The following is a 64,832-nucleotide window of genomic DNA, read 5'->3' as shown; positions in this document are numbered from 1 at the left end:
TTACTGAGGGGGAATGGGGTTACTGCATGGTCACTGTACTATCATCACAGCCAGGTACTGAGGGGGAATGGGGTTACTGCACGGTCACTATACTATCATCACAGCCAGGTACTGAGGGGGAATGGGGTTACAGCACTATCATCACAGCCAGTTACTGAGGGGGAATGGGGTTACTGCACGGTCACTGTACTATCATCACAGCCAGGTACTGAGGGGGAATGGGGTTAATGCAAGGTCACTGTACTATCATCACAGCCAGTTACTGAGGGGGAATGGGGTTACTGCACGGTCACTGTACTATCATCACAGCCAGTTACTGAGGGGGAATGGGGTTACTGCAAGGTCACTGTACTATCATCACAGCCAGTTACTGAGGGGGAATGGGGTTACTGCATGGTCACTGTACTATCATCACAGCCAGTTACTGAGGGGGAATGGGGTTACTGCACGGTCACTGTACTATCATCACAGCCAGGTACTGAGGGGGAATGGGGTTACTGCACGGTCACTGTACTATCATCACAGCCAGTTACTGAGGGGGAATGGGGTTACTGCACGGTCACTGTACTATCATCACAGCCAGTTACTGAGGGGGAATGGGGTTACTGTACTATCATCACAGCCAGTTACTGAGGGGGAATGGGGTTACTGCACGGTCACTGTACTATCATCACAGCCAGTTACTGAGGGGGAATGGGGTTACTGCACTATCATCACAGCCAGTTACTAAGGGGGAATGGGGTTACTGCACGGTCACTGTACTATCATCACAGCCAGGTACTGAGGGGGAATGGGGTTACTGCACTATCATCACAGCCAGTTACTGAGGGGGAATGGGGTTACTGTACTATCATCACAGCCAGTTACTGAGGGGGAATGGGGTTACTACACGGTCACTGTACTATCATCACAGCCAGGTACTGAGGGGGAATGGGGTTACTGCACGGTCACTGTACTATCATCACAGCCAGGTACTGAGGGGGAATGGGGTTACTGCACGGTCACTGTACTATCATCACAGCCAGGTACTGAGGGGGAATGGGGTTACTGCACGGTCACTGTACTATCATCACAGCCAGGTACTGAGGGGGAATGGGGTTACTGCACGGTCACTGTACTATCATCACAGCCAGGTACTGAGGGGGAATGGGGTTACTGCACGGTCACTGTACTATCATCACAGCCAGGTACTGAGGGGGAATGGGGTTACTGCACGGTCACTGTACTATCATCACAGCCAGGTACTGAGGGGGAATGGGGTTACTGCACGGTCACTGTACTATCATCACAGCCAGTTACTGAGGGGGAATGGGGTTACTGCACGGTCACTGTACTATCATCACAGCCAGTTACTGAGGGGGAATGGGGTTACTGCACGGTCACTGTACTATCATCACAGCCAGTTACTGAGGGGGAATGGGGTTACTGCACGGTCACTGTACTATCATCACAGCCAGTTACTGAGGGGGAATGGGGTTACTGCACGGTCACTGTACTATCATCACAGCCAGTTACTGAGGGGGAATGGGGTTACTGCACGGTCACTGTACTATCATCACAGCCAGGTACTGAGGGGGAATGGGGTTACTGCACGGTCACTGTACTATCATCACAGCCAGGTACTGAGGGGGAATGGGGTTACTGCACGGTCACTGTACTATCATCACAGCCAGGTACTGAGGGGGAATGGGGTTACAGCACTATCATCACAGCCAGTTACTGAGGGGGAATGGGGTTACTGCACGGTCACTGTACTATCATCACAGCCAGGTACTGAGGGGGAATGGGGTTACTGTACTATCATCACAGCCAGTTACTGAGGGGGAATGGGGTTACTGCACTATCATCACAGCCAGTTACTGAGGGGGAATGGGGTTACTGCACGGTCACTGTACTATCATCACAGCCAGGTACTGAGGGGGAATGGGGTTACTGCACGGTCACTGTACTATCATCACAGCCAGGTACTGAGGGGGAATGGGGTTATTGCATGGTCACTGTACTATCATCACAGCCAGTTACTGAGGGGGAATGGGGTTACTGCATGGTCACTGTACTATCATCACAGCCAGGTACTGAGGGGGAATGGGGTTACTGCACGGTCACTATACTATCATCACAGCCAGGTACTGAGGGGGAATGGGGTTACAGCACTATCATCACAGCCAGTTACTGAGGGGGAATGGGGTTACTGCACGGTCACTGTACTATCATCACAGCCAGGTACTGAGGGGGAATGGGGTTACTGCACTATCATCACAGCCAGTTACTGAGGGGGAATGGGGTTACTGTACTATCATCACAGCCAGTTACTGAGGGGGAATGGGGTTACTACACGGTCACTGTACTATCATCACAGCCAGGTACTGAGGGGGAATGGGGTTACTGCACGGTCACTGTACTATCATCACAGCCAGGTACTGAGGGGGAATGGGGTTACTGCACTATCATCACAGCCAGTTACTGAGGGGGAATCGGGTTACTGCACGGTCACTGTACTATCATCACAGCCAGGTACTGAGGGGGAATGGGGTTACTGCACGGTCACTGTACTATCATCACAGCCAGTTACTGAGGGGGAATGGGGTTACTGCACGGTCACTGTACTATCATCACAGCCAGTTACTGAGGGGGAATGGGGTTACTGCACGGTCACTGTACTATCATCACAGCCAGGTACTGAGGGGGAATGGGGTTACTGCACGGTCACTGTACTATCATCACAGCCAGTTACTGAGGGGGAATGGGGTTACTGCACGGTCACTGTACTATCATCACAGCCAGGTACTGAGGGGGAATGGGGTTACTGCACGGTCACTGTACTATCATCACAGCCAGGTACTGAGGGGGAATGGGGTTACTGCACGGTCACTGTACTATCATCACAGCCAGTTACTGAGGGGGAATGGGGTTACTGCACGGTCACTGTACTATCATCACAGCCAGTTACTGAGGGGGAATGGGGATACTGCACGGTCACTGTACTATCATCACAGCCAGGTACTGAGGGGGAATGGGGTTACTGCACGGTCACTGTACTATCATCACAGCCAGTTACTGAGGGGGAATGGGGTTACTGCACGGTCACTGTACTATCATCACAGCTAGGTACTGAGGGGGAATGTGGTTACTGCACGGTCACTGTACTATCATCACAGCCAGTTACTGAGGGGGAATGGTGTTACTGCACGGTCACTGTACTATCATCTCAGCCAGTTACTGAGGGGGAATGGGGTTACTGCACGGTCACTGTACTATCATCACAGCCAGGTACTGAGGGGGAATGGGGTTACTGCAAGGTCACTGTACTATCATCACAGCCAGTTACTGAGGGGGAATGGGGATACTGCACGGTCACTGTACTATCATCACAGCCAGTTACTGAGGGGGAATGGGGTTACTGCACGGTCACTGTACTATCATCACAGCCAGTTACTGAGGGGGAATGGGGTTACTGCACGGTCACTGTACTATCATCACAGCCAGGTACTGAGGGGGAATGGGGTTACTGCACGGTCACTGTACTATCATCACAGCCAGGTACTGAGGGGGAATGGGGTTACTGCACGGTCACTGTACTATCATCACAGCCAGTTACTGAGGGGGAATGGGGTTACTGCAAGGTCACTGTACTATCATCACAGCCAGTTACTGAGGGGGAATGGGGTTACTGCACGGTCACTGTACTATCATCACAGCCAGTTACTGAGGGGGAATGGGGTTACTGCACGGTCACTGTACTATCATCACAGCCAGGTACTGAGGGGGAATGGGGTTACTGCATGGTCACTGTACTATCATCACAGCCAGGTACTGAGGGGGAATGGGGTTACTGCACGGTCACTGTACTATCATCACAGCCAGGTACTGAGGGGGAATGGGGTTACTGCACTATCACAGCCAGTTACTGAGGGGGAATGGGGTTACTGCACGGTCACTGTACTATCATCACAGCCAGTTACTGAGGGGGAATGGGGTTACTGCACGGTCACTGTACTATCATCACAGCCAGGTACTGAGGGGGAATGGGGTTACTGCATGGTCACTGTACTATCATCACAGCCAGTTACTGAGGGGGAATGGGGTTACTGCACGGTCACTGTACTATCATCACAGCCAGGTACTGAGGGGGAATGGGGTTACTGCACGGTCACTGTACTATCATCACAGCCAGGTACTGAGGGGGAATGGGGTTACTGCACTATCATCACAGCCAGTTACTGAGGGGGAATGGGGTTACTGTACTATCATCACAGCCAGTTACTGAGGGGGAATGGGGTTACTACATGGTCACTGTACTATCATCACAGCCAGGTACTGAGGGGGAATGGGGTTACTGCACGGTCACTGTACTATCATCACAGCCAGTTACTGAGGGGGAATGGGGTTACTGCACGGTCACTGTACTATCATCACAGCCAGTTACTGAGGGGGAATGGGGTTACTGCACGGTCACTGTACTATCATCACAGCCAGTTACTGAGGGGGAATGGGGTTACTGCACGGTCACTGTACTATCATCACAGCCAGTTACTGAGGGGGAATGGGGTTACTGCACGGTCACTGTACTATCATCACAGCCAGTTACTGAGGGGGAATGGGGATACTGCACGGTCACTGTACTATCATCACAGCCAGTTACTGAGGGGGAATAGGGTTACTGCACAGTCACTGTACTATCATCACAGCCAGGTACTGAGGGGGAATGGGGTTACTGCACGGTCACTGTACTTTCATCACAGCCAGGTACTGAGGGGGAATGGGGTTACTGCACGGTCACTGTACTTTCATCACAGCCAGTTACTGAGGGGGAATGGGGTTACTGCACGGTCACTGTACTATCATCACAGCCAGGCACTGAGGGGGAATGGGGTTACTGCACGGTCACTGTACTATCATCACAGCCAGGTACTGAGGGGGAATGGGGTTACTGCACGGTCACTGTACTATCATCACAGCCAGGTACTGAGGGGGAATGGGGTTACTGCACGGTCACTGTACTATCATCACAGCCAGGTACTGAGGGGGAATGGGGTTACTGCACGGTCACTGTACTATCATCACAGCCAGTTACTGAGGGGGAATGGGGTTACTGCACGGTCACTGTACTATCATCACAGCCAGTTACTGAGGGGGAATGGGGTTACTGCACGGTAACTGTACTATCATCACAGCCAGTTACTGAGGGGGAATGGGGTTACTGCACGGTCACTGTACTATCATCACAGCCAGTTACTGAGGGGGAATGGGGTTACTGCACGGTCACTGTACTTTCATCACAGCCAGTTACTGAGGGGGAATGGGGTTACTGCATGGTCACTGTACTATCATCACAGCCAGGTACTGAGGGGGAATGGGGTTACAGCACGGTCACTGTACTATCATCACAGCCAGGTACTGAGGGGGAATGGGGTTACTGCACTATCATCACAGCCAGTTACTGAGGGGGAATGGGGTTACTGCACGGTCACTGTACTATCATCACAGCCAGGTACTGAGGGGGAATGGGGTTACTGCACGGTCACTGTACTATCATCACAGCCAGGTACTGAGGGAGAATGGGGTTACTGCATGGTCACTGTACTATCATCACAGCCAGTTACTGAGGGGGAATGGGGTTACTGCATGGTCACTGTACTATCATCACAGCCAGGTACTGAGGGGGAATGGGGTTACTGCACGGTCACTATACTATCATCACAGCCAGGTACTGAGGGGGAATGGGGTTACAGCACTATCATCACAGCCAGTTACTGAGGGGGAATGGGGTTACTGCACGGTCACTGTACTATCATCACAGCCAGGTACTGAGGGGGAATGAGGTTACTGCACTATCATCACAGCCAGTTACTGAGGGGGAATGGGGTTACTGTACTATCATCACAGCCAGTTACTGAGGGGGAATGGGGTTACTACACGGTCACTGAACTATCATCACAGCCAGGTACTGAGGGGGAATGGGGTTACTGCACGGTCACTGTACTATCATCACAGCCAGGTACTGAGGGGGAATGGGGTTACTGCACTATCATAACAGCCAGTTACTGAGGGGGAATGGGGTAACTGCACGGTCACTGTACTATCATCACAGCCAGGTACTGAGGGGGAATGGGGTTACTGCACGGTCACTGTACTATCATCACAGCCAGTTACTGAGGGGGAATGGGGTTACTGCACAGTCACTGTACTATCATCTCAGCCAGTTACTGAGGGGGAATGGGGTTACTGCACGGTCACTGTACTATCATCACAGCCAGTTACTGAGGGGGAATGGGGTTACTGCAAGGTCACTGTACTATCATCACAGCCAGTTACTGAGGGGGAATGGGGATACTGCACGGTAACTGTACTATCATCACAGCCAGTTACTGAGGGGGAATGGGGTTACTGCACGGTCACTGTACTATCATCACAGCCAGTTACTGAGGGGGAATGGGGTTACTGCAAGGTCACTGTACTATCATCACAGCCAGTTACTGAGGGGGAATGGGGTTACTGCAAGGTCACTGTACTATCATCACAGCCAGGTACTGAGGGGGAATGGGGTTACTGCACGGTCACTGTACTATCATCACAGCCAGGTACTGAGGGGGAATGGGGTTACTGCACGGTCACTGTACTATCATCACAGCCAGGTACTGAGGGGGAATGGGGTTACTGCATGGTCACTGTACTATCATCACAGCCAGTTACTGAGGGGGAATGGGGTTACTGCATGGTCACTGTACTATCATCACAGCCAGGTACTGAGGGGGAATGGGGTTACTGCACGGTCACTGTACTATCATCACAGCCAGGTACTGAGGGGGAATGGGGTTACTGTACTATCATCATAGCCAGTTACTGAGGGGGAATGGGGTTACTACATGGCCACTGTACTATCATCACAGCCAGGTACTGAGGGGGAATGGGGTTACTGCACGGTCACTGTACTATCATCTCAGCCAGTTACTGAGGGGGAATGGGGTTACTGCACGGTCACTGTACTATCATCACAGCCAGTTACTGAGGGGGAATGGGGTTACTGCACGGTCACTGTACTATCATCACAGCCAGTTACTGAGGGGGAATTGGGTTACTGCACGGTCACTGTACTATCATCACAGCCAGTTACTGAGGGGGAATGGGGTTACTGCAAGGTCACTGTACTATCATCACAGCCAGTTACTGAGGGGGAATGGGGTTACTGCACGGTCACTGTACTATCATCACAGCCAGTTACTGAGGGGGAATGGGGATACTGCACGGTCACTGTACTATCATCACAGCCAGTTACTGAGAGGGAATGGGGTTACTGCACGGTCACTGTACTATCATCACAGCCAGTTACTGAGGGGGAATGGGGTTACTGCACGGTCACTGTACTATCATCACAGCCAGTTACTGAGGGGGAATGGGGTTACTGCACGGTCACTGTACTATCATCACAGCCAGGTACTGAGGGGGAATGGGGTTACTGCACGGTCACTGTACTATCATCACAGCCAGGTACTGAGGGGGAATGGGGTTACTGCACGGTCACTGTACTATCATCACAGCCAGTTACTGAGGGGGAATGGGGTTACTGCACGGTCACTGTACTATCATCACAGCCAGGTACTGAGGGGGAATGGGGTTACTGCACGGTCACTGTACTATCATCACAGCCAGTTACTGAGGGGGAATGGGGTTACTGCATGGTCACTGTACTATCATCACAGCCAGGTACTGAGGGGGAATGGGGTTACTGCACGGTCACTGTACTATCATCACAGCCAGGTACTGAGGGGAATGGGGTTACTGCACTATCATCACAGCCAGTTACTGAGGGGGAATGGGGTTACTGCACGGTCACTGTACTATCATCACAGCCAGGTACTGAGGGGGAATGGGGTTACTGCACGGTCACTGTACTATCATCACAGCCAGGTACTGAGGGGGAATGGGGTTACTGCATGGTCACTGTACTATCATCACAGCCAGTTACTGAGGGGGAATGGGGTTTCTGCACGGTCACTGTACTATCATCACAGCCAGGTACTGAGGGGGAATGGGGTTACTGCACGGTCACTGTACTATCATCACAGCCAGGTACTGAGGGGGAATGGGGTTACTGCACTATCATCACAGCCAGTTACTGAGGGGGAATGGGGTTACTGTACTATCATCACAGCCAGTTACTGAGGGGGAATGGGGTTACTACATGGTCACTGTACTATCATCACAGCCAGGTACTGAGGGGGAATGGGGTTACTGCACGGTCACTGTACTATCATCACAGCCAGGTACTGAGGGGGAATGGGGTTACTGCACGGTCGCTGTACTATCATCACAGCCAGTTACTGAGGGGGAATGGGGTTACTGCACGGTCGCTGTACTATCATCACAGCCAGTTACTGAGGGGGAATGGGGTTACTGCACGGTCACTGTACTATCATCACAGCCAGTTACTGAGGGGGAATGGGGTTACTGCACGGTCACTGTACTATCATCACAGCCAGTTACTGAGGGGGAATGGGGATACTGCACGGTCACTGTACTATCATCACAGCCAGTTACTGAGGGGGAATAGGGTTACTGCACGGTCACTGTACTATCATCACAGCCAGTTACTGAGGGGGAATGGGGTTACTGCACGGTCACTGTACTATCATCACAGCCAGGTACTGAGGGGGAATGGGGTTACTGCACGGTCACTGTACTTTCATCACAGCCAGTTACTGAGGGGGAATGGGGTTACTGCATGGTCACTGTACTATCATCACAGCCAGGTACTGAGGGGGAATGGGGTTACTGCACGGTCACTGTACTATCATCACAGCCAGGTACTGAGGGGGAATGGGGTTACTGCACTATCATCACAGCCAGTTACTGAGGGGGAATGGGGTTACTGCACGGTCACTGTACTATCATCACAGCCAGGTACTGAGGGGGAATGGGGTTACTGCATGGTCACTGTACTATCATCACAGCCAGTTACTGAGGGGGAATGGGGTTACTGCATGGTCACTGTACTATCATCACAGCCAGGTACTGAGGGGGAATGGGGTTACTGCACGGTCACTATACTATCATCACAGCCAGGTACTGAGGGGGAATGGGGTTACTGCACTATCATCACAGCCAGTTACTGAGGGGGAATGGGGTTACTGCACGGTCAAGGTACTATCATCACAGCCAGGTACTGAGGGGGAATGGGGTTACTGCACTATCATCACAGCCAGTTACTGAGGGGGAAAGGGGTTACTGTACTATCATCACAGCCAGTTACTGAGGGGGAATGGGGTTACTACATGGTCACTGTACTATCATCACAGCCAGGTACTGAGGGGGAATGGGGTTACTGCACGGTCACTGTACTATCATCACAGCCAGGTACTGAGGGGGAATGGGGTTACTGCACGGTCACTGTACTATCATCACAGCCAGGTACTGAGGGGGAATGGGGTTACTGCACGGTCACTGTACTATCATCACAGCCAGTTACTGAGGGGGAATGGGGTTACTGCACGGTCACTGTACTATCATCACAGCCAGTTACTGAGGGGGAATGGGGATACTGCACGGTCACTGTACTATCATCACAGCCAGTTACTGAGGGGGAATGGGGTTACTGCACGGTCACTGTACTATCATCACAGCCAGTTACTGAGGGGGAATGGGGTTACTGCACGGTCACTGTACTATCATCACAGCCAGGTACTGAGGGGGAATGGGGTTACTGCACGGTCACTGTACTATCATCACAGCCAGGTACTGAGGGGGAATGGGGTTACTGCACGGTCACTGTACTATCATCACAGCCAGTTACTGAGGGGGAATGGGGTTACTGCACGGTCACTGTACTATCATCACAGCCAGTTACTGAGGGGGAATGGGGTTACTGCACGGTCACTGTACTATCATCACAGCCAGGTACTGAGGGGGAATGGGGTTACTGCACGGTCACTGTACTATCATCACAGCTAGGTACTGAGGGGGAATGGTGTTACTGCATGGTCACTGTACTATCATCACAGCCAGTTACTGAGGGGGAATGGGGTTACTGCATGGTCACTGTACTATCATCACAGCCAGGTACTGAGGGGGAATGGGGTTACTGCACGGTCACTGTACTATCATCACAGCCAGGTACTGAGGGGGAATGGGGTTACTGCACTATCATCACAGCCAGTTACTGAGGGGGAATGGGGTTACTGTACTATCATCACAGCCAGTTACTGAGGGGGAATGGGGTTACTACATGGCCACTGTACTATCATCACAGCCAGGTACTGAGGGGGAATGGGGTTACTGCACGGTCACTGTACTATCATCACAGCCAGGTACTGAGGGGGAATGGGGTTACTGCACGGTCACTGTACTATCATCACAGCAAGGTACTGAGGGGGAATGGGGTTACTGCACGGTCACTGTACTATCATCACAGCCAGTTACTGAGGGGGAATGGGGTTACTGCACGGTCACTGTACTATCATCACAGCCAGGTACTGAGGGGGAATGGGGTTACTGCACTATCATCACAGCCAGTTACTGATAGGGAATGGGGTTACTGTACTATCATCACAGCAAGTTACTGAGGGGGAATGGGGTTACTACATGGTTACTGTACTATCATCACAGCCAGGTACTGAGGGGGAATGGGGTTACTGCACGGTCACTGTACTATCATCACAGCCAGGTACTGAGGGGGAATGGGGTTACTGCACGGTCACTGTACTATCATCACAGCCAGGTACTGAGGGGGAATGGGGTTACTGCACGGTCACTGTACTATCATCACAGCCAGGTACTGAGGGGGAATGGGGTTACTGCACGGTCACTGTACTATCATCACAGCCAGTTACTGAGGGGGAATGGGGTTACTGCACGGTCACTGTACTATCATCACAGCCAGTTACTGAGGGGGAATGGGGTTACTGCACGGTCACTGTACTATCATCACAGCCAGGTACTGAGGGGGAATGGGGTTACTGCACGGTCACTGTACTATCATCACAGCCAGGTACTGAGGGGGAATGGGGTTACTGCACGGTCACTGTACTATCATCACAGCCAGTTACTGAGGGGGAATGGGGTTACTGCACGGTCACTGTACTATCATCACAGCCAGTTACTGAGGGGGAATGGGGTTACTGCACGGTCACTGTACTATCATCACAGCCAGTTACTGAGGGGGAATGGGGTTACTGCACGGTCACTGTACTATCATCACAGCCAGTTACTGAGGGGGAATGGGGTTACTGCACGGTCACTGTACTATCATCACAGCCAGTTACTGAGGGGGAATGGGGTTACTGCACGGCCACTGTACTATCATCACAGCCAGTTACTGAGGGGGAATGGGGTTACTGCACGGTCACTGTACTATCATCACAGCCAGTTACTGAGGGGGAATGGGGTTACTGCACGGTCACTGTACTATCATCACAGCCAGGTACTGAGGGGGAATGGGGTTACTGCACGGTCACTGTACTATCATCACAGCCAGGTACTGAGGGGGAATGGGGTTACTGCACGGTCACTGTACTATCATCACAGCCAGTTACTGAGGGGGAATGGGGTTACTGCACGGTCACTGTACTATCATCACAGCCAGGTACTGAGGGGGAATGGGGTTACTGCACGGTCACTGTACTATCATCACAGCCAGGTACTGAGGGGGAATGGTGTTACTGCATGGTCACTGTACTATCATCACAGCCAGTTACTGAGGGGGAATGGGGTTACTGCATGGTCACTGTACTATCATCACAGCCAGGTACTGAGGGGGAATGGGGTTACTGCACTATCATCACAGCCAGTTACTGAGGGGGAATGGGGTTACTGCACGGTCACTGTACTATCATCACAGCCAGGTACTGAGGGGGAATGGGGTTACTGCACTATCATCACAGCCAGTTACTGAGGGGGAATGGGGTTACTGTACTATCATCACAGCAAGTTACTGAGGGGGAATGGGGTTACTACATGGTTACTGTACTATCATCACAGCCAGGTACTGAGGGGGAATGAGGTTACTGCACGGTCACTGTACTATCATCACAGCCAGGTACTGAGGGGGAATGGGGTTACTGCACGGTCACTGTACTATCATCACAGCCAGGTACTGAGGAGGAATGGGGTTACTGCACGGTCACTGTACTATCATCACAGCCAGGTACTGAGGGGGAATGGGGTTACTGCACGGTCACTGTACTATCATCACAGCCAGTTACTGAGGGGGAATGGGGTTACTGCACGGTCACTGTACTATCATCACAGCCAGTTACTGAGGGGGAATGGGGTTACTGCACGGTCACTGTACTATCATCACAGCCAGGTACTGAGGGGGAATGGGGTTACTGCACGGTCACTGTACTATCATCACAGCCAGGTACTGAGGGGGAATGGGGTTACTGCACGGTCACTGTACTATCATCACAGCCAGTTACTGAGGGGGAATGGGGTTACTGCACGGTCACTGTACTATCATCACAGCCAGTTACTGAGGGGGAATGGGGTTACTGCACGGTCACTGTACTATCATCACAGCCAGTTACTGAGGGGGAATGGGGTTACTGCACGGTCACTGTACTATCATCACAGCCAGTTACTGAGGGGGAATGGGGTTACTGCACGGTCACTGTACTATCATCACAGCCAGTTACTGAGGGGGAATGGGGTTACTGCACGGTCACTGTACTATCATCACAGCCAGGTACTGAGGGGGAATGGGGTTACTGCACGGTCACTGTACTATCATCACAGCCAGGTACTGAGGGGGAATGGGGTTACTGCACGGTCACTGTACTATCATCACAGCCAGTTACTGAGGGGGAATGGGGTTACTACATGGTCACTGTACTATCATCACAGCCAGGTACTGAGGGGGAATGGGGTTACTGCACGGTCACTGTACTATCATCACAGCCAGGTACTGAGGGGGAATGGGGTTACTGCACGGTCACTGTACTATCATCACAGCCAGTTACTGAGGGGGAATGGGGTTACTGCACGGTCACTGTACTATCATCACAGCCAGTTACTGAGGGGGAATGGGGTTACTGCACGGTCACTGTACTATCATCACAGCCAGTTACTGAGGGGGAATGGGGTTACTGCACGGTCACTGTACTATCATCACAGCCAGTTACTGAGGGGGAATGGGGTTACTGCATGGTCACTGTACTATCATCACAGCCACGTACTGAGGGGGAATGGGGTTACAGCACGGTCACTGTACTATCATCACAGCCAGGTACTGAGGGGGAATGGGGTTACTGCACTATCATCACAGCCAGTTACTGAGGGGGAATGGGGTTACTGCACGGTCACTGTACTATCATCACAGCCAGGTACTGAGGGGGAATGGGGTTACTGCACGGTCACTGTACTATCATCACAGCCAGGTACTGAGGGGGAATGGGGTTACTGCATGGTCACTGTACTATCATCACAGCCAGTTACTGAGGGGGAATGGGGTTACTGCATGGTCACTGTACTATCATCACAGCCAGGTACTGAGGGGGAATGGGGTTACTGCACGGTCACTATACTATCATCACAGCCAGGTACTGAGGGGGAATGGGGTTACTGCACGGTCACTGTACTATCATCACAGCCAGGTACTGAGGGGGAATGGGGTTACTGCACTATCATCACAGCCAGTTACTGAGGGGGAATGGGGTTACTGTACTATCATCACAGCCAGTTACTGAGGGGGAATGGGGTTACTACACGGTCACTGAACTATCATCACAGCCAGGTACTGAGGGGGAATGGGGTTACTGCACGGTCACTGTACTATCATCACAGCCAGGTACTGAGGGGGAATGGGGTTACTGCACTATCATAACAGCCAGTTACTGAGGGGGAATGGGGTAACTGCACGGTCACTGTACTATCATCACAGCCAGGTACTGAGGGGGAATGGGGTTACTGCACGGTCACTGTACTATCATCACAGCCAGTTACTGAGGGGGAATGGGGTTACTGCACGGTCACTGTACTATCATCTCAGCCAGTTACTGAGGGGGAATGGGGTTACTGCAAGGTCACTGTACTATCATCACAGCCAGTTACTGAGGGGGAATGGGGATACTGCACGGTAACTGTACTATCATCACAGCCAGTTACTGAGGGGGAATGGGGTTACTGCACGGTCACTGTACTATCATCACAGCCAGTTACTGAGGGGGAATGGGGTTACTGCATGGTCACTGTACTATCATCACAGCCAGTTACTGAGGGGGAATGGGGTTACTGCATGGTCACTGTACTATCATCACAGCCAGGTACTGAGGGGGAATGGGGTTACTGCACTATCATCACAGCCAGTTACTGAGGGGGAATGGGGTTACTGTACTATCATCATAGCCAGTTACTGAGGGGGAATGGGGTTACTACATGGCCACTGTACTATCATCACAGCCAGGTACTGAGGGGGAATGGGGTTACTGCACGGTCACTGTACTATCATCACAGCCAGGTACTGAGGGGGAATGGGGTTACTGCACGGTCACTGTACTATCATCACAGCAAGGTACTGAGGGGGAATGGGGTTACTGCACGGTCACTGTACTATCATCTCAGCCAGTTACTGAGGGGGAATGGGGTTACTGCACGGTCACTGTACTATCATCACAGCCAGTTACTGAGGGGGAATGGGGTTACTGCACGGTCACTGTACTATCATCACAGCCAGTTACTGAGGGGGAATGGGGTTACTGCACGGTCACTGTACTATCATCACAGCCAGTTACTGAGGGGGAATGGGGTTACTGCACGGTCACTGTACTATCATCACAGCCAGTTACTGAGGGGGAATGGGGTTACTGCAAGGTCACTGTACTATCATCACAGCCAGTTACTGAGGGGGAATGGGGTTACTGCACGGTCACTGTACTATCATCACAGCCAGTTACTGAGGGGGAATGGGGATACTGCACGGTCACTGTACTATCATCACAGCCAGGTACTGAGGGGGAATGTGGTTACTGCACGGTCACTGTACTATCATCACAGCCAGTTACTGAGGGGGAATGGGGTTACTGCACGGTCACTGTACTATCATCACAGCCAGTTACTGAGGGGGAATGGGGTTACTGCACGGTCACTGTACTATCATCACAGCCAGGTACTGAGGGGGAATGGGGTTACTGCACGGTCACTGTACTATCATCACAGCCAGGTACTGAGGGGGAATGGGGTTACTGCACGGTCACTGTACTATCATCACAGCCAGTTACTGAGGGGGAATGGGGTTACTGCACGGTCACTGTACTATCATCACAGCCAGGTACTGAGGGGGAATGGGGTTACTGCACGGTCACTGTACTATCATCACAGCCAGTTACTGAGGGGGAATGGGGTTACTGCATGGTCACTGTACTATCATCACAGCCAGGTACTGAGGGGGAATGGGGTTACTGCACGGTCACTGTACTATCATCACAGCCAGGTACTGAGGGGGAATGGGGTTACTGCATGGTCACTGTACTATCATCACAGCCAGTTACTGAGGGGGAATGGGGTTACTGCACGGTCACTGTACTATCATCACAGCCAGGTACTGAGGGGGAATGGGGTTACTGCACGGTCACTGTACTATCATCACAGCCAGGTACTGAGGGGGAATGGGGTTACTGCATGGTCACTGTACTATCATCACAGCCAGTTACTGAGGGGGAATGGGGTTACTGCACGGTCACTGTACTATCATCACAGCCAGGTACTGAGGGGGAATGGGGTTACTGCACGGTCACTGTACTATCATCACAGCCAGGTACTGAGGGGGAATGGGGTTACTGCACTATCATCACAGCCAGTTACTGAGGGGGAATGGGGTTACTGTACTATCATCACAGCCAGTTACTGAGGGGGAATGGGGTTACTACATGGTCACTGTACTATCATCACAGCCAGGTACTGAGGGGGAATGGGGTTACTGCACGGTCACTGTACTATCATCACAGCCAGGTACTGAGGGGGAATGGGGTTACTGCACGGTCGCTGTACTATCATCACAGCCAGTTACTGAGGGGGAATGGGGTTACTGCACGGTCGCTGTACTATCATCACAGCCAGTTACTGAGGGGGAATGGGGTTACTGCACGGTCACTGTACTATCATCACAGCCAGTTACTGAGGGGGAATGGGGTTACTGCACGGTCACTGTACTATCATCACAGCCAGTTACTGAGGGGGAATGGGGATACTGCACGGTCACTGTACTATCATCACAGCCAGTTACTGAGGGGGAATAGGGTTACTGCACGGTCACTGTACTATCATCACAGCCAGTTACTGAGGGGGAATGGGGTTACTGCACGGTCACTGTACTATCATCACAGCCAGTTACTGAGGGGGAATGGGGTTACTGCACGGTCACTGTACTTTCATCACAGCCAGTTACTGAGGGGGAATGGGGTTACTGCATGGTCACTGTACTATCATCACAGCCAGGTACTGAGGGGGAATGGGGTTACTGCACGGTCACTGTACTATCATCACAGCCAGTTACTGAGGGGGAATGGGGTTACTACATGGTCACTGTACTATCATCACAGCCAGGTACTGAGGGGGAATGGGGTTACTGCACGGTCACTGTACTATCATCACAGCCAGGTACTGAGGGGGAATGGGGTTACTGCACGGTCGCTGTACTATCATCACAGCCAGTTACTGAGGGGGAATGGGGTTACTGCACGGTCGCTGTACTATCATCACAGCCAGTTACTGAGGGGGAATGGGGTTACTGCACGGTCACTGTACTATCATCACAGCCAGTTACTGAGGGGGAATGGGGTTACTGCACGGTCACTGTACTATCATCACAGCCAGTTACTGAGGGGGAATGGGGATACTGCACGGTCACTGTACTATCATCACAGCCAGTTACTGAGGGGGAATAGGGTTACTGCACGGTCACTGTACTATCATCACAGCCAGTTACTGAGGGGGAATGGGGTTACTGCACGGTCACTGTACTATCATCACAGCCAGTTACTGAGGGGGAATGGGGTTACTGCACGGTCACTGTACTTTCATCACAGCCAGTTACTGAGGGGGAATGGGGTTACTGCATGGTCACTGTACTATCATCACAGCCAGGTACTGAGGGGGAATGGGGTTACTGCACGGTCACTGTACTATCATCACAGCCAGGTACTGAGGGGGAATGGGGTTACTGCACTATCATCACAGCCAGTTACTGAGGGGGAATGGGGTTACTGCACGGTCACTGTACTATCATCACAGCCAGGTACTGAGGGGGAATGGGGTTACTGCATGGTCACTGTACTATCATCACAGCCAGTTACTGAGGGGGAATGGGGTTACTGCATGGTCACTGTACTATCATCACAGCCAGGTACTGAGGGGGAATGGGGTTACTGCACGGTCACTATACTATCATCACAGCCAGGTACTGAGGGGGAATGGGGTTACTGCACTATCATCACAGCCAGTTACTGAGGGGGAATGGGGTTACTGCACGGTCAAGGTACTATCATCACAGCCAGGTACTGAGGGGGAATGGGGTTACTGCACTATCATCACAGCCAGTTACTGAGGGGGAAAGGGGTTACTGTACTATCATCACAGCCAGTTACTGAGGGGGAATGGGGTTACTACATGGTCACTGTACTATCATCACAGCCAGGTACTGAGGGGGAATGGGGTTACTGCACGGTCACTGTACTATCATCACAGCCAGGTACTGAGGGGGAATGGGGTTACTGCACGGTCACTGTACTATCATCACAGCCAGTTACTGAGGGGGAATGGGGTTACTGCACGGTCACTGTACTATCATCACAGCCAGTTACTGAGGGGGAATGGGGATACTGCACGGTCACTGTACTATCATCACAGCCAGTTACTGAGGGGGAATGGGGTTACTGCACGGTCACTGTACTATCATCACAGCCAGTTACTGAGGGGGAATGGGGTTACTGCCCGGTCACTGTACTATCATCACAGCCAGGTACTGAGGGGGAATGGGGTTACTGCACGGTCACTGTACTATCATCACAGCCAGGTACTGAGGGGGAATGGGGTTACTGCACGGTCACTGTACTATCATCACAGCCAGGTACTGAGGGGGAATGGGGTTACTGCACGGTCACTGTACTATCATCACAGCCAGTTACTGAGGGGGAATGGGGTTACTGCATGGTCACTGTACTATCATCACAGCCAGGTACTGAGGGGGAATGGGGTTACTGCACGGTCACTGTACTATCATCACAGCCAGTTACTGAGGGGGAATGGGGTTACTGCACTATCATCACAGCCAGTTACTGAGGGGGAATGGGGTTACTGTACTATCATCACAGCCAGTTACTGAGGGGGAATGGGGTTACTACATGGCCACTGTACTATCATCACAGCCAGGTACTGAGGGGGAATGGGGTTACTGCACGGTCACTGTACTATCATCACAGCCAGGTACTGAGGGGGAATGGGGTTACTGCACGGTCACTGTACTATCATCACAGCCAGTTACTGAGGGGGAATGGGGTTACTGCACGGTCACTGTACTATCATCACAGCCAGGTACTGAGGGGGAATGGGGTTACTGCACTATCATCACAGCCAGTTACTGAGGGGGAATGGGGTTACTGTACTATCATCACAGCAAGTTACTGAGGGGGAATGGGGTTACTACATGGTTACTGTACTATCATCACAGCCAGGTACTGAGGGGGAATGGGGTTACTGCACGGTCACTGTACTATCATCACAGCCAGGTACTGAGGGGGAATGGGGTTACTGCACGGTCACTGTACTATCATCACAGCCAGGTACTGAGGGGGAATGGGGTTACTGCACGGTCACTGTACTATCATCACAGCCAGGTACTGAGGGGGAATGGGGTTACTGCACGGTCACTGTACTATCATCACAGCCAGTTACTGAGGGGGAATGGGGTTACTGCACGGTCACTGTACTATCATCACAGCCAGTTACTGAGGGGGAATGGGGTTACTGCACGGTCACTGTACTATCATCACAGCCAGGTACTGAGGGGGAATGGGGTTACTGCACGGTCACTGTATTATCATCACAGCCAGGTACTGAGGGGGAATGGGGTTACTGCACGGTCACTGTACTATCATCACAGCCAGTTACTGAGGGGGAATGGGGTTACTGCACGGTCACTGTACTATCATCACAGCCAGGTACTGAGGGGGAATGGGGTTACAGCACTATCATCACAGCCAGTTACTGAGGGGGAATGGGGTTACTGCACGGTCACTGTACTATCATCACAGCCAGGTACTGAGGGGGAATGGGGTTACTGCACTATCATCACAGCCAGTTACTGAGGGGGAAAGGGGTTACTGTACTATCATCACAGCCAGTTACTGAGGGGGAATGGGGTTACTACATGGTCACTGTACTATCATCACAGCCAGGTACTGAGGGGGAATGGGGTTACTGCACGGTCACTGTACTATCATCACAGCCAGGTACTGAGGGGGAATGGGGTTACTGCACGGTCACTGTACTATCATCACAGCCAGTTACTGAGGGGGAATGGGGTTACTGCACGGTCACTGTACTATCATCACAGCCAGTTACTGAGGGGGAATGGGGATACTGCACGGTCACTGTACTATCATCACAGCCAGTTACTGAGGGGGAATGGGGTTACTGCACGGTCACTGTACTATCATCACAGCCAGTTACTGAGGGGGAATGGGGTTACTGCCCGGTCACTGTACTATCATCACAGCCAGGTACTGAGGGGGAATGGGGTTACTGCACGGTCACTGTACTATCATCACAGCCAGGTACTGAGGGGGAATGGGGTTACTGCACGGTCACTGTACTATCATCACAGCCAGGTACTGAGGGGGAATGGGGTTACTGCACGGTCACTGTACTATCATCACAGCCAGTTACTGAGGGGGAATGGGGTTACTGCATGGTCACTGTACTATCATCACAGCCAGGTACTGAGGGGGAATGGGGTTACTGCACGGTCACTGTACTATCATCACAGCCAGTTACTGAGGGGGAATGGGGTTACTGCACTATCATCACAGCCAGTTACTGAGGGGGAATGGGGTTACTGTACTATCATCACAGCCAGTTACTGAGGGGGAATGGGGTTACTACATGGCCACTGTACTATCATCACAGCCAGGTACTGAGGGGGAATGGGGTTACTGCACGGTCACTGTACTATCATCACAGCCAGGTACTGAGGGGGAATGGGGTTACTGCACGGTCACTGTACTATCATCACAGCCAGTTACTGAGGGGGAATGGGGTTACTGCACGGTCACTGTACTATCATCACAGCCAGGTACTGAGGGGGAATGGGGTTACTGCACTATCATCACAGCCAGTTACTGAGGGGGAATGGGGTTACTGTACTATCATCACAGCAAGTTACTGAGGGGGAATGGGGTTACTACATGGTTACTGTACTATCATCACAGCCAGGTACTGAGGGGGAATGGGGTTACTGCACGGTCACTGTACTATCATCACAGCCAGGTACTGAGGGGGAATGGGGTTACTGCACGGTCACTGTACTATCATCACAGCCAGGTACTGAGGGGGAATGGGGTTACTGCACGGTCACTGTACTATCATCACAGCCAGGTACTGAGGGGGAATGGGGTTACTGCACGGTCACTGTACTATCATCACAGCCAGGTACTGAGGGGGAATGGGGTTACTGCACGGTCACTGTACTATCATCACAGCCAGTTACTGAGGGGGAATGGGGTTACTGCACGGTCACTGTACTATCATCACAGCCAGTTACTGAGGGGGAATGGGGTTACTGCACGGTCACTGTACTATCATCACAGCCAGGTACTGAGGGGGAATGGGGTTACTGCACGGTCACTGTATTATCATCACAGCCAGTTACTGAGGGGGAATGGGGTTACTGCACGGTCACTGTACTATCATCACAGCCAGTTACTGAGGGGGAATGGGGTTACTGCACGGTCACTGTACTATCATCACAGCCAGGTACTGAGGGGGAATGGGGTTACTGCACGGTCACTGTACTATCATCACAGCCAGGTACTGAGGGGGAATGGGGTTACTGCACGGTCACTGTACTATCATCACAGCCAGTTACTGAGGGGGAATGGGGTTACTGCACGGTCACTGTACTATCATCACAGCCAGTTACTGAGGGGGAATGGGGTTACTGCACGGTCACTGTACTATCATCACAGCCAGGTACTGAGGGGGAATGGGGTTACTGCACGGTCACTGTACTATCATCACAGCCAGGTACTGAGGGGGAATGGGGTTACTGCACTATCATCACAGCCAGTTACTGAGGGGGAATGGGGTTACTGCACGGTCACTGTACTATCATCACAGCCAGGTACTGAGGGGGAATGGGGTTACTGCACTATCATCACAGCCAGTTACTGAGGGGGAATGGGGTTACTGTACTATCATCACAGCAAGTTACTGAGGGGGAATGGGGTTACTACATGGTTACTGTACTATCATCACAGCCAGGTACTGAGGGGGAATGAGGTTACTGCACGGTCACTGTACTATCATCACAGCCAGGTACTGAGGGGGAATGGGGTTACTGCACGGTCACTGTACTATCATCACAGCCAGGTACTGAGGAGGAATGGGGTTACTGCACGGTCACTGTACTATCATCACAGCCAGGTACTGAGGGGGAATGGGGTTACTGCACGGTCACTGTACTATCATCACAGCCAGTTACTGAGGGGGAATGGGGTTACTGCACGGTCACTGTACTATCATCACAGCCAGTTACTGAGGGGGAATGGGGTTACTGCACGGTCACTGTACTATCATCACAGCCAGGTACTGAGGGGGAATGGGGTTACTGCACGGTCACTGTACTATCATCACAGCCAGGTACTGAGGGGGAATGGGGTTACTGCACGGTCACTGTACTATCATCACAGCCAGTTACTGAGGGGGAATGGGGTTACTGCACGGTCACTGTACTATCATCACAGCCAGTTACTGAGGGGGAATGGGGTTACTGCACGGTCACTGTACTATCATCACAGCCAGTTACTGAGGGGGAATGGGGTTACTGCACGGTCACTGTACTATCATCACAGCCAGTTACTGAGGGGGAATGGGGTTACTGCACGGTCACTGTACTATCATCACAGCCAGTTACTGAGGGGGAATGGGGTTACTGCACGGCCACTGTACTATCATCACAGCCAGTTACTGAGGGGGAATGGGGTTACTGCACGGTCACTGTACTATCATCACAGCCAGGTACTGAGGGGGAATGGGGTTACTGCACGGTCACTGTACTATCATCACAGCCAGGTACTGAGGGGGAATGGGGTTACTGCACGGTCACTGTACTATCATCACAGCCAGGTACTGAGGGGGAATGGGGTTACTGCACGGTCACTGTACTATCATCACAGCCAGTTACTGAGGGGGAATGGGGTTACTGCACGGTCACTGTACTATCATCACAGCCAGTTACTGAGGGGGAATGGGGTTACTGCACGGTCACTGTACTATCATCACAGCCAGTTACTGAGGGGGAATGGGTTTACTGCACGGTCACTGTACTATCATCACAGCCAGGTACTGAGGGGGAATGGGGTTACTGCACGGTCACTGTACTATCATCACAGCCAGTTACTGAGGGGGAATGGGGTTACTGCAAGGTCACTGTACTATCATCACAGCCAGTTACTGAGGGGGAATGGGGTTACTGCACGGTCACTGTACTATCATCACAGCCAGGTACTGAGGGGGAATGGGGTTACTGCACGGTCACTGTACTATCATCACAGCCAGGTACTGAGTGGGAATGGGGTTACTGCACTATCATCACAGCCAGGTACTGAGGGGGAATGGGGTTACTGCACGGTCACTGTACTATCATCACAGCCAGGTACTGAGGGGGAATGGGGTTACTGCACTATCATCACAGCCAGGTACTGAGGGGGAATGGGGTTACTGCACGGTCACTGTACTATCATCACAGCCAGGTACTGAGGGGGAATGGGGTTACTGCACGGTCACTGTACTATCATCACAGCCAGGTACTGAGGGGGAATGGGGTTACTGCATGGTCACTGTACTATCATCACAGCCAGTTACTGAGGGGGAATGGGGTTACTGCATGGTCACTGTACTATCATCACAGCCAGGTACTGAGGGGGAATGGGGTTACTGCACGGTCACTATACTATCATCACAGCCAGGTACTGAGGGGGAATGGGGTTACTGCACTATCATCACAGCCAGTTACTGAGGGGGAATGGGGTTACTGCACGGTCACTGTACTATCATCACAGCCAGTTACTGAGGGGGAATGGGGTTACTGCATGGTCACTGTACTATCATCACAGCCAGGTACTGAGGGGGAATGGGGTTACTGCACGGTCACTATACTATCATCACAGCCAGGTACTGAGGGGGAATGGGGTTACTGCACTATCATCACAGCCAGGTACTGAGGGGGAATGGGGTTACTGCACTATCATCACAGCCAGTTACTGAGGGGGAATGGGGTTACTGTACTATCATCACAGCCAGTTACTGAGGGGGAATGGGGTTACTACATGGTCACTGTACTATCATCACAGCCAGGTACTGAGGGGGAATGGGGTTACTGCACAGTCACTGTACTATCATCACAGCCAGGTACTGAGGGGGAATGGGGTTACTGCACGGTCACTGTACTATCATCACAGCCAGTTACTGAGGGGGAATGGGGTTACTACATGGTCACTGTACTATCATCACAGCCAGGTACTGAGGGGGAATGGGGTTACTGCACGGTCACTGTACTATCATCACAGCCAGGTACTGAGGGGGAATGGGGTTACTGCACTATCATCACAGCCAGTTACTGAGGGGGAATGGGGTTACTGTACTATCATCACAGCCAGTTACTGAGGGGGAATGGGGTTACTACATGGTCACTGTACTATCATCACAGCCAGGTACTGAGGGGGAATGGGGTTACTGCACGGTCACTGTACTATCATCACAGCCAGGTACTGAGGGGGAATGGGGTTACTGCACGGTCACTGTACTATCATCACAGCCAGGTACTGAGGGGGAATGGGGTTACTGCACGGTCACTGTACTATCATCACAGCCAGTTACTGAGGGGGAATGGGGTTACTGCACGGTCACTGTACTATCATCACAGCCAGTTACTGAGGGGGAATGGGGTTACTGCACGGTCACTGTACTATCATCACAGCCAGTTACTGAGGGGGAATGGGGTTACTGCACGGTCACTGTACTATCATCACAGCCAGTTACTGAGGGGGAATGGGGTTACTGCACGGTCACTGTACTATCATCACAGCCAGGTACTGAGGGGGAATGGGGTTACTGCATGGTCACTGTACTATCATCACAGCCAGTTACTGAGGGGGAATGGGGTTACTGCACGGTCACTGTACTATCATCACAGCCAGGTACTGAGGGGGAATGGGGTTACTGCACGGTCACTGTACTATCATCACAGCCAGGTACTGAGGGGGAATGGGGTTACTGCACGGTCACTGTACTATCATCACAGCCAGTTACTGAGGGGGAATGGGGTTACTGCACGGTCACTGTACTATCATCACAGCCAGTTACTGAGGGGGAATGGGGTTACTGCATGGTCACTGTACTATCATCACAGCCAGGTACTGAGGGGGAATGTGGTTACTGCACGGTCACTGTACTATCATCACAGCCAGGTACTGAGGGGGAATGTGGTTACTGCACGGTCACTGTACTATCATCACAGCCAGGTACTGAGGGGGAATGGGGTTACTGCATGGTCACTGTACTATCATCACAGCCAGGTACTGAGGGGGAATGGGGTTACTGCATGGTCACTGTACTATCATCACAGCCAGGTACTGAGGGGGAATGGGGTTACTGCATGGTCACTGTACTATCATCACAGCCAGTTACTGAGGGGGAATGGGGTTACTGCACGGTCACTGTACTATCATCACAGCCAGTTACTGAGGGGGAATGGGGTTACTGGCTGCCATCAGCGTACTGACAGCAGCAGTAGACTCCGGGTACTAGAGTGCACCGAGTCTACTGCGAGTGCGCAGTTCACCGTGAAAACGGCACGGCGCCATTTTCCTACTGCACATGCAGCGATAATTTTCCTACTGCGCATGCAGCGGTAATTTTCCAGGAGTTTTCTGTAGCACTACTCCATGGGACATCGGACAGTTAAGTATGAAGGTTGTAAACTGACGGAAGGCTTGTGATATACATGAAAAAAAAAAAGGCATCAATGTACACAAATTAATTGAAAAAAATATATAATTTAGTCTATTTTCTAAAATATTACACAACTGGCACCCTCTTGGGGAGAGGGGTGTGTGTGTATAATAAATATATATATAGTTCGATACCCACTACGGCCCTGTGTGGAGTTTGTATATTCTCCCTGTGCTTGCGTGGGTTTCCTCCGGGTGCTCCGGTTTCCTCTCACACTCCAAAAATATACTGGTAGGTTAATTGGCTCCTAACAAAATTACCCCTAGTGTGTATGTGTGTGTGTGATTGGGAATATAGAGTGTAAGCTCCACTGGGGCAGGGACTGATGTGAATGGCAAAATATTCTCTGTAAAGCGCTGCGGAAAATGTGTGCGCTATATAAATAACTGGTAATAAAAAATATATTATAATATTAATATATACATATATATATACATACACACACACACACACAGAATTGGGGTGGAAGCTGAATGCGTCACCCATGAGATTACTGCCAGTGACATCATTATATTGCACAGTAAAGCGAGGCCATTGCTGCTCTCTGGGAAGCAGACAGGCCCCGACAAGCCATTATATCACGATCAGCATTTAAAAGACAATCAGCCTTGGCATGAATAGTTCCTGTCTCCTTAGTTTATAGTCAAAGAAACCCAAAGATGAGGAGACTGATGACCTGTAAAAACGGAATAGGAGGCAAGATGCTTACTCATCTGTCTGTCTCCGTAGCTGATGGCCTCGGCCAGGGGGCTCCAGCCCTGAGCGTTTTTCACCTTCACAGGAGCGTTGTGCGCCAGGAGAAGATGTGCGCATTCTACAAAAAGGCAGTAAATGAAAATCAGGCTGATTTGTGAAGAACCATCAATAAATTAAAAGTTGAGCGATCATCAGTAAGCCGTGGTGGGGCCGCCAGTGTGAAAGAGATCTCACCCAGGATGGACCAGTGACAAAATCCCAGGTGTGACCCAGGTTTGGCGTGTAATAGGGGTATAAGTTATGTTTAACCCTTGCAGTTTCTTCGATTCCTCCGATAGCAGCTCTTTGTGCATATACCATGCTGACTGAATGCTAGTGTATCAACAAAAGCCTTATTGTTACAATGGTTTTTGCGTGAGTACACTGGTCACTGCATTCTGTACTGGTCTACGGGATTGGCCTCACGGGGCTCCTGTGCCAACAACTGTGCTGGGAAGGGCATGGTGTAATATGCAGGTCACTGCTTACAGTAAAACCAGTGTGTGAGAATTGTGATGCAAAAGGGAATCATCTTGGAAAACTGTTCCAAGCACATAAGTGACAAATCATTTGTAGTTAAGTTCAGATTACAGTCTGGGAATGAGGATTCTGTGGTATAAACCCTTACAATGTACACGGTGTAGGTTTGGTCACACGCAATTCAATCCTGTACCTTAACCGAGAAGAAAACAACAGATACATTGGTTGGGTAGCCGGACAGCCAGATCACAACAAGCAACAGCGTAAGCTAGAAGCCGATGGAGGTAGGAAAAGCGAGATCTCTTCGGATTAATGGCCTCGAGCTTTGTGCTGCTGAGTTAGTGGTCTCTACATGAGAAATACTACTAGTTTTCAGACAACTTACCCTTATTGCCCAACATCACAGCGAGGTGTAATGGAGAGTTGCCTATAAGAGAAGGAAATGATGGGGGTGAGTCACTTCAGCTGGGAGACCATACAGCAAACATCTCCGGGCTATATAGCCGACTATCTCATCATTTATATAATGTCAACACAATACAAACTCAGATTTATAATACACTGTGGATTCTACTCCATACAGTTACCAGTTCTGTGGTTTTATTTAAAAAAACAACAAACACCCTAACCTCAAAGTAAAGGGATTAAATTAATTTGATACAATTTATGAATGGAGAATAAACCTTCTTTAAAGAGCAAACTGTTGGGGACCGCTACTGTGAGACCCTTACCATACACAAATTCAGGACCTGGATGCTGGAATTATCAAGGCTTTGCCATAGCTGTAATTTTCCAGTAGGTGGATTCACCCAGATAAGTGAGGTCACCCAGAATATTGTGCATCACCCCCTAGAGAGAGATCTCATCCGCCGCTAATATGCTACATGTAGTGATGCCCAGGAAACGTAGGTTTTGATTGGTCTACATCAGGGGTGGGGAACCTTTCTTCTGTCGAGGGCCATTTTGATATATATAAGGCCCCCGGACCTGAGGTTCCCCATCCCTGAACTACATGTCTGTTACAGCCGCACCCCAGGATTTTGCTAGACCAGCATTTTCCTCCAAGGCCTGCCGAACAGTCCAGGCTGTAAGGATATCCATGCTTGCATACAGATGTTACATCAAAATGACTGAGCTACTCATCATCAAGTCACCTGTGCTAAAGTAAGGATTACCATAAAACCTGGACTGTTAGGCTGTCCATATACTACGAGGTAGTTAGTGCAGCCGACGGAAGAGACTGCCTCTTATACTACACGAGAGGGAGGCAACCTGTGGAACTATACATCGCAGCATGCCCTGCCACAGTTTGAGCATGTACTAACAGAAAAATTGTGGCAGGGTATGCTGGGAGTAGGGATGTGCAGGCTCGGTTTTACTCGGTTCTTATCGCCACTTTACCGCAAATTCGGATTTATTCTATTGGCGATCCAAAACACATGATAGGCGATAGCCAATAAAAAGATCCGAGTAAAACCGAACCCGCTCACCCCTAGCTGGGAGTTATAGTTCCACAGCAGTTGGAGTGCCACAGGTTGCCTACACAATGTATGGAGGCGAACTCCATTCCAAGTCCTATAGCCAGGTTTCGTGTGCCTTCAGCATCTAGTTTACTTTTAATTCCTGGACATAAAATCCACCCTACTGCTCACACCATCGTGTGGTTGATTGGTGCCCGATGGTTTTGCCATGGTTCTCCACCATAAATAAACAGATCCCTGCAATGTTTTGTTTTATTTCTTACTCCCTGCCGCGGGGACTTGGAGTCTAGCATCACCCCCTCCATTTGACCAACCTCTGATTGGCCCGCTAATTAAAAGAACAGGGTTGATCATCTGTGGCAGAAACAGTCGATGTTTCATACCATTGGGGTTTGCCACCAACGGTACCATCGATTGTTAACCCACCAATGGCCAACCGTACATCTGTGATATATTCAAAGGAGGGAGGCTAGTAGTATAAGTTACATTTGAAATTCTCTCACTTACGAAAGAATTTATTTGCTGGCAACGTGCCCCAAGATGGTTAGGCACTAAAGGGGTAGGGAGGGATAGGTTTACGGTGCGGGGAGGGCAGAGTTTAGGTTCCCGAGGAGGGAGGGTTAGGATATCGACCGACAGGTGTCGGTATCCTAACCCTGTCGGTATGTCGGCGTTGGGATTTAGACCGCCAGCATCCCGTACCCATCCCCATTAGAAAAACTCCAAAAATTAGATCAAAAGTTTTAGAATACATACAGAATGAGATTTTAGTATGTATAATACTGTTTGTTATAACTACGCAGCTGAAAGTCCACACAAAATATATGAATTAACGACAATCAGCACACTTCATTTAGGATTGGAACCTCAACCAACACTAAAAGCCCCTCATAACCAGTCAGTAAAATGGTTATGTCAGAAGAAGATGACTTATCATAATCATCATTTATTTAAATAGCACTATCATATTCCATTGTGCTTTACAATTGGAAACCAAAAAGTAAAAAACCAGACTGGGTAATAACAGAGAGGTAAGAGGTCAGTAGCGCTCCCGCTAGGCTGTTTCAGCAAGGCGCCGCGCCCTGCCCTATTTCTAAAGGGCAGAAAGCACCCTGCCCTCTGGCGCTGCACCCCGCTGAAACAGCCTGTGGGTTTTGTCCCCTCCCGCAGGCAGCAGTGTCCCGTAGGTGAGAAAAACGGCGGTGCAGAGGTCACCGCCGGTGAATGGTTGCCAGCCAAATGCGCCCGGCATCCATTCACAGTGACTGCAGTGCTTGGAGGCTGCCCGGCATGTCCGTAAGTGCCGGGTATGCCCCCCAAGAGTCACGCCCCCTTTTCCTGGTGCACGCAGAAGTGCTTTTTCTCTAGGTCGGGTGCCCTGCCTGACCTAGAATGAACACTAGGGGCCTGATTCAGAGCCGTTCGCTATTTGCGGTCGTTCGTTCAAAAACAAGGGGTGGCTATTCAAATGATCCGTTCGCAAATTGTAGTTTGTTCACGCCTCTAAGTCTGAACGAGCGAGCAAAACATACGCTCGTTTATTTGTTAAAAACGCCCCCTGGCAGCTCGCATCCTACGTCATATCCGCTATTTATTAGATTAATCGAGTACATCGACCAGCGTATGAACTGCTCGCTATTCTTGTGGTTGGTGTTTGCTACCACAAATTTGCGAGCAGTTCTGGCTATAAAATAACCCAGTGACGTGGTCAATGACGCTGCTGTATTAATTATGCACACCCATAATACGCCCGTTTTGACCTTTAAGCACGCCTGCGTTTGGATCTCCACTCCCCGTTTTCAAGCACCTTCCCCTGTTACCACCCACATACGCCTCCTCCTGTCACTCAAAATAGCAGGCACTCGCTATATAGCGTACAAACGATTTTTGGCCGCACTGACTGGTTCGCGCATGCGTACTAAAACCGTACGCATGCGCAGATGTGCAAACATCGCTCGGAACGAGCGTACTGCCGCTAACGAGCGGCTCTGAATGAGGGCCTAGGTCAGTGTACAAAGAACACATGTAAGTTTTGTATGAACTGTGTAGAATGGAGGTAGAGTAATTGGGTAGAATATTGACAAAGATTATGTGGTAGGTTCCGAAATTTGATTAGCTGCTTGGAGAGGTTTTCAGGGAACACTTTAAAGGTTAGAAGTCTAGAGGAAACGCTTCTTGCATGTGGCAGGAGAGTCAGTGCAGCCTGAATACAGTCCTGTAACAGTGAAAGTGAGCAGTTAAAGGGGGTGAATCAATTCAGTGTGACGTTGAATAGTCTGGGAATGAGTCCCTGGAGCTATTCAATTGGCTGTGCTGTTAACCTAGTACTAGAAGATTTCTGCTTGCACCCTCCTGAAGTGCATCGTTCCTTACAGCACCGCGGCCAGTACTTTGACAGAGCGCGATGGGGACAATCGAACAGATCCGGGCACTATTCAACATTGCATTGAATCGCCCCCAATGAGTGTGGATTAGAGATGCAAATCTGGAAAAGAGCGGAGGGGGGGGGGGGGGTCGAGCTGGGAGATGCTGTATTTTGAGATAAGAGTAGATATGTATGTTGGTGTAGACTTGTGGATTGCCTTATTGTAGATTAAATATGGCAAAATACCGGCAACCAATTTAGGGGCTGAGAGCAGAATGGCGGAAAATAATTTGTGAATTATTACAACTGGTGAATCTCTGGCTCCAATCTTCTGGTATTATCTATAAGAGGTTACATATTATATAAACGTTAGATTGAAGTTATTTACTTGCGGGGGCTATAATAAAAGGAGGCAGACTAATTAGGCTTCTCTGCTAGTGACTTGCAGAGCGCGATCCAACGTCACATGCAGATGAAAGACTAGCAAGTAATCCATGACATACGCAGACATTTTGGCATCATGGAGCCCAAATTAACGGGTCAAAACTCGTAAAGGAAATGAAAGAAATCTGTTGAAGAAAGCATGAAAGCCTATGGGGGCTAGCTGCACATCGAGGATGGCAGATCTAGGGCAGCAAACACGCAAGTTGTTCTAATAAAACTTTAAACAGCACTTTACTTTCCTGCACCTGAAATATTTATATATAGACAGTAAGTGACGCTTCATGTGCTAAGCCTGCACGGGAAAACTTAAAGTGAACAGCACAAATAAAATAGCTGGTTTGATTAAATAGGTCTATAAGCAGGCGGCTTAGATATTATATACAGAGAAGAAACCAAATGGACAGTGGACTGCCACTTCTAAGTCCTGGTGCGCCTTTAGTGTTAGCCACGGGGTGGGGGGAGATTAGGGTTAGACATCCATAGGAGGGGGGGGTTAGGTACCCCCGCGGGAGGGTTAGATTTAGGATGCGGGGAGGGGGTATTAGGCTTAGGCACCCTTAGGCGTGGCGTTAAGCACTAATTGGGGGGGGGTTTAGGGTCAGGCACCACTAAGGGAGGGTTAGTATACTTACCTACCCCAGTCGGGATCTCCTCATGTCGGGCATCCGCTGTCGGGATTTGAACTGCCGGCATTTTAATCCCGTTCAGTTCCTCAGACCGTGTTATGTTACTATAAAACAGGGTTGCAACATTGTATACACTGTTTGTGAACTCCTATATATACATGTTGTATTATATTACCGTTGTAAGAAATAATGGGCTCTATTCAAATGAACGCAAATTAAATAGCGCCGGGAGGGAGCACCCGGAGCTATTCAATCCTGCGTGCTGTTAAGGATTTCTTCTCCGACAAAAGGCACGATCCACTTTTCTGCCCTTAGCATAGCGGAAACAGCATCGCCCTGGGAAGTTTAGTCGGAGAATTCCTGTTCTTGCGCCTAAACACCCTGTTTAAGGCGCGAGAACGGGCATTCCCCGACCAAACAGCGCGCAGAATTGAATAGTTCCGGGAGCTCCCTCCTGGCGCTATTTAATTCGCTTTCAATTGAATCGACCCACTTAAGTTGCGCTTAGAAAGATTCTGTAACTAGAGCATTACAGGGATAGGACAACCTGTAGACCAATCAGAACTCTGGAAGGGTCATAGAATCACGAGATCAGGCCCAAATGCAATAGGAGCAGCTACAATGTGTGAAATATTAAACACATCTCAAGCCTCTGCTGTGCTACATTTCCCTACATAAATCCTCAACCACTGGAATTCTAACAACCGTTATAAAGGTCACTATGGGCGGAATTCAATTGATTTCGCGGCCCGCATCTCCCGTCTAAAGTGACAGGAGATCGCGGGCCGCTCATCAATTGTGCCAGAATTTCACGCTGATCGCGCCCATAGAGGTCAGGTTTAGCCGCGTAAAGCAGCTAAACCCGACCAAAGTGCTGGGCGCGATCGCGAAAAGTGATTGGGCACCCAAACATGTCACTTTTCGCACATTTCAGCTCTCATCCCCCAGGGGCTGCGAGCTGAAATGTAGCGTTGGCTGCTGATCGCGCCCGACAGGAGCAGGAATAGAATAGCTCCGTCGAGCGCGATAGGGGATGAAAATAATTGAATTCCGCACAATGTGTTTAAATCCAGGAGGGACGAAACAAAACAAAACAAAATCGCATTCCAAAAACAGCTACTACAATGGAAGGAAAACCAATGAGTGCTTTATTAGAAACAATGGTTTCCAAGGTCTGACCCATTAGGTGAAGTTGTAAAGCACATTTAAAAAAAATGCCAGTGATTATAAGGCATTAGCTGGTACAATATGGGTAACATTGTTTTCTGCTATAAAGGTATTAACAGGTCTTATCCCTCCCCTTCCTGTCAGCAATTCCCAAATGCCATGCGTCATTTCATGCATAGGAGGGGGGAGGAGTCAGGTGCAGAAAGCCATTTAAATTCAGAACGATGGCACTGAAGCTTTGCTGGGGTGCGTGTGTGTTTGGAGGGGGTTAGGTCCCTTTACAGTCAGAATCACACAGCCGGCTGGGAAATCCCTGACCACTTAAAAGCATCAATGTCATTTGAAGGAGGAGGGAGCGTGAAACACCATGAAATGGCTGGTTTACATGTTCTGTAACTCTACTATGGCAATACATCTACATGGCATACCAAAATATTGTTTTAGCTATTTTTATAGTGTTCCAACACCATTATAAAAACGTAGAACACTCCCTACAAAGCTTCAATCCACCCCCATTTACACGCTTTATACGAAGAAAATTAAATATATTTAACGGAAAAATTTTTTTTTTTTTTTTTCAATTATTAAATTTTTTAATTTAATATAATTTGGAGAAAGACCATTTGGCACAAAGGTACTCATCTTACAAACTGAAACACGTATGGAGTGTGACGTTAACCAACAGCAGATGGGTTACTGTAAGTCTACGTTCACATGAGAAAAATAAATAAAATAACCTCATTTCCTGCCTGATCTAAGCTGCGATGATGGAGTGACCTTCCGTGCAGGGAGATCTGCCAGTAACATTCATTACGTATTCATTTAGAGATCTCTCTACGGCATACTTCACATTAACGACTTAAGAGGCATCTAATTGCCCGTTTTCTCTATGGGGTAAAACAAAATGTGGACGCGCAGAACTTAATTAGTAAAAATAAAACGAATAATGGTAACAGCGAAGTGTTCATCTATTCAGTTATGTGAACGTATGCCCAGATTATTATAAAAAACATTTTGAGCAGTATAAAAATAGCAGCATTGATGTAAGTGAATGACACAGTATGGCTCTGCACCCAGCCAGCAAGTGCTTTTGTGAATGAACAGAAGGGAAATAAAAGGAGGTTGCACACGGTGATTAATTCCAAATAAATAGGAAAATGCGGCCAAAAATAAAACAGAATTTCTCGTCTTCTTCTGCGGCCTTTGTAGGCGCTTTAATGGGTGTACAGAGAAATCCGGAAGCTGGCTGTAAATACAATGTATACGAATGCATCAGTGACCTCACCAAGGCATGCGGCACTTTTGTGCCTCAATTAGATCACTTGCTTCCAGTGAATGGACAGCCTGAATGTTGGTCTGCCCATAAAATGTATGCATTCGCTGTGTGCGAGCAGCGGGTTTCCGCAGGAGGGACGTATCTCTCTGCTCCATGCGCTGTAAAACAGGGGCAAAGTTTTAATGGACATGGACGGGCCAGAATATAACCTCCTTTATTTGACCGCAGTGGAAGAGGGCAATTAGGCATCACATCAGCAGAACCTCTTCAGTGCACTTACAAAGGACAGCAACCTTATAACAAACTCATCATCCCACATAAAACTACACTGGATTTAAAATAAAATCGTGCTAGCTAACTGCATGGTACATGCACATAGAAAGTTGATGATTTTTGTCAATGTAAAATAAATGTTCTGCAGCAGGGCTCAGTGCCGAGCGGGTCACGTCGTTCGTTGTGGTTTACCCTCACATTATCAATTTCATATACCGGTAAATTAAAAAAAAAAAAAAAAAAAGTTATTTTCTGATGAATAAATTGGTGAACGCAGTGTTCTCCCTTAATACTCTTAAGTGATTTCTACATGCAGAGGACATTCTGGGAACCCCAGTAAATAAAAATACTTTTTGAATGGAAAGAGCTATGTGCCGCTTGTGCTGTGGATTCATTTGCAAATGTGACCAGCGCATATGAAACAACGTTCTAGCACATGTGAATTGCAAACAAAACACCAGGGTAAACACGCAATATTTGCACTAATTTGCTAATCGCTTTGCTGCATTGGTTTTGCAAACAAATGTAGCGCCAGCTGGTAACGGCCCGAACAGGTAACTTTCCAGTATGCCCAACCCCCTGCACAATACGCTAGGACGGGATGTAGTTAGGTTACCGGCACCTGGAATGCCGGCCGCCAGAATCCAGATACGAAAAGCCCGACTTGGGAGTAAGGATAGGCGCAGACATCCCGCCAGGCAGAATCTCGAATGAAGGTAAGCGTGGACAGTTTGCTGCGGGGGGAGGTTAGGTTTAGGGCCCCCCAGTGTTGATTAGGGTTAGGCAAGCCCCGGGGAGAGTTAGGCTAGGGGAAGGGAGGGGGATTTAGGCACCACCAGGGGGAGGTTTGGGACCGCCCAGCGGGAAGATTTGGTTTAGGGTGCAGGAAGGGGAGCTTAGGCACCACCGGTTGGAGGTTAGGCACCATCGGGGGGAGGTTAGGGTTAGGCACCACTAAGGGAGTACAAGCCCCAGTCGGAATGTAGAGCCTTTGCAGCTCCTATAGCATCAGGAGAGTTGGCGCCATACTCAGGACAGTCCATAAAGAGAAGAACTCAGACATGGGCTATAGAGACCCCATTAATGTAAGCTACAGGACGCCACTATCATTCTGAGCCAGAGGCCACACTCACATTAGGGCAAGTGGCCAATGCATATCGCCATTTAGATTCTATAGAAAGGAATTTGTATTTTCCGTTTTTCTTGTGCCCGGCTTTGGGTAATTTCTAGGAAGAACATGGTATCGGATGTGCAGTGCCCACAATTCCCATACATACAGTAGGCTGCCATCTTGAATTTTCCAGCGCACCCCTAAGGGGCTGCAATATAAAATGCACATTGTAGGGTGCCACTACCAGCACCCAAACACTATCACAATGGCACCATCGTCTATATGAGGCCGTGATACTATAGTACATCTTGTGAATCGTTTCTATAAATAGCTATAATTAGAGCGAATCTAGCTCCCAGGTTTGTTCTACAGCACGTTTGTCTCCACCGCAGGGCGCACAATAATGTTTCCTTATGGGGAAACCGTGAGCGACTTTCAGTTCCAAAATCAAGGTGTCAATTTACAATCTGATCCAGCAATTCGGCTCACAGGAAAACAGCCCAATCTATGTAATGTTAGGCTGTACGTGTGCGGCTTCATTTGGAATATCGGGCACTTTGGCGCTCAAACTAATGCTCATATACTGCAGGGTACAAGAATGACGGCAGAAACGGTCATCGTCTGATCAACATCTGGGGTGCAATCGGGAAACCGGCTGCCTTAATATCGACAGCCGGCTTCTCGACTGTCATATCCCGGCGAGGGTGAGATGCCGGGCGTCTAGATGTAGACACCTGACATTTTCCCGACGCCAGGAGACAGGCGCCCGGCATCCCGATCAGGCGGGTATAGAGGCATGGATAACTGGAGCTGGCACTTTAAATAGTTTAGAAGTGTGAAGCTCCTCCCCCTCTATGTCCCACCAGCCCTCAGTTTAGAAAATGAAAACCAAGAGGAGATGGAGAACAAGCGGAGTAAACAAAATAAAAAGGTGAGAAGAACACACATGACAGAAGCATCCAACATATGGAACGAGCCGAACAGGCAGGCTAAGAGTGCAGAGGTGGGCGTCCAGTGTCCCCTGTGGAATCAGAGAAAAGGATTTACCGGTAGGTACCAAAATCCCATTTTCTCTTTCATCCACTAGGGGACACTGGAGGTGCTTACGCTGGGGACGTTCCAAAGTTTTCCTCACGGGCGGGAGCGCTCTGCGGCGCCTGCAGAACAAGGCGGCCAAAACGGGATGCCGAAGTAGCAAACGTATCAAATTCGTAAAACCTGACAAACGTGTGAACTGAAGACCAAGTAGCCGCACGGCACAATTGTTAAGGAAGGTGGCTACCGTCCGGAGTTCCGCCCCATCAGCATGAAACACAAGGTAAGGTGGCTTACAGGACAGAGCACCCAATTCCGAAACTCTACGAGCCGAAGTGAGAGCCAGGAGGAGGACAGTCTTCCAAGACAAGTACTTAAAGATCGACCTCCTCCAAAGGTTCAAACATGGGCGACTGAAGAAACAGAAGCACCAAGTTTAGGTCCCAGGGAGGTATCGGTGGTACAAAAGGAGGCTGCACGCGCAAGACCTCTTGAAAAAAACGTCTGCACCTCAGGAATGAGGGCCAATTTTCTTTGAAAGAAAATGGAGAGGGCAGAAACCTGCACCTTTAGAGTTCCCTGCCGAAGGCCAGAATCCAGACCCGTCTGAAGGAAAAGCAGAAACCTGGACAACCGAAAAATTCTAGACGGAAGACCCCGACTGGAACACCATGAGATATAAGCACGCCAGATGCGATGATAATGCGCAGCCGAAACTGGCTTCCTGGCGCGTAGCATGGTGGGAATAACCACGTCTGGGATGCCCCTGCGTCTTAGGATATCGGTTTCAAGAGCCACCCCGTTAAACGCAGTTGTGCCAAGTTGGGGTGTACGAATGGACCCTGCTGTCGAAGATCAGGGCGTAGAGGAAGGGGCCACGGATCGTCTGACAATAGGGACCGAAGGCCCGAGAACCAACTTCTCCGAGGCCAGTTCGGAGCTACGAGAATTACAGAGGCTGATTCTTGTTTTATCCTTTTTAGAAGAAGCGGAATTGGAGGAAAAAGGTAAACGAAGTCGTAGATCCACGGACTTGTCAGGGCGTCTACCGCTTCCACCTGCGGATCCCGAGTTCTTGAGACGTATACTGGGAGCTGACGATTCAATCGTGACGCCATGAGGGCCACCTGAGGACATCCCCATCGACGTATCAGTGCGTTGAACACCTCTGGATGAAGCTTCCATTCCCTGGGATGCATATCCTGTCGGCCCACCGAAGGATCTGAGTTACATCCCACATAGCCATGCGACTCCGAGTCCCTCCTTGGCGGTTGATGTAAGCGACGGCCGTCGCGTTGTCGGACTGAACTCTTACCGTACGAGCCTTTAGAAAGTCTGTTGCCTCTATCAGAGCATTGTAAATCACTCTGAGTTCCAACACGTTTATGGGCCACTTCTGTTCTAGAGGGGACCATCGACCCTGAAAGTGATAACGAGGACTACTGCTCCCCATCCTCGAAGGCTGGCATCCGTTGTTACGATGATCCAGTCCCACACTCCGAATCTTCTGCCCGCTAACAGATTGTTGGATTGTGTCCACCAAAGAAGGGCCACTCTGGTAACCGGGCTCAGACGGATCTGTCGATGAAGAAGCAGATGAGACCCTGACCCCTGTGCTAGCAGGTCCAACTGAAACACCCTGGAGTGGAACCGGCCGAACTGTAGTGCCTCGAAAGCTGCTACCATCTTCCCCAAGAGACGCAGACAAAGAAGCAGGGACACCTTCCTTGTTCTGAGGACCAGCTGAACTAACAACCGGATATCCCGGGCCATGTCTATTGGAAGAAAAACCCGTTGTGAGGCCGTATCCAAGATCATGCCCAGAAACAGAAGTTTCTGGGACGGATTGAGATTTGATTTCTTGAAGTTGATTATCCAACAGTGTTGGATTAGGGTCTGACATGTCAGTAAGGCCTGATTTGATAGAAGAGATACCGATGAAGCCTTGAGTAACAGGTCGTCCAAATAAGGGATTATGTTCACTCCTGATGACCGAAGCAGAGCGATAATGACTGACATGAGTTTGGTGAAGACGCGGGGAGGTGAGGATAACCCGAACGGCAATGCCCGAAACTGATAATGATCCTTCAATATGGCGAAACGCAGAAAAGCCTGGTGAGGTTCCCAAATGGGGACATGGAGATAGGCATCCTTGATATACAGGGATAATAGCAACTCCCCTGGTTCCAAGCTCGCTATGACTGACTGCAGAGACTCCATTTTGAAGCGATAAATCTTCAGATACAGGTTCAAAGACTTGAGGTTTAAGATGGGCCTGACCGAGCCATCTGGTTTTGGTACTACAAACAGGTTCGAGTAAAACCCCAAACCTCTCTGATGCTCCGGAACCGGAACTAGTACAGATGATACTACTAGAGACTGGATAGCCTCCTGTAAAACCTTGGCCTTGCTTGCAGGCATTGGCAGACTTGTGGTGAAGAACCGAGGTGGAGGGGGGACTTCGAAGTCTATTCGGTACCCCAGGGAAATTAGCCTGCGGATCCACGGTTCTGTAGAGGTCTGGTTCCAAACCTGTTGAAAGTTTTGCAGGCAGGCTCCCACTGCAGGAGGTCCCAGGTGGGATGGAAGACTGTCATGCCACCTGCTTTTCCGCTGGTTTAGGCTCTGGTCTACGTGCAACAGGGTGTGGACGACCTCTACCTCTGCCACCTCTATGTTGCGTGGGAGCACCTCTGGCTCTACCACGAAAGGAATATGGTGCACGAAAGGAATGAAACGAAGGTCCATTGTAAGGTCTTCTGGGAGCTGGAGCAACCGACGGGAGGAAGGTAGACTTACCCCCCGTGGCCTGGGATATCCATTTGTCCAGTTCCGGGCCAAACAGCATATCGCCAGTGAAAGGTAAACCCTCCACCGCACGCTTGGATTCTGCGTCCGCTTGCCAAGCGCGCAACCAGAGGGCTCTGCGGCCCGAAATAGCAGAAGCAGATATGCGAGCACTAATCTGACTTTTATCTTTCGAAGCTTCTCCCTGGTAAATTGCAGACTCACGGATGTGTTCTGCTAGTAGACGTAACTCTGCTCTGGAGGTACCAGAGTCCAAACCAGTAATCGACTGGTCAGCCCAGCCGACCAGTGCCTTGTTAACCCAAGCGGTAACAAGGGTGGGTCTAAGGTGAGCACCCACTGCAGTATAAATTGATTTTAGCGTTGTCTCCAACTTACGATCCGAAGGATCTTTTAGTATTGTAGCTCCCGGTACTGGGAGTGCTGTTTTCTTAGAGAGACGGGAGACTGACGAATCTACTGGAGGTGGTGTTTCCCACTTTTCCATCATGGATGATGGAAAAGGATAGCTAGACGGAAACCGGCGCGGAATTTGGAACCGTTTATCCGGTTGCTTCCAGGCCACTGAGAGCTGCTGTTGAAGTTGCTGTGAGAACAGAAAACCGCAGAGCTCTTTGGTTGTTCATGAAATAATTCACACTCCTGGGATGCAGGTAGTACATCCTCAGGTAGATTCAGAACTTATCTGACCGCCAAAATTAGAGATTCCACCCCGGGAGAAGTGTACTCTAATTCTTGAGGGGAAGCGTCCTGTAACGCTTCCTCCAATTCCCCTTCTGTTTCCTCCGTAGCGAGGAATTCTTCGTCCAACTCTTCTGATTGGAGAACAGTCGCCAGAGTACGCTTTTGTGTCGGTCTTTGGTAGGAGGTGGAGGGTGCAGGCACCACTGTACCCATAACCTGTACCAGGGTGTCTAGAGACTTGGTTAGCCCCGCCACCCAGCGGGGAGAGGGGAGATAGCGCTGCTCATTAATTACACTATCGCGCTCTCTGAAGCCAGCGCTGGCCGCGGGACAGGAGACGGGGGATGTGCATGTGATTCATACTCACTGCGCTCCCTCTCCGGACGGCTCCCCGTTTCTCCTTCTGAACAGCACTCACATGAAGGCTGTCTTAAAATAAGAAAAAAAACTAAAATATATATGAAATAAAAGAAATAAATGATGTGGCTTGCTGGAGCACAGCAGGTTGTGACCAGCTCCAAGGGCACATTTTCTAAACTGAGGGCTGGTGGGGCATAGAGGGGGAGGAGCTTCACACTACTAAATTATTTAAAGTGCCAGCTCCAGTTATCCGCGCCTCTATACCCCCCCCCCCCCCCCCAGCCTAAGCACCTCCAGTGTCCCCTAGTGGATGAAAGAGAAAGCTTGTTCTCTCAGAACACTGAGGCTTACATACACTTGGATACTTATGAATGTGCAATAAGGGAAGATGACGTTTACTTCCAACTCTCCTTTGTCTTTAAACAGATAAGGTTCCTGTAAAATCTGTTTCTTCCTAGGTCATCTGGCAGTAGTAGCATTATACAACTTTTCTGCACTAGAGAAACTATTTCAGACCTCCCTACTATTAATGTTTTCCTGTCACATTATAATGCTATTAGTTTTGGCCTTTCCTTCTTGGATTTTTGTAAACCAAGTGCATTAATCTGCAGGCTTTGGCAGTAAATTCCTATTCTACTTCTCAATGTCAGCTACCCTATAACACGTACCAGTGTCTCAGCAGGTTCTCCGAGCTAGCGACCAACCTTGCCAAGTTCTGCTCTGTAATCACTACAGCGGCACTTATATCTTCCTTCACCTCTGACCATGAAACAAAAATGCATTGTGTAATCATCAGAACCATACAGTGGGCAATTGGGGGTCTTCAGCTGTTGTGGAACTACAAGTCCCTGCAAACCTATTCTAGCATCCTACCTACCAGTAAAGCTGCATATCCACTTGCAGATATAAATGAGTGAAGGATTACGACATCATAATCGTTCAATCGCTCATTAATCGTGCAGTTTAAGGTGGGAAACAACCAGCGATGCATAGCCTGAACATGACGGTCAATCTGCCAATAACGACAGATTGGCCATGTTCAGGGATGAGGGAGGGTGCTTGCACTGAACAACATATCGTTCAGTGTAGCCACAACAGGGGAAGAGGATCGACTGTACGATTACGATGTTGTAATCGTACTGTCGTTTCACGGCTTAACAGATAGAAAAGACGTGTATTCCCGAAAATGACCTTCATCTATTCTACCTTATGGCGGGTACACACTGGCCTATATATTGGCCAATCAATTGATCGGCCAATCTATCGTGCCCCTGTCGGCCAGTGTGTAGCGTTCCCGCTAGGCTGTTCTAGCGGGGCGCGGCGCCCTGCCCTCCTTCTGGAAGGCAAAATGCTCCCTGCCCTAATAGCCTGCGGGAGCAGTCTTCACCGGCGGGTCGCAGTGTCCCGCGGGTGAAGAAATGTGCGGTGACCCGGTCACCGCTGGAGAATAGACGCCGGGCGGATGCGCCCGGCATCTATTCTCCCTGTCTGCAGGGCTTGGGGGCTGCCCGGCGTGTCCGTAAGTGCCGGGCACGCCCCCAAGAGTGACGAAAAGGGGACGCGTCTTATAGACACGCCCCCTTTTCGTTGACCACACCCCTTTCTCGGTTGCACGCGCGCCTACGCCGCGCGCACGAACGTGCCCTCTCTAGCTCCGGTGCCCTGCCTCACGCCGGAGCTAGAGTGAACACTAAGTGTGTACCAGCGATATGTCTGTGTACGCCGTCGTTCTGTGTACTGCTGGCTGAGCGTTGGAAGAGGTTGGTGACAAAAGACTCTAAGGGGTAATATGTACTAAATTCTGGGTTTTAGAAGTGGAGTTGTTGCCCATAGCAACCAGATTCTACTTATTTATCTAGCACCTTCTAGAAGATAATAGCTAGAATCTGGTTGGTTGCTATGGGCAACATCTCCACTTCTAAAAACCTGCACTTTAGTAAATATGCCCAACAGAAGGGAATTCAACTGTTCTTTTAGAAGCCGCAGCTCCCGTCAAATTATGATAGGAGTTATGCAATTGTTTATACCGCTGGGTTTGAATGCAGTGGTGCCCATCACTTATCGCAGATTTCAACTCAAAATGCCAGGGACATGATTAGGTTAAGGTGCCCAAAAACCCTACTTTGGTCATATTTCTGCTCGCTACTCAGGAGGCTGAGAGCAGATATCAGTGGTAAGTAATGGGCACCGGTAGCAGTCGCGCCCAGCAGCACAAGCTGAATAACCCCCATCAGTTTAGAAGGGAGCTGCGGACGTGAAGAAAAAAAAAAAAAAAAAAAAGTCATTTGAATTTCCCCCTAAAAAATAAACTTACTGGCTGAAAGAACCACCTAGGGCCGGATTCAATCACACACGAAAAGCCGAAATCCGCTAAACAGTTTCGCCTATTGCCGCTTTTCGCCTAAGCGGAAAATTAATGCACTGGAACAGGCGGAAAAGTTTCTCCACTGAATGGCAGGCGGAAAAAAACATGCAAAAATATTTTGGGGTGCAAATGTGGGTATTTGATTCAAAACCCTTTGGGTGTCCCCCCCCAAGCCGTAATTTTTTGGGGCGAAAATGAAAAAGTGAGGGGACAAGGATAAAAAAGTAGCGAAATAGGTTTCTTGGGGGGCTGTATGGATGGGGCAGGTGTGCTTAGGAGTGCAGGTGCATGCAGCAGGTGTGCTTAGGAGTGCAGGTGCATGCAGCAGGTGTGCTTAGGAGTGCAGGTGCATGCAGCAGGTGTGCTTAGGAGTGCAGGTGCATGCAGCAGGTGTGCTTAGGAGTGCAGGTGCATGCAGCAGGTGTGCTTAGGAGTGCAGGTGCATGCAGCAGGTGTGCTTAGGAGTGCAGGTGCATGCAGCAGGTGTGCTTAGGAGTGCAGGTGCATGCAGCAGGTGTGCTTAGGAGTGCAGGTGCATGCAGCAGGTGTGCTTAGGAGTGCAGGTGCATGCAGCAGGTGTGCTTAGGAGTGCAGGTGCATGCAGCAGGTGTGCTTAGGAGTGCAGGTGCATGCAGCAGGTGTGCTTAGGAGTGCAGGTGCATGCAGCAGGTGTGCTTAGGAGTGCAGGTGCATGCAGCAGGTGTGCTTAGGAGTGCAGGTGCATGCAGCAGGTGTGCTTAGGAGTGCAGGTGCATGCAGCAGGTGTGCTTAGGAGTGCAGGTGCATGCAGCAGGTGTGCTTAGGAGTGCAGGTGCATGCAGCAGGTGTGCTTAGGAGTGCAGGTGCATGCAGCAGGTGTGCTTAGGAGTGCAGGTGCATGCAGCAGGTGTGTTTAGGAGTGCAGGTGCATGCAGCAGGTGTGTTTAGGAGTGCAGGTGCATGCAGCAGGTGGATTTTTCACATTTCTTAAAAGTGCACTTTAGAAACATAATAATATGCTAGCGCACGTTTTCAAGTACCCCAAATTGACTGGACGATTTATTTTCACCAAAAAATACTGGTTTATATAATTCTTCACCACTTTCACAAATATGCATCTAGAAAGCTTTTAACACAACTTACGGACACAAAGTACATTTATTTGGGCTATTAGCACACATCTGTAATGATTACCAGTGTCAGTGCGTCTTACTTTGGGGTACAGACTGATTCCCCCAATCTATTCAGTACTTTCCGCCTGTTATGCATTCGCCTATTTGCGTTTTCGCCTGTTCTGCAATTGAATACGGCGAATCTCAGGGAAACACATACTGAGAATTTGCATCTCAAACAGGCGAATGCGGCGGAAAGTACAATAGGTGAAAAGTTTCTGACTTTTCGCGTCTAATTGAATACAGGCCTAATTGTTAAAAATGCAACAGAAGCATGATGACTGTGACATGCCCCCCGAACATTTGGGCGAAGGCACTCTGTAACATTGATAGTATTCCCTAAGACCCCATACAGGTGTAAAAGGAACATTAACAATGCTTGGCTACCGTTTTAAGTGGTAATGTGCGCAGCCGAACATCGCTCTGAACTGAATCCCTATCCCCCCCCCCCCCCCGTAACATCAACTTATTGCTTAAGGGGATGAAATCCTGATTAGCTGTCCAAAATATTATAAGTGAAACCAGCATTGAAGCGAACACTGCTTCCATAGAACAAGAGGATCTCAACCTCACCTATAGAAACATAAAGCAAGAATCTAGTAGCCAGATCATCATATTTACAGTGTGGTAACCTGGCACAAAGACTGGCAAAGACCAGCTAAGCAATCCCCTCATACAAGCTCTACCCCCCCCCCCCCACCTTGGGATCCACAGCCAGATGCTTATTTTTCTTAATACGTAGAGTCTCCCATATCCAAATATTTAGAAATACGGGATATTCCGACATACAGAATTTTTGAGTGTGACAGATAGTAGAACCTTTGCTTTTTGATGGTTCAAGATAAACTTTGTTTAACGCACAAAATTATTAAAAATATTGTATAAAATTACCTTCAGGCTGTGTGTATAAGGTGTATATGAAAGAAATGCATTCTGTGTTTAGATTTGGGTCCCATTCCCAAGATCTCTCATTATGGTATGCTCATATTCCAAAATACAGGGAAAAACGATTTCCAAAATACTTCTGGTCCCAAGCATTTTAGATATGGGAGACTCAACCTGTAGCTCAGTGGTCGGGGAACAGGGATAAATTACCCCACAAGGTAAAAATGAAATTCCTGGGGGTAATGGACGGAGAGCCGGGCATGCATATGAATCATTTTATAATATAGAATGATTCATATGCATGCCCGGCTGTGCTGCAGGGAGCTCTAAGCCGGACGCCCGCTGAGATGTTATTACCAGCGGGCGCCCGGCTCCTTCCCTGCAGCGTCGCGTTAGCCGGAAGCTGGAGTTCTCTTCTGAACTCCAGCTTCCGCCTCTCTCCATGCGCACTATGGGAGAGACGTCATGGCGTCTCTCATATAGTTCCAAGGAGCAGCTGGGCGGACAGGACGGCGGCGGATGCAGGATCGGGGATTAAGGTGTTTATTTTTTTGTACAAGTGGCACTACAGGTGAATTATATGGGGGCACTACTATATGATTTCCTTCCTTTCAAATCAAGGGGGTAACGTTGGCGTATCTAAATATATTTTGGGGTAAAAGGTAAATAAAGTTCCCTGACCCCTGCTGCAGCTTATTAGGAGTAAGGCAGTAAATAAGGATGTATGGCATCAGTAGTATGAGACATAGTGTTCACTCTAGCTGCCGCCGGAGCTAGAGAGGGCAACCTTGTGCGCGCACCTTCGGCGCGCGCGACCAAAAAGGGGTGTGGTCATAAAAAGGGGGCGTGTCTATAAGACGAGTCCCCTTTTCGTCATACTTGGTGGGTGCCCGGCACTTACGGACACGCCGGGCAGCCCCCAAGAGCTGCAGAAAGGGAGAATAGACGCCGGGCGCTTGCACCCGGCGTCTATTCTCCGGCGGTGACCGGGTCACCGCACGTTTCTCCACCCGCGGGACACTGCGTCCAGTGGGTGAGGACGGCACCCGCAGGCTGTGAGGGCAGGGAGCTTTTTGCCCTCCAGAAGGAGGGCAGGGTGCCGCGCCCCGCTAAAACAGCCTAGTGGGAACGCTAGAGACATATTGTGCATACAGATGTGTCCACAGCTTATTCTCAAATTGCGCCAATTGGCTCCATTCTGTGCACCTCAGAAAACGCATATAAGCAGCGCCATTGGATCAGCCACAGTTTTGTAGAAATTCTGTCTTATTTGCACCACAATTGCGACAATGCCCGAGTACCCTGCACACTAACGCTGACATGGCATGCAGCTGTTGTGTGCCACTTAGATACTAACCAGGAAAAATACCGTGGACCAATAAGAGTGAGCTGCGCCATACATCTCGCCTCGTAACGCTGTGCAAATTTATACCAACTTGATTGCAACAAATCCTAAGCACCTAGACACTAAGTGTTATATTTACTAAAGTGCGGGATTTTTGTAGTGGAGTTGTTGCCCATAGCAACCAGATTCTAGCCATTATCTTCTAGAGAAGGTGCTAGATAAATAAGTCAAATTTGATTGGTTGCTATGGGCAACAACTCCACTTCTAAAAACCCGCACTTTAGTAAATATACCCCTAAGAGACCAGATGATGCTGCTATGCGGCACAGTCGGCGTCGCCACCAGTAATGGAGCGTCCATACATCAGAAAAAGGACGGGCGGATAAAAACACATCGGTAAAACATGGACTATAGTAACATTTGGAACCTTGTACAGCATAACATTGAGAGGAATATTAATGAGCAATGTACTAGTTACCAAAATGCAGTGGGGGGAAAGGATACAGATAGAAGGCAGGAATGAGAGAGAGGGAGGGAGTAAGGACATGGAAAAGCCTTGAAAGGAAAGCAGCGTGAGAAGAACGAGATTGGGCTGTACGGAGGTGTGCGACATGGGAGCCTCAATTATTGTCCCTTCTAGAAATAGGAACGCGCATACTTGTTGCTGCCCGATTATGAGGGGCGTAGCTATCCCATTAACTGCGCCCGAAGGTCCCACGCAGATACTAGTGATAAGAAAAATATTTCAAGTATCAACAGTTATGACTGGCGCCTATCATCTGGTTAATCAGTGACGATTATGATCGTTATCAGAACATGCCATAGCAGGATTCCTGGGAAGGTGCAGGGCTCAGGAATAATTAGCTTCAGCTTAGCAAGTCGTGGATGTGACAACATCTATACCTGTCAGATGTAAGAGGGAACCTGGAAAGCTATTACATGACTCACTAAGGAGTGGTTACAACCATTTAGTGTTCAGTAAACACTGCATAATATTACATACACATATACACACACATACATATGACATAAGTATACATAGCTATATAGTACCATATATTAGCAACACTGAAGATTTGCTCTCCATACCCACCTGTCATTTTGTCTTCCCACCATCACAGCGCCCACGTGGTCGGCGTTCTGTCTATGTCCTCTTCCAAACAGAGGTTCCATAGTAGCCTTGTGCGTTATGTCTTCTTGGCGATGAAGACAGGAGTGCACCAATCTGTACGTTACCACCCGCTCAGCGTCTACACATCAGTCAGAAACTTAACAGGCAAGGCTGCTACGGAACCTCACAGCTAGCCAAACGCCTCTCCCACCTGCGTCTCTTAACGCGCACACAGTGCCAGTCATACCACCTGGCAGCATGAGGGAGGGAAGAGCGCAGGGTTGGTGAAAGACCATCTGAGCACTGGGGTTACAGGACGTACATGTCAGGGATGCATGGCGGAGAGGAACAGTTACTGGCTGCCCACATCAGGTGCTGTTCAGGTGAGTTCTCCTGCACCTCAACATCATGCAGCCCTGGCTCTAAGAGGAGGAAACAACCTGTCACTCACACTCAAGGGCAGTGAATGCTGCCTGGAATGACATGTGGGTGGTGTGTGTGTGTATATATATATATATATATATATATATATATATATATATACACACACACACATACACACATATATATATATATATATATATATATACACACACACACATATTTCAGTGATCTTTAATCGGCACAGTTATCAGGATAACAAACGACATCCAATAGAGGCGAGTGCCGCACCTCTGTATTGGATGTCATTTATTTGTGAGGGCACCAGGACAAGTATTCTTCATTATTTGGAGTGCCGGACCCTGCTACCTTGCAATATACGCACACTAGGAATTTGGACATGTTCTACACCAGTTGCCCCCTGCGCATGATGGAGATGGGACAGACTACAATATATTCCGGCGCCTACCTTTGGTCCCGGGTTGGGCCTCCGGCATGCTAAAATATATATATATATCTCCATCCAGTTTTAGCCCGGCACTAACTCTATTCAAAGCAGGCGCCCGGGTGCACATCCAGGGGTAATACAAGCTGACCCATCCATAGACCGTATTGTGGCAGCACTCCAAGGGGACTTTTCACAACAAGCCAAACAGCACCAATAACTTTTGTTTGGCTTGTTGTGAAAAATCCCCTTGGAGTGCTGCCACAATACTGACACTGGGTGGGTGTGTGTGTGTATATATATATATATATATATATATATATTATATATACACACACACATATACACACACACACCCGCTCTTGTAATGTTACTGCAGCCCTCCCCAGGCAGCTGGCCCCGGCACCGCAGGGCTCTCAAGACACTACAGTGAGGCGCAGCTGCTGCAGAACCTCCTCACATGACTGACAGCGGGGTGAGGTGCGAGGCACTGACCGTGGCTGTCCTTCTGGCTGATGCTGTGGCTCCGGATGAGGGAGGACAGCCGGCGGATGTCGCCCTTGAAGACGCACTCGTGCACGGGGTAGTGGGTGCCGGGCTCGGACTCCCCGTCGGTCAGGGCCGGCTGGGAGGGGGGCCGGATCAGCCGGTGGTTGGGGAAGCCCTTGCCGCTCTTGTTCTTGCCGCCCCGGGTGAAGGTGCCGCCGCCCCCCCCCCCCGGCCGTGGCCTCCTCATCGGGCTCCAGCAGCTCCTCGTCCTTGCACGGCTTGTGGTCCCGGCGGAGGGAGCGGATCTTCTCCCCGGTCATCGGGGCGGCGGAGGTGAGCGACGCAGGACGGGAAGGCGGGGACAGGCCCCGGACATGCGGTTCCGGCCCGTCAGTTCCGACACCGGGTGAGCAGGGAGCGGGCGCCTCACATTCCCCCTCTCACGGAGAGCGCAGCAGCAGCGGCGGCCATCTTACACAGCCGCTCTCGCGAGATCTGGAGGACGCTAAGCCTGGGAGACTACAGCCGCGGGGAGGAGAGGGCGGGGCGGGGGACGTCATCGTGACGCGGGGCCGGGGGCGGCGCATGCGCGGTGTCGCAGATCACGCCGGGGACTGGAGAGCCCATGTTGTGGTGGGAAGGTTCCTCTAAGGAAGACAAGTGGGGGCGTTACCCGTAGCAGCCAATCAGCTTCTAGCTACCATTTTGTAGCCCTGTGGTGTCTAACTCGGGCCCGCCAGCTGCAGCGGAACTACACATCCCAGCATGCAGTGCCACAGTTTTGCTATTAGGGCATGCCAAAACTGTGGCAAGGCATGCTGGGATATGTAGTCCCACAAAAGCTGAAGGGTTTGAGTTTGATACCACTGTTGTAGACTATACTAGATAAATGAAAGCTAAAAGTTGATTGGTTGCTATAAACTCACTAATTCTTATGCCACATCGACCTTCTATGATTAGCAACCATCAATGGTTTGCCACCGAAGGTCGATTTTTTTTCATCGATGGTAGAGGTGCAGTGCTTTTATTTTTCAGGCATATAACACTTAACCCTTACCATGATGGTGTAGCTTCACAACCCCCTCCCCCTCCGCCCCTTCTCTGATTGGAGCACTGCATTCCCACCGTGACCCACTAGTGATGCCCATCAAAGGTTCTTCAAACTAAGGATAGCCGATCAGCGTTCCCTTATCGATCAGCCGTGGGCATCGCACATCATCCGTTCACTAGCGCAGGGAGAGCCTGGGGGGCTGCCCAGCATATCGTAGAGTGCTGGGCACAGCCCTTATAGTGACAAAAACGGGGGGTTGCCGCGAGGCTCAACCCTTTTTCGGGAAGCTACACCCCTTTTTGGAAGCCCGTCCCCCCTTTTCAGGCGCGCACATGCGCCTGCGGCGCGCGAAGGATCCTGCATCCCTCTCTTCAAAAATTGGGAGGTATGGCAATCGGCCGATTGTTGCGTACTGCGCATGCATCGCAGTGAGAGTGCACGAACTAACCATCACGATCGGGACTCCGATCGCAGTGACTATGCAGACCCATAGCAGAGTGATTGACAGGAAGTGCTGTTTGTGGGAGGTGACAGGGGGGGGGGCGGCTGAACACAGGTGTGCCAGTGCGTTTAAACGCCGTTGCATGGCATAAATTATCCACTGCGATACCATCCGCTGCCTGAGGCCTGATAGCGTGCGCTGAAGTTAGCAATTTCTGAGCAAGGTCAGAGCTTGTGCAAATGTGCGTGAGGCTGATGTTACCGATGGTTTCGCAGTCGTGCTAAGGATTACGGATGGGCGTATGGTAAAGTGGGTGTCCATATGTTGTGTAGCGGCGCCGTTGCGATCGCAATGGATAGGCATACTATCGCAGTTGAACTGAGTGCGTAATCTCTATTGCATTCGCAGTTGCGTTCGGTAGTGAATCAGGCCCTTAATACAGAGAATAATCATGAAAATAATATCGATCTTCTCCAGGATCCAGATTAGTTTCACACATGCGCACTCGTGGAGTCAGGGAAAGGTCACTCATGCACAGTTTAAAAAAAAGAAAAGGTCACTCATGCGCAGTGGTGAAGGAGATTGCGGGGAACAGGTAAGAAGACGCCACCATCAGCATCGCGCTATTCGGACCTGTCCTCTCCAGGATCGACCCTCCACTCCCCCCAAAAACAAAAACCCACCCTGCGATGTTTGGGCCGAATGATCAATCTTCTTTGCTCATCTCTAGTTCTTCAAACCATTGGCTTTCCTGCCATCGATGTAAAGTACAGATAACACCATCTATGGAGACCATTCGATGGCCATTTCTAATCACTATTACAGGGACTCTGCCTCATTGAACTTTCAATTGTAACATCTTCCTTATGGTTAACTGGCAGGTTAGCTGACCCCAACATTAAAATTTAATTTCCAGTTCTCAGAATTGCAGATACATTAGCTTCACAAAGGTTTCAGTCACTCATTTTCTTGCGCCATAGGAACTCAGCGAAGCAGCATTCCAGGTGGGGTTGCGCTGTTCCACAATGTTTTTTTTTATTTACGTCAAATTTTGCTTGTGGACACCAGTTTTCAGGGTCATGAAATTGTACTTATTAATCACTTTCAGGTGCTTAAAGACTGCTTTGTCCAGTTCATCTGATTTGTAGGTGCACCAGGAACCCGAGTATAGGATAGAGCCTTCAGTGATGCTTGCTTTTATTACATTCACTACAGTAATGGTATTTTAAACTGGTACTTTCACCAAGAATATGTCTCCAGTTTTATGGCTTTCGTTAACTTGGACAATAAGTTATTAGCCGATGATTTTGTGATGCCTATAGTTCATCATAACCATGGCACAAACTTCCCTGAGGTACAGTAACTGTTCCAATCAATGGCCGTCTTGTCTGCTAAACCTAATTTGTCATTGACACCACTTGACGTTCCTCACACCGTCAGTAAATGGACCTCACAGCAGTCACAAAAGGAGTCTGACTTCCAGTCAGTGGCGTAACTAGGGTATTTGGAGCCCAGGGCAAATTTGAAAATGGAGCCCCCACCCCCACCCCCATGTGCGCGGCGAAGGCGCGCGCGCCAAAAAATGTGCGTGGTCACTTAAAAATGGGGCGTGTCAACATGACACACCCCTTTATTTTCAAACTGAACATTCCTATCCATATGCACCTTAACCTCAGTAGTACCCCCAGTATGCAGTTGTGGTCCCTCTCATGCAGGCCCATAGTAGTGCCCATTATACAGTATCCCCAGTAGTGGTCCCTCTTATACAGCCCCCAATTAGTTCCCCTTACTCAGTACCCCCAGTAGTGGCCCCCCCCAATTGCAGTGCCCCACGTAGTGTTCCCCCTTATGCAGTGCCCCCAGTAGCAGTCCCCACAATGCAGTGCGCCCAGTAGCGGTATCCCCTTATACAGTGCCCTTTTATATAGTGCCCCCAACTGTAGTCCCCCCCATGCAGTTTTCCCAGTAGTAGTCCCCTTATGCAGGCACCTTGTAGTGATCCCCCCTATCTAGTGCCCCCTGTAGTGGTCCCCGCAGTGCCCCTAGCAGTAAGCCCCTTATATAGTGCCCCCAGCAGTAGTGTCCCCCCTCCCATGCAGTGCCCCCAGTAGTGGTCCCCCTGATGCAGGCTCCCAGTAGTGACCCCCCCCTATCCAGTGGTCCCTGTAGTGGCCCTTCCTATTATTGCCCCCATTAGTGGTCCCCCGAGTGCAGTGCCCCTTTTAGAATGCCCCCAGTGGTAGTCCCCCCCCAAGTAGTAGTCCCCAGTAGAGTACCCCCCCCCCAGTAGAGGTCCTCCCAATGGCACCCCAGTAGATGTCCCCCCCAGTAGTAGCCAACCCCTCCCCCGTTGTGCAAATAGGTAAGGTTTAAAAATAAATAAATATATATAAAAATATACTTACCTGATTCCACGCTGCTCCTGTCCGCGATCGCGATGCCGCTCCTGCCCTCCAGCCCGCCTGGGCTGGCGCGCTCAGCATTATGGGACTGACGTCATGACGTCATGACGTCAGTCCCATTACCCACTGCAGGAGCCAGACGGAAGTCCGGCTCTTGCAGTGGGTGCTGCAGCAGTCAATGAGAGTCTATCTGACTCTCATTGGCTGCTGTTTAACACACGCATCGCCGCCAGCGCTGGCGGCGATGTGTGTGTTATGCACAGCCTGAGCCCGCCTCCTGGCGCTATTGGGCAAGCGTTCAGGGGGAGGGAACGGGCTCAGGCGTGCAGCACAGGACCGGCGCTGGAAGCCTAGCGCCGGTCCTGTGCAAATGTGTAGCGCTGACCGCACTCCTTGCGGTCGGCGCTACACTGGCTATCTAGGGCGGGCGGGTACCGTGGCCGGCGGCGCCCCCCCGGCCGCCGGTCCAACGGCGCCCAGGGCACGAACCCCGCTCGCCCTGCCCTAGTTACGCCACTGCTTCCAGTTAATTGCCTACCTGTAAAATACGTGTAACTGTTTGGATGTAATTACATACTTATCGTCTGTCATCTAGGCATATTACCATGGGGCTATTTTTGACTATGGATGAGGCATTCAGTAGCAATAGAAAATCTCTTTCAGGTCACACATACGTGCTGCGCTGGAACTAGTACATGGACTTATGGTGCATACACATGTAGCGATCAGCCAGCAATACGATATCGCTGGCAGATTGTTATGCACCCTCCCTGGTATGCTGGATGATCAATATCAATCATCCAGCACACCACCAACTTACCAACGACTATAGTAACTTGCTCGAAATCGAGCAAGTTGACCGGCATGCACGGCCGATGGACGATATTGCTATCGTTCATACGTGGCCGCGCATCGCTGGTCGATGGTAAGTTGGTATGGTCCATTTAAAAGAACGATTTGAAAGATAACTATTACGATATCGTTATCGTTCAAATCCTCCTTTTAAATCGCTACGTGTCTACGCACCATTACAGTTGTAGAAACAAGAGGGAGGAGGGAAACGATAACTATATATATTTTTGTTATTTATCTAGCAGAGTAGTAAATGCAGTATTTTAGCTATAAAGCGTATTTTCCACTCTCCACTGAGATCTCCAATCACCCACGAGATGGTGATAATGATTTGAAGACAACAGTTCCCGGTAAATTTGATAGATCTCGCTTTCTCATGCAAAGCATAGATGGGGAAAGTACGTATCTCCAAACATGGGCTGTAGCCGGTGATACTCAGCGATAGCAGATAGTCCCGTGAATTTTCTGTTTTGGGTAGAATTAACCTTAAAAGTACACCAGGAGGTGGTTATTATTATAATCATAACTCTCAATGTTGGAGGTCTCGACAGCGGGATGGGGTTTGTAGCCATGTCTCTCTGGGGGTGAGTGTCTTTTTAACTCCTTTGCGGCTGAGCCTTTTTTGTCACTTTTTGGGATGGTTACATTGCACCATTAATAGCTGTAATTTATATAGTACATACTCATATTTTTTCCAGCAGACTGAATTCTCTGAAAATAAGTTTGCTGATTTCTCCTCACAAAACCAATCTACCGACAAAGGCCAAAAAAGTGCATTTTTAATTTTTTATTGAAATTGGAAGTGAACTAAAAGCAAATATGTGTATCTTTTTTTCTGCTTTGTGGTCCTTGCCTCGGCAATAATCCATCTGTCTAAAATAGCAATAATCCAGTTTCTAAACATTTTTTTTTAAATAATAATGCTTTTTTTCCTCCCTTATAGTGAAAGTTTTTGGCCTATGTGTTCTAAAACCCCCCAGGAGAAGTCTGTTTTGTAAGCAGACCAGAGTATCGGCTTTTGGAAAATCCGGTTTGGGTCCTGGGGTTGTGGATGTGAGGAGAGGGAGGGCTCCATCCACAGGCCACTCCAGGTTTTGGACCTTTGAGCCTGGTAACAGGCTCAATAGGGCTTGCAGCTGGAAATGGCTAATATAAGCATGGTTTGTTTGTGGCTGAGTGTCTCACACCTGGGAGAACAGGCAGACTAGCCTGTTCACAGACACTTGGTGATAATCCTTGTAAGTACTGTGCATGTGTTTTGTTGATGGTGAGGGCAATAGGCCCTACCATTGTTATAAATTAAATTACAGTAGGGAGAAGCACAAGAGGGTAGAGGACACACACACACACACACACACACACACACACACACACACACACACACACACACACACACACACACGTGTGTATATATATATATATATATATATATATACACACAGACACAAAGAGGCAGGGAAAGGCATATTGGCCAGCAGCAGAAGGGGGTGTAGCCAAATCCGGGTGGTGGGGCTTAGTCGCAGGCCGCGGCAGGCGGCTCCGTTGAGGGAAAGATAAAAAAAAAACAGTTCATCTTGGGGATTGGGGCCGGGGACAGTGTGTGGGGGGCCCCCTATGTGGGGGGGCCCCGGGACGACCGCCCCTGTCACCCTCCCTAGAATCCGTCCCTGCATAAAAGTGTACGATTAATATGGAAGCCCAACAAGGTGTACCATTTTGAAAAATGGTCAACCTAATGCATTACATATATTTATGCCGTTGCGTCCATCTCTGATTCCGGTCGGATATTTCCCGATCACAGACACACTCGGGCCAATTGTGTGAAAAGCTAATAAACCTACCAGTTGTTTTTTTTATATATATAATTTACCTTTGTGCAGTTTATATTGATTTATGGGGAGAGACAAGTCTTTCTTCTGTAGTATAATGGACTATTCAATTTGAGCCGAGCCGCGATACTTTTTCGCCTCCGGGACTTTTTGCCTACATTGCGAGTTTTTCAGGCGGAAAAGTATCACGCGCGTGCCCGCTTTACGTCGTATTCAATTTGAAAGTAGGCGAAAATGGGACCCGGTGAAACTTAAACAAGCGGAAAGTACTGTCAGATTTGGGGAAATCAGCCTGACACCCCTCAAAAGATGCTCTGACATGGGGGTTAGCTATGGTACCCCCCGATTTGGCTTGCTGAAGGTATTTGGTGTTTTTAAACGGGCTCAATAGCTGCTAAATAGCGTTTTTCTATACGTGGTGCAGAATAGTATTCAGGAGCTTTTTTTGCAGAAAATAACTTATCCCAGCAAATTTGGGGTACTTGAAAATGGGGGTCAGCATATTTAAGAGTTGCTAAAGTTAAGCTTAAAAAAAACATGAAAAATCCATCTGCCGCAAGCCCCTGCAATGAAAAAAAACACCTGAGGCATACTTGGGGACCCGCCCAGAGTCAAGTTCACTAGTTTTTAACTTTGCCCCCACCATATTTTTTTTTCGCCCCCAAATTCAATTTGGGGTGTCCTTAAGTGTTTTTTTTTATTTTTTTGACACAGTTTACCTTTGGGGGACTATCTGAAGGCTGCACGGGGGTTCCCGCAATGTTGCACCCCAAAACCCCAATTCTGCACTTTTTTCCGCCTGCTATTCATAGGCTAAACTTTTTCGCCTATTACATTGCATTGACTTTTCGCGATACTTTTCCGCCTGGCGAAATGACGTCATCAGCGAAACTTTTCCGCCAAAAACAGCTTTTTGCTCCAAATTGAATACGGGCCTTAATATCCGTTTATTAAGGTTGTGCTTTCAGCATGTCCAAAGAATAGTTTTAGCCTCTAAAACTCTGGTCACTGTCTGTGAGTGGGAGAAAGTTTTGAGCCAACTGGATAAATAAATCTAAATATAGAAAATTTCCAGCAACAAATCAGCATTTGCGGAAGGTCGGTGACTTCAGTGTGTCACCAATGACGAGAACTGGGCATTGGGCGTAGTTCAGATTTTAACTGTGAAAAAATCTTAAAAAGAAGAAACAGAAGGAAAAGCTGACACGTCTGGGGCTATTTATGTACATCAGGCCAGATTCACTACCCATCGCAACTGCGTATTCAATAGTGATTACACACGCAGTTCAACTGCGATGATATGCTAATTCATTGCAATCACTATGCCCTCGCAACACTACACAAGACCGCCCATTTACTCAGCACACATCCGTACTGTTTAGCAAGACTGCAAAACCATCGGTACCATCAAGTACCATCGCAGACTCACGCACACTTACACAATCTCTGACCTTACTCAGAAATTGCTAACAACCACACACGCTGAGTAGCCCATCGCAGTGGATAATTTATGCACGCCCCCTGCAGCAGCATTGAAACGAACTGGCACGCCTGCGTTCGCCCGACCACCCTCCGTCACCACCCACAAATGGCACTTCCTGTCAATCACTCTGCGATGGGTCTGCATAATCGCTGTGATCGTAGTCCCAATTGCAATAGCTGGTTTGCGCATTGCGATAAATATGCATGTGCAGTACGCAACAATTGGTCAATTGCGTGCGTATTATCATCTGCAATCCTTGCTGAATCAGGCCCATTGTTACCTGTATGAATACCCCGAAATCGCTAGAGAGAAATAATTGCTTTCCAGACTTTGATTGTGGTTCCAAAGCACAAAAAGTTCTTCTTGCAACAAAAAGTAAGTTACACGCTTTGATCTATCACAATTAGCGCAAAGACAATTAAATAAAAAAGGTACAGCTTGATACATACGCATGCGCACCGGTCCCAGTATACAGTCGTCAATCCTGAGGTCTGTGGGCCTGATTCAGAGCCGCTCGTAAGCGGCCGCTCGTTCGCTCCGAGCGATGTTCGCACAACTGCGCATGCGTATGGGACTCGTAATGCGCATGCGCCAACCAGTCATTGCGGTCGGAAATCGAGCGCTCGCAAAATAGCGAGTGCCTGCTAATTTGAGTGACAGGATGAGGCATTTGTGGGTGGTAACAGGTGAAGGTGCTTGAAAACGGGGAGTGGTGATCCGAACGCAGGCGTGCCAAACGGTCAAAACGGGCGTTTTAAGGGTGTGCATAATTAACAAAGCAGCGTCATCGACCACGTCACTTGGTTGTTTCTTAGCCTGAACTGTTCGCATGATTGCGGTAGGAAAATCCAACCACAAGCACTGCGAGCAGTTCAGACGCCTTTCGATGTACTCGATTAAACTAATAAATAGCGGAGATGATGTAGGATGCGAGCGGCCAGGGGGCGTCTTTACAAAATAGCGAGTGCATGTTTCGTTCATAGAGGCGTCAACAGAACGCAAAGAGCGAGCGCTCTATTTAAATATCCGGCCCCTTTTTCTGAACGAGCGAGCGCAAATAGCGTCCGGCTCTGAATCAGGCCCTGTGACCGATGAGCAGGTTATATACCCTACAGATCACGATAACAACAATGTAGACAGACAAACATAATTCCATTGGTTCTTGGTCTTTGTAGTACGCTGTAGTTCATAGGACAGTTCATATGGTGTCACTATGGGTATGTCCCAATTCTCCAACAATGTCTTGAGATTACATTGTCTTTCTTTAACTGGTTTAAGACACTGCATACAGAATATATATTCTAACCAATAATTTCCTATAATCCATAACCATCGAACGCAAGATGCGACTCCCTCGCTGATAGATTCGAATATCTGGAAATAAACAGGGTGTCAGTATAGTACCAAACATGCCATATCTACCATGTTGTATACCTTAAATACCATATATGCACACTTTATACCATAATGATTGTCTGATAAAACCTTTTCTATATGTGCTTGCATAAGTAATAGTGAGATATTTACAGAAATACATAAGTATGCGTTGTGCGTCTGAGCACAGCGCAAATGTTGCCGTGCGTGTATGTATTGTACACAACGCAATTATGCCCTGTGTGTTTGTGCATTTTATCTTACATACGCTAATGTGCGTTGTGCGTCTTCATATTAAAATAGTTACAGGGTATGTTCTTGGGTATGTGCGTAAGCATAAGAGCATCTAAGTGTTCGCATTGTGGATACACATGTGATTGTCTATGTGTGTGCAAATGTGCATTAGTGTTTGTGTCATGGATTAAAATTTTATATATATATATATATATATATATAGAGAGAGAGAGAGAGCTTTATCCAGTAACTGGTATTTTTTATATTATATCCGTCTGAATCTAATTACAACAGATCATAATAAACTTAAGTTTGTCCTGCTCACAGGTGGGGCAAGCCTGGCCATAGTCAAGAAGTCTGATACCTTTAATAAAGGCTTTCTTATGCTTATTTAGAATACAGTTGTCAGTACTTCTTAACCACAACAGCATTGGACACAAGGCATACATTTGCTAATGATAATCAAACTCTGACAATTGTTTCTAACTCTACATTCAGAACACTTCCTCTGAGCTTATCAGTGTCTGTGTTACACTTCAATTGCCACAGATATTCTGTATCTATGGGCCTGATTCAGAGCCGGACGCAATTAGCGCTCGCTCATCCAGAAAAAAGGGGTGGCTATTCAAATGAACCGTTCGCTGTTTGCGATCTGTTCACGCCTCTAGGTCTGAATGAGCGTACAAAACTTGCGGTCGTTTTTTGGGAAACTACGCCCCCTGGCCGCTCGCATCCTACGTCATGTCCGCTATTTATTAGATTAATCGAGTACATCGAACAGGGTATGAACTGCTCGCTATTCTTGTGGTTGGTTTTTGCTACCACAATTTTGCGAGCAGTTCTGGCTATAAAATAACCCAGTGACGTGGTCAATGACGCTGCTGTTTTAAATATGCACACCCATAAAACGGCCGTTTTGACCTTTAAGCACGCCTGCGATCGGATCACCACTTCCCGTTTTCAAGCACCTTCCCCTGTTACCACCCACATACGCCTCATTCTGTCACTCAAATTATCAGGCATTCGCTATTTTGCGAGCACATGAATTTCGGCCGCACTGACTGGTTCGCGCATGCGTATAATGATCCGTACGCATGCGCAGTTGGACAAACATCGCTCGGAGCGAACGAGCTGCCGCTTACGAGTGGCTCTGAATCAGGCCCTATATGCGAAGCTTCTCAATATATATACACTCACAGTAACTTTGTGTATTTTTTAATTACTTCTCACAGACTTACTCCTGTTTCTCACACACTTGACTAAACCTTGAATGACATATATATATGAATTTGTGCGCATCGGCTTGCTTCCAACGCAGAGTAGCATCCGATTTACTCTTTATCAGCCCATAAACGACTAGGGCCCTCATTCAGAGCCGCTCGTTAGCGGCAGTACGCTCGTTCCGAGCGATGTTTGCACATCTGCGCATGCGTACGGTTTTTAGTACGCATGCGCGAACCAGTCAGTGCGGCCGAAAATCGTTGGTACGCAATATAGCGAGGGCCTGCTATTTTGAGTGACAGAATGAGGCGTTTGTGGGTGGTAACAGGGGAAGGTGCTTGAAAATGGGGAGTGGAGATCAGATCGCAGGCGTGCTTAAAGGTCAAAACGGGCGTATTATGGGTGTGCATAATTTATTCAGCAGCGTCATTGACCACGTCACTGGGTTATTTCATAGTCAGAACTGCTCGCAAATTTGTGGTAGCAAAAACCAACCACAAGAATAGCGAGCAGTTCATACGCTGGTCGATGTACTCGATTAATCTAATAAATAGCGGACATGACGTAGGATGCGAGCGGCCAGGGGGCGTTTTTAACAAATAAACGAGCGTATGTTTTGCTCGCTCGTTCAGACTTAGAGGCGTGAACAGACTACAATTTGCGAACGGATCATTAGAATAGCCACCCCTTGTTTTTGAACGAACGACCGCAAATAGCGAACGGCTCTGAATCAGGCCCTAGATCGTCAGATAATAATTATAAACGATCATAACCAATTATTTGACTTCGACACCTTGCAACAATATCAAATAGCTATGGCCGGACACGAGAATGGGGGCAGCAGTTCAATACTATATCAAAAACATTCTAACCTAATAAAGCATCACAACACCGAGGTAAATAGTGAGTCTGCTCAGTGGATATACTTTTAAAAAAAGACCACACAGGAGATTATTCAATGTACTATATAGAACATGCCCACATATAGGCCCCCAATTATTAGTGATCACTGTTGCAATGCGATCTGGGCATGACATTACCGCCCATGAACGCATTGCAATATATACAATCATGGCGCCCAGATGTGTCATATGTGATATGCAGGGACACGTGCTTGGTGCTAGGCGCCAAGTGTTTGTCGAGTACCGGCTTAATGTGCCGCAGCACCGGACTTTCTTCTCCTGTGACTTAGCAATGCAAAGTGTTAACCCCCGACGCTGTGCACCGGGGGTGGGGACTGTATGTAGCACCGCAGCCCCGGACCATCTCCAGTGGTTGCGGCAGTGCAGCAATGAGGGGTCCACATTGGAGACCGGAAGGCTCCCGGTGCCTCATGTCCAAAGGTTTACCACAGGTCCCTCCATACTGGCTGCTTACTGCAGGATTCCCAATATTCAGCTCCCTGTTCCTCCGGTGCTGGGGGAGGCAGGATGCTGCTGCAGCTGGGACAAGTATCCCGGACTGCAGGGCTGAGAGCCACCCTGAGGGGACCAGGCTAGCCGGCTCCCTGTGGGGCACTAGTTAGGATGGTGCGCTGACCGCTGGGGACCGGGAGATTAGCTCCCAGCACCCCAGCACTCCAAGGTGGATTGGCGACACGCTGGGGGCAAGAAGAGTCACCTCCTTATACCCCCAGCACTGAGAGGAGAACAGCAGATGAGTGCTGCTGAGTGTAAATACAGCTGCTGCAGCCAGGGCATGGTCCCAAGCTGCAGAGCTGAGTGTCCTATGCTGGGGACTGGGAGCTCGCCTCCCAGTATTCCAGCACTGGAGGGCTAGTCAAGGAAAGCCCAGTACTGAGCGCTAGGCACAGTGTAAAAACACACACACATAGAAATATGTATTTTAAATATATTTTAAATGTAAAGTGCACGTACCTTTGTTTTTCTCTGGGTGGCCAGGGGATCCAGAGTCCTCAGTGGGCTGCTGGATCCCCCAGCCACTACCAGGGAAATAGACTGCCCTCCTATGCAGCCTCATGCCTGAGAGTGGTATGAGGAGGTGCATAGGTAGCTGGCCAATGCAGCCAGCTACTAATTTTTAGGGAGCTCCAAAAAGTTTCCCCTCCATGGCCAGGAAACCCTGCCCGGGGACCCTGCTTGCCCACCTCTGGAGCTCAGATTCAGGCAGAGATGGCAGGCTTGGTCCCTTTAGCAAATTCCTAGAAGTCCGTTGGAGGGAACAATTTGTCCCTTCCAGACAGGACGGAGCCGAAGGCGTCGCTGAGCTCTGCGGGTGGGCCCAGGCACAAGGGACCACTTCCCATTGTCCATAGGGGACAATGTTAAAGTGCATGTGGGCAGCACATGCACAGCAAGTGCACTTAAAGTGATTGGTTGAAAACCACAGAGAGGACTTACCCCCTGTGGTAAAGTGTATTGGAGTGACATAAAAGAAGGGCCTGCGTGCCTAGTTTGGGGTGTATATTTTGAAAATCAAGACTGCTGTAACATCTCTGTATGCTGTACCCCCTTGAAGCTAAGGGGAAGGGTCTTTTTCAAGACTATTGAGCAATAAACATCTTTGCCTATACGACTGCATCTGAATCCTGCAACAACAGAATTGAGCAAAACGCTATTCCATTCTCTGGCTGTTCTGGATTGAGCCTAGAGTATCCAAAGCTCAAGCCCGCTGCCAGCTACCGTGCAGTGCCTGGTCCATTGCGTGGATCAGGAGGAGTCAGCTGATACCAGTCAGGAGGTGTGACCGCAACTATTCGATGCATACGCAGCAGAAGCGGTTCCAGGTGCCGGCGGTAGGAGCCTGAGTGTACGTAAGAAGCAGTCACTGGCGGAAAGCGAGAATCCCTGATACCCCAAGACCCAGTGAGGATCTAACCCAATCTGTGATCGGGTGGGAAGGCAGAGGCCATCCGGTCACAGGGCCAATCTGCGGAATGCATTGCATTGCGGATGTCGGTAAATTTGGCAATATCACATCCCCCATAGAAACCTATGGGGGAGGCGGCTGAATGCGGGAATGGAGGCATCACTGCAGGTATCGGAGATATCTGCTGCGGTCCCTCTTTCATACATCCGGGGGATACTAAATATTTGTGGTTAACCCACAAAAAAACAGTTGTTTTCTGGGAATATACCTCAAATATACATTGATAAATAGACCCCAAACCATACTCGCCTTCTTTTGAAAAAGCATTTCAGGGAGATTGTGAAAGCAGCACCTATGAGCGCGGCGGTAAAGTGGGCGTGTACTGCTACATCTGAGAGGCGTGTCATACATGTGATGGGCGTGTACTGCTACATCTGAGAGAAGTGTTATCAAATTGACTTATGGTGGCCATACACGGCACGATATACGTGACAATCCTACGGATCGGCACGATATAGGTGCTATATCGTGCCGTGTATGGGCACCATATTGTACCTGATATCGTGCTGCGTGCTCCCGCGGGGTCGTACATCGCATCCCCAGATCTTCCCGCAGGTTCATCTGATCTGGGATGCGATGTACGATCCCAAATTTCAGATGGAGGAGGGGGGAGTCGGCATATCGTGCGGTCAGCGGGGACTGCACGATTGCCAGCGGTGACAGCGAGATCCGTCTGCCGACGGATCGCCAGTCGCCCTACACGGTGCATTGCACCATGTATGGGCACCTTTACATCCACATGTAAATGAGCCCCATAGAAGTTAGTAAGATCTACGTGTTGATGAAAACAGACTGATACTTTCAGAAAATGTATGTAGCCATAGGGATCATTGTGCCCTATACCCAATGCAGGGAAATGATACTAATGATCCCATTTGAATGTATATTTATCTCTGTTTATTAAAATATATAACAGCTACATAATGGGGGTAAGGTGCAATCGGAGATTGCTAGGCTCTTCAGGGATTCAGGGAGATTACTACTGTTTCCGGGACTTGGATGCGGTAGGTAACTCCATTTTCCTAATGGCGTTACCCATAGAAGTCTATGGGCTTCTCTCCGCAGAGTGCTGATAAAGGGATCCAATCAGATTCCTCCCAGCACCCCCAGCGGTACGTATGTCCTTCTGCACTTGCGCAGAAGGATGCAAGAGGGGCTTTTGGGTTATAGACCTGGAAGTCCCTCCATCGCAAAGGGCCATTCTTACCGACAGAGCGGTCCTTTGCGTCGATCGTCATGCATGCGAAGACCGGCAGAATGCATCATACTGGCTCCGCCTCCAGCCGATTGACCCACGAATCGCGGCACTTTGACGCGAGGTGGACAGGGTTTAATAACATGCTTGCTCTTGTGCTGCTGCTGCTGTGTGGGGGCCCTTTAGGCGTGGGGGCCCCGGGACGACCGCCCCTGTCGCCCCCCCTATAATCCAGCCCTGACAGCCCCCTTTATAGGATGTCAAATTTACCAAGCTCCAGGATGCAAAGCATTCCAGAACTCAGTAACCAAAGCCAACTTTGGATGGGCTACACTCCGCACATGCGCGGTGGTGCTGCTAGCCTCCAAGCCAGGAAGTAAAATCATCGCAATAATTAGTAAATATGCCCCTATATCTTGTGGTGAAGAATTTGACACAGTTGCAGGTCACATCGGCCTTGTGTAATAGTGTTGCAATTGGCCAAGTCACATACTAGGGAGACACCTGGTGGTAGGAAAGGAGAATGTGAGTCCTAAGGAAGTTTTCTGCTGCAAATAACTATTTCATCCTGTCCAGAAAGGCCGACATGTTTCTTCTTTTTTTTTTTTTTTTTTTTAAATCGTTTTTTAGATTTATAAGACTTGACATCCAAAACAGTCTAGCATCTCAACATATATAAAATCTAAGAATGGACAATTACATAGAAATAGTAATTATACATATAAAAAAAATATAATAAACATCTAAAGAAAAATACCTCTGTGTTCTAAAAATTGAGATCAACAACCTCTTAAATTTCAATAGAACTACAGTAGAATAACTGTAATAAAATAAAATAAAAATATAAAAGAGGTAAAGTAGAAAAATAAAGTGAATAAGAGAAGGAAAAAGATGAAGAGAAAGAAAAAGTTTAATTATAAGTGAGCTGGGGGTACATAATAGCAGAAAAAGATCAAAATAAGAAATAATAAATAAAGAGGAAATAATGAAACAAGGTCTAAATTATGGATCATAGTTTACATGAGGCCAGGCAGGGTAACCACCTGAGAGGAGTACCAGGGAGACCAAATCGAATGAAACCTCTACACTGAATTATTTAAAAGACTGGTAGTGTACTCCATTTTGGATATAAACCAAATTCTATTCAAGAGCTCTTCACGACTTGGAGTATCGGGTTTTTTCCAGTTACGTGCTATTTGAAATTTAGCTGCGCATGAGATGTGAAGAATCAATTTGTTAGTATTTTTAGAGGTCTGGTCAACTGGGGCACAGAGTAACAGGTTGACAGGTGTTAGAGAGAAAGGTATGATTACAACAGATGATATAAGAGAGCAGACCATATTCCAAAATGGGATTATTTTTGGGCAGGTCAACCAAGTATTAAAAAATGTGCCAATGTGACCGCATTGTCTCCAACACAGGTCAGAAGTATTAGGAAACATTTGATGGAGGCGCTCTGGGACTAGGTACCATCTGGTAAAAACTTTATATGAGTTTTCTGGGATAGCCACACTAAGAGAACATTTGGAGATAGCGAGACGTACTATTTCCCAAGTATCGTCTCCCAATGGTTGTCCCAGATCTGCTACCGATGCGAGTTCATGTGTAGAAAGTGAGGGGTACTTCAA

General features: G+C 49.1%; 1 protein-coding gene across 1 annotated transcript; it reads right to left on the bottom strand.

Annotated features, from left to right (window-relative positions):
- Window positions 1–25,847: 25,847 nt before the first annotated feature.
- Window positions 25,848–48,751, bottom strand: LOC148525605 (ankyrin repeat domain-containing protein 13C-like). The gene is made up of 3 exons (XM_088470756.1): window positions 48,239–48,751; window positions 26,816–26,857; window positions 25,848–26,029 (listed from the first exon to the last, which is right to left on the bottom strand). Exons 1-3 carry the CDS (start codon window positions 48,477–48,479, stop codon window positions 25,848–25,850), a joined length of 465 nt encoding a protein of 154 aa, XP_088326882.1. The 5' UTR covers window positions 48,480–48,751.
- Between the last annotated feature and the right edge of the window lie 16,081 nt (window positions 48,752–64,832).

Source organism: Taudactylus pleione, unplaced genomic scaffold (genome assembly GCF_031769625.1).
Source record: "Taudactylus pleione unplaced genomic scaffold, aTauple2 ptg000103l, whole genome shotgun sequence".
NCBI classification, from domain to species: Eukaryota; Metazoa; Chordata; class Amphibia; order Anura; family Myobatrachidae; genus Taudactylus; species Taudactylus pleione.
Note: the sequence above shows the minus strand (reverse complement) of the source record. Positions and strands in the feature narration are given on the sequence as shown.

What these genes read in the sequence shown, in the direction of transcription:
- LOC148525605 (XM_088470756.1), bottom strand. Translation starts at nt 48,479, where the DNA reads ATGAGGAGGCCACGGCCGGGGGGGGGGGGCGGCGGCACCTTCACCCGG. An exon ending in CAGCCAGAAGGACAGCCACG is followed by an intron (nt 26,858 to 48,238) that starts GTCAGTGCCTCG and finishes CTTCTCTTATAG; the next exon opens with GCAACTCTCCATTACACCTC. An exon ending in TGTGATGTTGGGCAATAAGG is followed by an intron (nt 26,030 to 26,815) that starts GTAAGTTGTCTG and finishes GCCTTTTTGTAG; the next exon opens with AATGCGCACATCTTCTCCTG.